The sequence below is a fragment of the Pyrus communis genome, chromosome 3, assembly GCF_963583255.1.
Source record: "Pyrus communis chromosome 3, drPyrComm1.1, whole genome shotgun sequence".
NCBI classification, from domain to species: domain Eukaryota; kingdom Viridiplantae; phylum Streptophyta; class Magnoliopsida; order Rosales; family Rosaceae; genus Pyrus; species Pyrus communis.
In genome coordinates, this window is record NC_084805.1 from 14,857,263 (window position 1) to 14,920,266 (window position 63,004).

Sequence of the window (63,004 nt, forward strand, 5' to 3'; positions counted from 1 at the left end):
TCGACTGAGTGCCAGCAACCATTGCAGTTCCAAATGGTAAAATAGAAGAAGATTCAAATGACTAACCAATGATAGCTTATTCTACAAGTAATTGGGATCTGAAATCCTTGAGAGATATACCATTTTCCCTTCCTCTTATAACACATCTGAAAGTGTTGAATTCTGCAGGAAGCCCCTTTAGCGCAAAAATTATCACATAATCATCTTCAAACATTACTCATGCAGCTACAAGATGATCTCTTGCATCCTTGATCTTCTGGAGATAATCAGACACAGATTCAAACCTATTTTTAATCGGACACAGAGAATCTTTCAGGGAGATTCACCCACATCTCATGAGAGCTTTGACTGCCAATTATGGATGACATTGCTATAGTAGACAATGTTGCAATCAACAGATGCATAAGCACACAATTGTGCATTTTCCATACAAGGAAGTCATCTTTTTCAAATCCTTCAATTTCTGAATCATCATCAAATCTTGGAGGACATTTTCTTGATCCATCAACGAACCCCATGATGACATGGCTTTCAAGAAGCAACTTGATCCGGAAACTCTAAGTAAGATAGTTAGAGTCATCCAACTTCATTGTAGTCGAAGTAGAAACCAGGGGAATGAGGTTTGTGATCGGAGACAGAGCAATTCTCAATTGATATGTAGTCACCATTATTGAACTTTTGAGAAGAAACTTTCATTGAGAGTTTTGATCAAACACGTAGAGGGCAATTGAAGAAGAACATAATCATGAAGAACTTAGGGGTAAAAGAAGACCCCAAAATTTTAAAATCACAGCAGTTTGCAAAACAAAGGATTAGAGAAAGAAAACAATGCTTTTAATGGAGGTGCGGAAGCGCCAGTACATACCATGTTAATATTGATGAATTTGTTCTTGAGAGGTTCACAAAATGCAGAAGAATCGAGAGAGAGAGAGAGAGAAAGAGAGAAGAGAGAGAAAGTGAAAATGTATATTGATTTCTTGATGATCAAGCTATCATTACAATGGTTGTTATATATTTCTCCCTTACTTAGCTGATATTTAGCTAAACAACTAACTCTGCTTCTTATCTCAACTAACTTGTAATAACCTATAACAGTTCACTCATTAATCTATTGACAACTATCATTTAGTTTAACTCTTGATCTTCTCTTCACTCATTAATCTATTGACAACTTATAAAAGGATTGTTATCCCTTTTCTTCCTCTTGGTCGTCTTATCATTATTTCTCTCTCTTTTGGCCTTCTCCTTTCTTGTGTTCATCATCTGCAGAGTAGTACATGATGCGGACATCATTGTCAAACCTTTTAAATGAGGAATTAGATGGAAGAAGAAATAAAATAATCGGTCTTAATTTCTACTTCGTAGTTGCTTTGGTTTATGGATTTGGAGCACACTGCTTTGTTGTTTATATATAGTTTCCTATTTTCTTTCCTAATTCTAAAGGGATTTGGTTTACTTTCCTATTTCCGATTGGTTTAGGATTTGTTTTTCAAATTTCTATGTGGATTGGGATTTTTGAGAATAAAAATTGGCACTGTAAAATACCATAGGAAAAATATTTACTAAAAAAAAAAAAAAAAAAAACCGTGAGAAAAATAAATTGCTTAATTAATAAAGCAAACCTACCTTAATCAGTTGTACACCCACACCATTCCACAAGTTACCAGGTGGAGCGAATGGCATGCACCGATACATTGATTTATGTTTAGGGTTGTACACAAGCCGAGTCAAAATGAGTATCACTGTATTTAAACTTGGTTTGTTTAATTTTTTTCGAACTCAAGTTGAGTATCACGACATGCACTTATATTTATAATAAAAGCATTTCGAATAAAATCATTTCCCATAGAAGCTTATCAAATAAAGTATAGAAGTAATATTGTGAAAGGATGAAAACTTGTAGCTTGTTTAATTAGCTTGTAAGAACAAAACTCGGTTTTTCAACATAATCATCAAATGAAGAATGAAATTTTGTAACTTGTTGGATGATGAAAGTTTTCCCTATTACTTTATAGACGACAGTCAGGGAAAATTTTGTTGTACGATCGTCGTATGCCACAAAAATTAAAGGAAATTTTTTTATAGGATGACAATATAAGATCATCAATGCTTTATGGTACGAAATGTTAGGCAATCAAAAAATAACAAGTGCAAAAAATGAATGTAGCTAAGATGAGAATGCGTTGATGGATATGTGGGCACATGAGAAAGGATAGGATTAAGAACAAGGATATTTGAGATAAAGTAGGAGTGGCCGCAATTGAAGATAAGATGAGAGAAAATCGGAATTGAAGACCTAAAGTGCTCCAATTAGAAGATGCGACTATGAGACATGCTCACGTCAAAAGAGGTAAGAAAGACCTAGGAAGACTTGTAAAGAAACTTTAAAAAAAAATATGGAGTACTTGAAGCTAACAGAAGACTTGGAGAAAAACAGAGCTCAGTGACGTTGTGAAATTCATACAGCCAACTACACTTAGTAGATAAGCGTTCGTTGTTGTTGTTGGATAACGAAAGTTATTCATGTTGCAGTCAACTGATGGGGCTTAATGAGTCAATTTCATATTATATATTTTACCCTATTCTTAGTATGTTTTGGTAATTATTTTGGTAGAATTTTAATACTTTGATTTATATTTTCAATATAGGACATTCGACTTCCTCTGGAGTAAAACATGGCCAAATGGACGAATTTTGGAGTAATTCTAGTTGGAGGACGTTTATGAGTCAGTTAGCTTGATCGTATCAAAATATCAGATTTTACTACCAAGCATTTTTGGAGCACAAGATGATCTCATCAGATGGGTTCGTAGCCTTATAGAGATGAAAACTTCCTGATCTTCAAAACAAGTTATCATGGGCCAGATTTGGAGGATATTTGAGGCTAAAACGTGGCTAGACAAGTACTTGGCAGATTATCCTAACTTAATTAGGACTTTATTTTCTAAGTTATTTTATTTTATTATTCTTAGTTTCCTAATTGGAATAAAGGACCTGGTTTTTAGGGACTGTGCGATGGCATATCAGGTTTTATTGTTTTGCCGTTCTTAGTTTTCAGGCTACGCTTTCTTTTATGCAACTTTGGAGACAAAGAGTAATTGCTAGGGTTCCTGGAGATTTTCTACTTTAAGGTGTTTTCATTCCTTTTATTCTTAATAATATTTTCTATGATTTCAATTATGAATATGCGTAACTAATTTCTTTTGCTAGGGCGAAGCCTTGAGCCTTAGCATGAATATGTGATTTTTATTTAATTGCTTATGATTGATTGCATGCATACTTTGAATTATTAATCACCATGATTAAAACTATCTAATTGTCTTAATGCCTAATCACCATTAGGATCTTTACAAAAGTAATTTGATGCAATTTTGGTCGGAAGGTTCCCTAAAATTGGCGTTGGCTTCTTGTGGTTAATAATTGTATTTTCACTTTAGATGAACACCACGTTTTAAGGGTTGCATGGTTTTTTAAAGGGTTTTCATAAAACTTAATGAGTCTCTCATGTTCATATTTGATCCGAACGTCCGGACGGATTGCATGTTAGATATACGTTATATGGTGGAACCCTAGTGTTTTTATAAATTGGTATTTTAAAAACTGTTTCTTTTTCTTTCAGCTTTAATATTGCTGATTGTTTTATTTTTATTAATTAAATTCGTTTTATTAAATTAGGTCATAAAAATCAATCATCTCAAATTTCTATTTTACAATAATTAATTGGAATTTGGTTTGCTTTGAATTATTTAGTAATCCCTATGTAAAATGACCTTGTGAGAACCGTTTATACTACAATAATCTTGTCATTCTTGCAAGTATAGGAGTTTTTAACCCTTTTAGGTGTGTAGTAAAACCCCTATCAGGGCTCATATGCAAAAGCTACATATATAGACCTTTCGTTGCTACTAGTTTTATATTTATGTGATGCTCGTGCGGTGTAGGTGCTTGCGCACAAAGAAATGCGTGAGTTCTTGGATAACTGTAAATCGACAACAATGCCTAAATATTACGGATTTGGCTCTGGTGTTCAATTTTGAACATAACTCGCCTTTTTTAAGTGAACAGCCTAAGGAACAAGACACAATATTTTGCAATTACATATGGGCATTTTTGGCGAAATTTTATTGTTTACTAGCCCCCAAACGATATTTAGTTCAGAGGATGTTTTTAGTATTTTGTTATTTTCGCATTTTTCATTTCTATTACAGTTCCTGGCAAGCCTAGGGTTGTAATTCATGAGTTGAGGTTTTCTCGTGGATTCTAGGTTGCTCGTGGATTCTAACTTAAACTATTTCGTTTCGTATTCCTGATGAACTTATCATGTTATCAGTAACTAACAAGAGGTTTATTTATTTATTTATGGTCAAACTAAACAGAAAGTTTAGTAACAATTTTTGCAATGTAGATATAAAAGAATTGTGGAATAATTATACTGCAATCTGATTACATCAAAACGTGCACAAATTTAGGGCATGATTTTGTCGCACTAATAACTAAAATATTGTTGTATATGGATAATAGCGTAAACCAATATCAATGCTCGCACTAGTTTTTGGATTCGTGTCTCCCATTCTCAGCGGCGCCTTATCAAAGAGCCACTGCTGATCGTCACACTCACTAGTGTTTTGAGTCTCCAAGGGAGGAGGAACCCAATTCGAAATTAGCTCTCGGAATAGCAACTCGATCTGCATGGAACTGCTTTCCGTTTGTCTGCTAGAGAGCGCTTGATCGAGACGCGGTTTCTTCAGTTGAAGAAGACATGGAAAGAGATTATCAGTGTCTGCATTGTTATCCCTTGTCTTCCTCTTGCAGGTCTTATCATTCTTTCTTTCTCTTTCGGCCTTCTCCTTTCGTGTGTCCATCATCTGCAGAGTACTACATGATGCGGACATCATTGTCAAACCTTTTAGCTGAGGAACTAGATGGAAGAAGAAGGGAAATAATCGGGTCTTAATTTCTACTTTGTAGTTGCTTTGGTTTATGCCCTTGGAGCATACTGCTTTGTTGTTATATATAGTTTCCTATTTTCTTTCCTGATTGTAAAGGGATTTGTTCTACTTTCCTATTTCCAATTGGTTTAGGATTTGTTTTTCCAATTTCTAATTGGATTAGGATTTTGTTTTGTTTTTTTTTTTTTTTTTGTCAAAAGATAGATTTTATTAGATTAGTCACTGACAAGGTTTGAACCTATGCCGTCATGTAATGGCTCAACACCTTTCCACCAGTGCAAATACACTCAAAGTAGAAAAACTGTGTATTTTTTACACAAATTAAGCTTTTGATATTTTGAGTACTCATTCTTAATGTCTTAGAAGTGTATTATATGTGTAAAGGGCCACTTGCGGATTAAGATTTATGAGAAACAAAATTTTAGTTGTGTAACAAAATTGACCGTGTAAAATACCATGAGAAAAATTTTGACAAAAAAAAAAAAAAAAGGAGGAAACCGTGAGAAAAATAAGTTGCTTAATTAATAAAGGAAACCTACCTGAATCAGTTGTATTAGGGTTTGTCCACCTACACCATTCCACAAGTTACCCGGTGGAGGGGACGGCATGCACTGAGATATTGATTTGTGTTTAGGGCTGTAAACGAATCGAGTCGAACTGAGTATCCCTACACTTTAAGCTTGGTTTGTATAATTTTTTTCGAGCTCAAGCTTAGGATCACGGCATGCAAGTTTCATGATGTTTATAATAAAAGCATTTCGAATAAAATCATTTCCCATAAAAGCTCATCAAATAAATTATGGAAGTAACAGTGTGAGGATGAAAACATGCAGCTTGTTTAATTAGGTTGCCAGAAACTCGGTTTTCCAATATAATCACCAAATGATAGAATGAAATTTTGTAGCTTGTTGGATGATGAAAGTTTTCCCTATTACTTTATAGGACGACAATAAGTGACTATTGAAATTCAACGATCAAGATTAATTTAACTTTAAAAAATCTAAAAATTATCATTTAAAAAAAATAATAATTAAAAGCATTAAAAAAAGAAACTGAAGAAGGATATGGGTGATCGTGCTGCTACCCTTTTGGTTTTTGCGGGGAAAGAGGTGAGGTGGAAACGTCCAAACTATGGGACATTGAAGTTCAATTGTGATGGGGCATGGTGTGGGCAACCAGTGAAAGGTGATTACGGATATGTTTTGAGAGACTTTGCAGGTTTGTTGAAGATGGTTGGCGGGGAGGGGGGGAGGTTTTTTTCACAGTGCAGCCATGGCAGAAGCTGCTGCTGTCCGTGCGGCGCTGGTGGTAGGAAGGGAACTGGGATGTGAGAAGGTGGAGATTGAATCAGATGCTCTTGCTCTTATTCAAATGATTCAAGGAGTTTGTTCGGTGGATGCTACTTTTGATTGTTTCATTTATGATATTAAGTCCTTGGTATCTCAAATAGGAGAGGTGAAGTTCTTGTTCGTTAAGCGGAGTGGTGATCTTGCTGCTCACGCTGTGGCTTCATATGTCACCGTACATAGTGGCTTTTTTTTTTAGGATGTTCTTGGCCTTGAATTTCTTTTTAATCTGAAAATGTAAACGTTTCAATTAGAATCTAATAAAGTTTACATTTTGACAAAAAAAAAAAAAACTGATATGGTTCAAACTTTAAAAATCTTACAAAGTTGAATACACATGTTCTAACACTTTAGGGCTAAACCTAATTATTTTTTGGCTAAATAGTCAAAATGGTTTCTGAAATTTGCATAATCAATAAAAATGTCCCTGAGATTGAAAATCAATAGAAATGATCCCTGAGATTGTCCACCATCTATGATTTTGGTTATTCCGTTAAAAACTCTTTGGCAATTTTCAAAACTTCGTAACTCAATAGATTCTTAACCAAATTCGACCCATAATATATTAAAATGAAGATAAGAAAGTGTAGAAGAAGATTATACATATTTGGAAGCCCAATGGTTTCCCGATATGGCCGGAAAATAGCCTGAAAAGTGACTGGTTAGTGGGAAAACTGGAAAACTTGCCGAAAACTGGGTAAAATTTAAACGTTGGTAACTTCTTTAATACTCAACGAAATGGAGTGATTCAAAAACGAAAATCATACTTCTCGCTCGATGAGAGGAAGTGAATGGTACCTTTCTCAATGGCTAACTCACCGTAGTTTGACTGGAAAACGGATCGAAAGTGGCTAACCATTTTCAAGTTAGCCTAATTATTTTTTCAACTCTTTTGCCCAAAAAGAAAAATCCCAAACGGTGTTAATATTCACCTCATGATATCGCCAAATGAACGGCCACGATCAACCTTCATAAAAACATTCTCTCTGAGAGAGAGGACATCCGAAGTGAGTCGACTCGGTTTTGAAAGAGAGTCCGCGGAACCTCTGAACCACTAGCCAATCCATGTCAATGGTATATTCATCTTTATCGTATTTTCTTCCCCTTTCCCACCGCCTCTCTGTTCCCTAGGGTTCCTCCATTATTTCCTACCAGCCACAGAACTTCAATCGCGTTGAGTAGTTCTACTATTTCATCAATTTACCCCTTTGAATTGTCCCTACTGTTAATCGTCCGCGCTGGAAATCTTTGGTTTTTAGCCAATTCTCATTGATTTTGGACTTTGTATTGTTCAAATCTTATCTGGGTCGTGTAATCGGTAGATTTCACTCTGTTCGTGTAGAACACGAATCAAGAAGCTCAATTTTCCATCTGGGTTTCTCTGGTTTCAGTCTGTTAAGATTATCGGGAGATTTAGGTGCTTTTTCACTCGATTGGGGCTTGTTGCTTGTTCGTTGCCCTAATGGACGACCACGAGGTTGATTTTTCGAACCAGGAGGTGTTTCCGTCTGCAAACATGGGCGGTGAACTTGCGAGTAGTTGCTCAATGGACACCTTCTTTGATGACCTGCTTAAGGACACTCACGCTTGCACTCACACCCACACTTGCAACCCACCTGGCCCCGATTACTCCCACACACACACTTGCTTTCATGTCCACACTAAAATTGTGTCTTCAGCGAGTGAAGACAAGGCTGATGATACTTGTGAGTCTGGTGAAAAGAAATCAAAGAAGCAGCCTTTGGGTAATAAGGTAGCAGTTCGTAAGTACCGCGAGAATAAGAAGGCGCGGGTTAAGTTGTTGGAGGCTGAAGTTGTGAATTTGAGAGCTGAGAATCGGCAGTTGGTGATGAGGTTGCAGGGTCAGCCTGCATTGGAGGCTGAGATTGCTAGGCTCAAGTGTTTGCTTGTAGACATTCGAGGAAGGATTGAAGGAGAAATTGGGTCTTTTCCATATCAGAAATCAGTGAATCCGAGCCTGCCCAAGCCAAATATGCCCAATGCCTTTTTTATGAATCCATGTAATGTCCAGTGTGATGATCAGCTTTACTGCCCTCATCCAGGGATGGATGGGAAATGTGGAGATGGTGCAATGATGAATGGGCAGGATTTTAACGGCTGTGATTTTGAGAGTCTTCAGTGTTTGGTTAATCAGGATGGAGGAGCCAAGGAGCTTCCTGGATGTGGGCCTGGAAATGAGGCGTCGAATGTAAATTCATCTGGCACAAGCAAGAGGAAAAGTAAGACATTAGATCTCTTAGCCTTTTGAACTGTATGGACTCATGGTTATGACTATTTTGCATTTGTCAGTTGGTTAATCGGAGTTATTTTCTAACTTTTCAGTTATTTATGTTATCTGATATTTGTTGCCTGTTCTGATGTTTTAGTTGGGTTCTTTGTAAGCATTTTAGGTGGGATTTAAGTTTTAAACATGAAAAATTTTGAATCTTTATACACAGAACTTGGCTTGTGAGTCTTTTACGCCTGCATCGTATATATGGTTCTTGTGCACTACATCTAGCCACAAAGGATTAATTTCATTGAGGTAGATGGACAAGTCATTGTATATATGAACAAAACAAATCCTCCATAATAATTTCGTAGTTGCAAAATATGCATGAACCCTTTGTGACCTAACTTAATTATGAACCAAACCAGTAGTATTTACTTTACTAATTTTCTTTCTCCTGTGCGAGTTGCTGAAGATTATTCTTTTGTTGTCCATGAAATTAATGGACCTTGAAACAGCTGTTCGGAACTTGCAAGTGTGCAATCTTTTAACTGACTATTATGGTCTGTCATTTTAGGAAGGACTCGAGCCGCAGCAGCAAACTGAAAAAATCAGGAAGGAAGCATTGACATTGTCCTGAAGAGTACATTTATCATCATGCAATAAGTAGTTCTTCGAACTGCAGCATCAGCTTTCGTTCAGGTCGTTTTGTATTTTTTATTTTTTTTCAATTTTTCTATTACTTGAACCATATGTTAGGTCCTTGTAACGGGTATGGTTTATCGATGTCAAGCTGAAGTTTTGCTGGATTCACTGCTAGTATCCTTCAAGTTTGATTTAAGTTTGCATGTCCTTTAGTGCTGTAAACTTAGATGATGTGTAGCCGGTGAAACTTATGGCAGAGCAACTTAACGGTTTTCTATGAAACTCAAATTTTTTTTTCTCTTATCCTTCTACTACCTTTAGGCTACTGATATGTCAGTCAAATTACTTCCGGCTCATGTTGTTTTGCTGAGTTTCATTTGAATCTGCTATAAGTAGTTCTCATTTAGTCATTCCTTCTCTTTCTAAGCCACGTGAATTCTTGATTGCTGAATTACAGAACATAGAGAGGGTGGCATGTGATTCCCTTCATGTTTCAGTACTATGAGCTGCGAGCAGGTGAGTGTTGATTTAGTGTTTCTCTGCACCAAATAAGTTGATAGAGCTAGGGTTTTGGTAAAAAGGAACAAAGTATAAATTTCTGTCGGGAAAGAAGCTTTTTGTTCTAGCTCTTTTTTTTTTTTTTTTTTTTTTTCCAATTGATTCATGTCATCCACAATTGGTGAGTGACTAGTGGACAAATTTCACAGTTATTGCCCTTTGAGTGATGCATCTGCCATCTGGCCATTGCGAAGGTCAGTGGAAACCCTATTTCCACCATTGGCGTAAAGATGACAATGGCAAGGACGGGGATGTCTGTAGGTTGATTGCCTGCCTTTCGATGGTCAGTCAAATGATGAAAAGAATGTGCGTATGCTAACCAACCCACCCATTAAACTGATTGTGAATTTCGTACAGTTCTTTTTCATCTATACTATGAGTTGGTGTATCGTGATATCTCAGTAACCTGATTTTCATCACGAGGGACCGAGCATTATAAAATTTCTTCTTTTTATTTCTGTTATTTTCAGATGATTGATTCGTAAATGAGGGGAAAGGATTCAAAGTGATGGAAAAGATGATATTTTGAGAGTAATTGCTAGGAAGAAGGTTGTTAGATTTTTATTCATGTTGGTCTTCATAGAAGGGGAGATGTTTGGCATCTTTCCTGACAGGGACAGCAACGGCCTTCGCTTCAGGCTTACCAACTCAAGTCGGATGAGGCAGTCAACTCAAGTCGGATGGGATTAGATATTATCAGTGTCGGAAATTACTGTGAAGATGTGCATCTTTTGTTGGTTCGTACAAGGATAATTGCTTTGGGGCCAGGTCTTTAGCTTTCGACGAGGGGCCATGGTTTATAAAGTAGATGCTTCATTTTTCATGTAAAGTCCGAAAACAACTTTAGATTCGGAAGTTTACCAGCCGAATTGAGGAGTGAGGTCGAATAACCTTGGGACGACCTTTGGCGTCTCCTGGGGGCAAGAATTTGAGCCTCGCAATCACTAGCCAATATGCTTTTGTCCCACGCGTGGTGGAACCACACTAATCCACCGTGAAGCATAAATGAACGAACGATATTAACCAAGTAAGCTATAAGATCCTCGTAGCACTATGCTACGTATTGTTTCTTGATTATGGATGTAGAATGAAAAGAAAACTAGTTGAAGATTTATTAGAGTTTGCCAAACCGATTATACAACAGTAATTTCTGAAGCTACATGCTCTTCTACCCCCATAATAGTTTTTCTGATTAGACATTGTAAGGTTGGACTTGCACAACATCGTCGTCGCCAAATATGCTGTCAGCAATCTGCCAAAACTGAACAGTGTTCTCTTCAGCAACACTTGATATGACCCATGGCTCGTTTTTGTTCCACGAGAAATCCGATATCTTTGCTTTGTGACCGTCGTGTGCGAAGAGAAGTCTGGTGGCCCGTCATCGCCATCTCCCTCAGCCTGCTCCTCCCCAACCCTAAAAACGCATCACCGCGTAAAACAACCACAAATTTGAAGTTCTTAATCCTAAGAAATAAACTAAATAATCCCATTGCAGTCAAATGGAATATGTTGAAGTGAACATAACCTAGAAGATGAACATAAACAATAGCATTTCTAGCAAAAACAATATGTGAAATCGAGTACCTGTTGAGGTCCCAAACCATCAACCTCCTGTCGTGAGAGAAAGATGCCAACACGGTTTCATGATTAGGATCCCATTCAACCTGGAACACCTCTTCCCTGCAAGGGAAGAAACAAATACAGGATTAGGAGTCTTGGTTTACTGGCGTGGCCTGCAATCACAAATACATGAAAAACGATAACGCCCCAATAATATGTTTCTTGGACATGAGAAGACTATATCCAAATACATAACTATGCATTGATTAATTCAAAATTTAGGGTTCAAAATCTAATATGTTTTTTGGAATTTCTACTGCACAATATATTAAGAATCTATGTAAGTGCAGACAAGCTGTAAACCTAACTGCCTCACTTGAAACAAACAATTGAGAATTAGTAAATAGTAGATTCAGGAATCAGACTACTCAAACATCAAAAACAGGATATTGGTTTTGTACTTCAGACCCAAAAGAGTTCATAAAAAACTTGCCAATCGTGTCATCATAGAGAGTATGTATCATTATATAATATCGGTACCTTCGACAAGAAAACATGATGGTAGTATTACACATTTTACAAGGAGGAGTGGGCATAGGAAGCTTACCCATGGCTACTCAGAACATGTAATGAAATGGTCAGCTTTCTCATATCGAACAGACCAACAGTGGTGTCTGAAGATGCTGTGGCCAAAATCCGTTCATTATATGGATTGAAAGAAAGAGAGTTTACCTGAGATCATCAAACAAATGAGAATGGAAATTTAGAGAATAGTGCCCGACGTGAAGCCATAAACGAAATACTTCTTTTTAAGGGTTAGTAATTCGGGAAGGTGAAATCTTACAAACATATTGAAAAGCCACAATCATATATGTGAAGTTGTTTAAAGTTGCGGTCACCTCTTTCTCATGAGCTTTGACACAATCCTGTGTTTGGTCAGTGCGCATGTCCCATATCATCAACTGACAATCATCCCCAACGGATCCGAACAGATTCTCATTCTTCGGATGCCATGAAACATCTCCAACCACACACATTTCATGACGCTAAAAACGGACATTCACAACTCACACATTAAAAACACTGAACACCTAATAGAAACTCGAAAAACTCCTATCAAGAACTACAAGTTTATAGCCCGAAATTTACCTCATAAACATGGATTGGATCAAGCACTTTCTCTTGAGCCGATGCAGAAACATCCCACAAGCAAATTTTACAATCATATGAACCACTCAAAAGGTAACCCTCCTTCAAAGAGCTCCATGAACAGGCCATACCCTTCTTTGTCATGGCCCCTTAACCTCAAATCAGGATCACAGGCCTCATCTTGATGCTTCTTTCCTTCTTGTTTGGAACAATCAAACACATAAACATCAGCACCGCTGGTCTTTGCACCCACAATAGTCGACTTCTGTGGCATCCACCGTGCCCTATTCACTTCCTCAAAGACACGAATCTTCTGCGTTATTTCCACCTATAAGCACACCAAGCATAAATGCAAGCATTTCCAGCAGAAATTTTAACATACAGTTGGTGCCCACAAAATAATTCTCAAAGCTTGAGATTACCCACGACTCATTTCTTCAAATTAATAAGAACCGACTTCATATTCTGGAAATTATAAGTAATAATTGGTACTGAGAAATTACTTCTCCAAATGAGAGTAAGGAAAGGACCGATCTTTCAGTACCTTAGGCACCACAGGGTCATTTTCGGAAATGGAGCCAAAGTTGGGTTGGGATGTGGGTAGGAGGGCGTCGGCGACCATGAGAAAGTTGGGGTAGTCATCGGAGGTGTGGGTCCCGAGAACGAGCTTGTGGGCGGCGAGAGATGGGTCGGTGTGGGGCTGCGGCGCCGAGGGAGCCCAGTGGACAGTGAGAGACGGCCATTCGAGAGGGTGAGAGATGAGGAGGTCGTAGAGGAAAGGGCTGTTCTTCTTCCAGACCGTGTACTCTTCCTCTAAGACAGCCGATTCTTGGTCCTGGTCTTCCGCCATGGCTGCGGCAGTCAATTCGAGCTCTTTCGCTTTTTCTGCTTCTTTCTGATTTTCCCGCCAAATGTTGGTCTGAGCGAAGGAGAAACTCAAAGAGTGTTGAGAAATGTCAAGGGCTTATAGGGGAACGGGGAAGAAAATTGGTTAATTTGATGGGCTTTTATCTGGGCTGGTTAATTTGTGTGGGGTCTTTTTTGTAGCCTAGCAATAGAAGCCCATATTTTTCTTATTGTTACAAGGGAAAACCATTTTGGTAAGGACCCATTATGAGATTTACAATTGTCAACGATTGTACGTCAGTCATAAACAACTGATGCTAGCATATTCTTATGTTGGTCCTTGATAGTTGGTAACTAGCGTTTTTGTGAAGTATGGTTTGAAGGATAATGTTCTTTTCATAGTTGTGTTTTTTATTTTTTATTTTTTTTTGAGAGAAACAATAGTAGCAAATTGATTCTAAGGCCAAAGACAGCCGTGAAGGGCAGTACAAGGGAAATTACATAGCATCCTCCACAAGGAGGTCAATAATGAAACTAGGAGGGTGGTCAAGCCATTCAAGATGGCTGCCAACGTTTAGGCTGAACCCAGCTATCCAATGAGCAACTGTGTTGGCTTGACGGCGAACATGGCACAAAGTTGTTCAAATTTTAAATAGCTTTCTTGTTATTTTAAAACAAAGTAATGCGAAAAAAGAAAACCAAAAAGTTAAAACCTTATCCCCATCATCACTTACACACACAAAAAATAATATCCATTTTGATTTTTCAGAAAGAGTCAAACGAAAGATAAGAAAAATAAAGTGGTGAGTTACTTGGTTATGACTAGGAAACTTAACAGTCGACCACACTCTAGTCCATGGTGGTTCCTCAACGACCGTAAAACCATTACCATTTTCCGTACAAAAATTTATAAACACCACAAGTTGCTCTTTTTTTTTTTAAACACCATAAGTTGCTCACGTGAGCTAGTTTATTGCGTGAAAGAGTAGAACTGTAGAAGAAGAAAAAATAGATGTGAAAATGAAGGTTAGATTAGTGTATGTGATTTATGAGTGAAACTGAATATTTCCTACACAACTATAAGACGTCATGTATTTTAATTTTTATCTATGCAGTTCTACATTGATTTTACTCAATATGAAAGTCGTAAGAGTTAGACAAAACTACCAAGATTTTTTTTTTTTTTTTTTTTTTTGACCAGACAATGTTATCTATTTATCTACATAAAACCTCACACCTATACATACATACATACATACATACATACATACATACATACATATATATATATATATATCTATGTATGTATGTATTTGTGTGTGTGTGTGTATATATATATATTATATTAGCAGCTACAAGAGTTGCTTGTCTTGAGCGGAATTGGCTTGTGTGGGGGGTGGGGAGCGGCGCACAGAAACTTGAGCCCCAAGATAGGGGCGATTGGAAATCAATCGCATAATATTCTCCCCGAGAAATTTCGATGACTCGTGTTATTTGGGACGATGTTTGAATTTAGATAAAAGGTTACGTCCAACTTTCGTCAAGCATATTAATTTAGTTTAAAGTCAGTGATGTGATGATAATTGATGATTTAAAGACTGAATTCCAGCACTTGATAACGAAGTGCCATCTGCAATTGCCACCATACAAGTTTTGCTCGTTTCAATTAAGTAATGATCATGGCTGCAAGTGCCTTGTGTGTTTCTAAGGTGACAAACAGCTTGCGCACCTCCTTTCAACCATTCTTCCTAAATATTTCAACGGAGGAATGATGCAAATGGCCAAAATTATTGTGTAAAGACGTAACACGTCGACACGCACTAGCAGAGCTGCGAAAAAACCAGATTGGTCACAGACCTACCCTAACTTTTTTCTCAGGTTCAAAATTTTAGTATTATGTATGCCTTTGAGTTTTTTCGTGGGCTCGGAGCTTCAATGGAGTTCACTATAGAGGAGGCTGGAGACTGGAGGCTGCAGCCATGGGAGCTTTGAGGAGCAGCGAGAGAGGTTGATAAACCTGGGTCTCTTTTTTATTCTTATGTTATTCTTTGAAGCTTGCCATTTGACTTTACACACTGGCTTTTTTATTATATTATTTTCTGAAAATATGATTTTGGTCCTTGAAACTCAAGTTTTTTTTACATAAAACCCGAAATAGTCTTTTTACTTGAATAAAACCCAATGACTAGGCACCACATAAGCAAATTCATTAATTATGTTTGACTTTACATATTTTTCATTTTCCAGATGCCTAAAATACCCCTAATTACAATTTTAATGTATACATTTAATTTTATGCAGATTTGAAGGGAAGGATTAATGAAAAAAATGTATTAACGTTTAAATTCATTGCATATTAATATATTATAACAAATTTTATGTTAATGCTTCTGGCAAAAAAAATAAAATAAAATAAACATTAATGTTATACTTTCCTTCAGATTTTGTAATTATTTTCCAAATTTGAATAAAATTAGACAATTTTAATTTAATCTTATCATTTTCTTACCAAATGGAAACTGAAAGGGAACTATGGAGTAATTTACATAAAAACATAGGTAAATTATTTGGACATATGTGTTAGTAATAAAATATTCCCAGTATGCAAAATAATTTAACTACAAAATAAAAAATTGTTATTTGATTTAATATTAATTTATCTACATTTGATATAATAAAATATAATTGTACATATATATTACTAAAATGTGCCCAATATATGTAATAATGCATGTAAAATTATTTACGTACAAAATAAAGGTAAGTTGATTAAAAAATAATATATCTACTACTTTTTATGAATTTTAATTTACGTATTGTGTTTTTTTTTTTTTTTTGTACAAACATAATGTACCTACAATATATAATTCCTATTAAAACTAATATACATTTGCACATAGTAAAATGTGCCCGGCATATGTAATAATGCTTTAAAAAAAAATTTACCTACAAAATAAAGGAATGTAATTTGATTGAAAAGATAATATATCTAGTACTTTTTGTTTATGAATTTCAATTTTCCTTTTTTTTTTTTTTTTTTTGAAACATAATGTACCTACAATATAATTTACCTATTGTTTAATTCTTATAAGTAAATAATGTACTTATAATTTACCTATTGTTTAATTCTTATAAAAAAAATTAATTTACTTATACTTACATATAAATATAGATAAATTATTTTTGACACACATATATAATAACAAATCAAAGTGGCTAGTGTATGTAATAATCTGTGTAAAATAATTTATCTACAAAATAAAAGAATATTAATTGATTCTTGTTTTTTTTTATCAATCAATATTATTTGATGCAAAATAACTGATTATATAAAGGATCCTTTTTTCATATGAAAAATGTGCCTATAATTGTTTATGAATATGGGTAAATTAATATATATATATATATATATATATATATATATATTAATAATATTTATGAAACAAAAAAGGTAAAATTTCCATATGGGTTAATTGCTAATCATAATTAGGGTGAGTAATAATATTTATTAATATAATTAGGATTTTGTGGCATAAGTTGTAAATATGTTGTAATAATTGGTTATGTACTTATCTACATGGTAGTCTATTTGAAATTTGGGTTTTGTTTGAATGTTTAATATTAGTTGGGTTTTTGTTAGAAAAATAGGAGTTTCAAGGGTCTTTCTCTAAAGAACCCTATTATTTTTATTGTCTATTGGAGATTTTTTTTTTTCCCTTCTATTTTTGTCTCGCCTTAATTAAAAATTTAGAAAATAATTTTCACGTACATTTTTGCTTCTTTTACACATTCTTATATATTTATGTCCGTTAATTCATTTTTAATTTATTTAATTTAATTAACAGTCAGAAATAAATATAGTGTAGACAGAAGAAAAAAAAAATTGAAAATCACTTTGCAAAATTTATGAATCCCTCACTTATTATGAGGGTCGTAATATCACAAGTTTAGATCGCAGGTTTGTGGATTAATTCGAAGAATGGGGATGACGAGGAAGACACTATTTAAGACTCAAACGAAAATTGGTCGAAGCAAGATATGCCGAAATCTTCTAAAATAAATAGATCATGTTGGGCCACTTCTAGACATACTGGCTCCACCACTGTTGACACGATACTATCAACTTACTTAGGCTTTTTAGCCAAAATGCTCCTTAAGATTTGCATAACTCCTCACTTTGGTCCATGAGATTTGAAATCAATAGAAGTAATCTCTGAGTTTGTCCACTATCAATCATTTTGATCATTTCATGAAAAAAATACATTAAATAAATCTTAAATGATAAATATACTCTCAATTTTGGTCAAATCATTTGGCCCATTGTTGATTAAAGGCCCAATCTGATAAATGGTCCATGTGATAACAAGGTAATTGGAAGATAGCCCTTGTAGTAAAAAAAATTAGGATTTAATCCCTCATGGTGCTAGTCCATTAGCAAATTTAATCCAAAAATAATTTTTTTGTTAAATGTCTGTTAATTAAAGGGTAAACATGTACTTTAACTTGTGCACCTTCTTCTTCCTCGCCTCTCTAGCCTCTCTGTTACATACACTCCGCGGCATCAAACATATAGCGTCTGAAACACTGTTGCTCTCTCTGCTACAATTCCTAGTTGCATTAAATGAATGTATTTTCTTTCTTATTTTTGTCCTTGTAGATTCAAGAACCCAGAGACAAAACAAATAAAAAATAAATTGGTACATAGTTTCTCAGCACCCAAACAGTAGAAATTAAATCAAATCCCAGAACAAAAAAAAAAAAAAAAAAAAAAAAAAAAAAAAAAAAAAAATCTTTGAGGGTTAGGAGCTCTTCGTTTGTCGGAGTGGCAGTGTTGGTGCTGCGTCTTTTCCCAGGTGTATTCGTGACTAAATTATGTTCATCATTTGATTCATAAATGTATGGAGCCAATATACAACCTAGCCATTATTATTTTATGGCGAGCCTCTTTGTCTTTGTGTTGGCGAGGAATACAAGTTTAGTTTTACTGCGTAAAACAAAACAAAGAGTTTGAAGTGTCGTTTCCGTCGTTAACAAGCGGATGTGGGGGCAGCTGGTTTGGGTGAAGAAGAAGAAGAGGGTTTGAAGAAGGCATTGATCTTTGATTGCATTGCATGAATACATTGGATTTGAATTGAATTGGATCTGATTTTACTGAGCTTCCATCATTTGATTTTAACGTACATTTTATCCCTAAATTTAATTGACATTTAACGAAAAAATTACTTTTCGACTAAATTTGTTAACAGACTAATATCACGAGGGTTTAAATCCTAATTTTTTTTACCACGAGAGCTATGTTCCGATTATCTTGTCACCACAGGGACCATTTATCCGATTAGGCCTTTATTAAATTAAGGGTATTTTTATCATTTTGGTCATTCTTTAATATAATTTTTGAAGAAATTATCAAAATAATTGATGGTGTACAAATTCAGAGACTACTTTTATTAATTTGAAACTTTAGATACCAAAGTAATGAGCTATTCAAATGTCAGGAACCATTTTTGACTAAAAAGCCACTTAATCTATAATACTGTGTTTAAGTTTAATGATCCGAACTTTTAACTTTTGATCGGTAATCATTTAGGCATATTATTAGTTTATAATCAATTTTGATATACAAAGACCAACATATAGCCAATTTCATAAATTTTGATTTATCAACAAACCAAAAAAGAAATTGAAAAAAACAGGGCAACAACTCATGACATTGGCGTACTCCAAAATAATTAACCAAAATTCCAAGTCGATTCCACAAATGTCACGTGCAAAGTGACACCTCACATGACGGTGCAGGAGGCGGGGTTTTCATCACTGAACGCCGTGGTGTAACGCACTTCCGTCGAGCTCGCACGTGCCAGGTTCCCCATCTGCGGGTCCTCCACGTTCCGCACGTACCCGGACGGCGCCTTCCTGTCGTACACTCCCGCGGCGTAAGGGTGCGCCACGACGTCGTACGCGACGTAGGGCCAGAACTCCACCCTCTTCCCCGTCCGATGCGCGACACGTGCAAGAACCTTGCCGGGATCCACGTATCCGACGACCGTCAGCTTGTGGGCCTTGCGCTCCACGTCCACCTGCGTCACGCCCCTCATTCCCTCCACCGATCTCTTTACCTTCCGCTCGCATCCTTCGCAGTCCATCTTCACCTTGATCTCCACCGTCTGACCAAAACAAAACAGTTCAACGTTTAAGTTAACTAGTATGCTTGACATTGTACCCGTGGCGATTGAGAATGGATTTTAATCGGTACTGTTCTTGTAGAATCCAGCTCAAAAGAGTTACAAAAGCCAAAACCACTTGTTAGATCCATTGGCGGAGCCAGGTTAAGGGCTGCCCTGAGTTGTAGCTCAGGTAGCTTTCAATGAAAAATAAAATTTTACATGTAATTTTAATTTATTTTTGAATGTAGCCCATTAAATATTTAATCACTAATCCGAAATCTCTAGGTTTAACTATTAAAATTACGTAATATAGTTTACAAACCATCTCTTTTATCTTACATTATTTTTCTCATCGCTTCTTGTATATGTAAAAGTTTGGATTTTTTTAATTTTAACATGTATTTGTTTAATTACAAATTTTTTTGGCTCACCTTGTGAATTTTTTTTTAAACTAGCTGATACTATGAAAAATACGGTATCAAGTTCCTTTATTTATAAAGATTTAAATTTTTAAGCTAGCCCACTTGGTAAAAAATTCCCAGCTTCGCCATTGGTTAGATCTCTAAAATCAGAAAAAAATACTGAGACTGAGATTCGGCTATGCGTCGCTTCACCTTGTTCTTTCAAAAGAAAAAAAATAGATAAAACTCTCGAAAGGAAAATCTTGAATTACCTGGAATTGCCTGGGTCTCTTGAGCCTGGATCTCGCACTTGAGCAATCAAATAGATTCGAAAAATGATCCAAAACACCCATTTTCAGCCCTTCTGGATTTCCAACAAACTTTGCACAACAGAAATATGTTTAGAATTTCTGATAAGGACTCAAAAATATCTCAAAAGCTTTTGATTTTGGAATGGGACACAAGTTAGTAGAGTCGAGGGGGTTTGCTCCACTTTTATAAGCAAAACCCTCTTGGATATTTTATATTTTAAAAATAATCTGGGTTGTCCGCAAGGACCACCAGAAGCAAAGATATTTCAATGTGACCGATACACGGGATGATACATCATGTATCACTAAACAATGGTGGGATATGTGTGCTAAAAAATAAAATTTTCTACCATTCCTATTAGAACACGTTGTATACCACTTGTATTCCCGTCACAACTAAAAATTTTTTCATCAAAAGATCTCGGTCATCAGTTGCTGTTGGCTAGAAGGGGTTTCATCGATCTGCGTCGCAACACGTGTACCTTAGGCTCCGCTGTCGATAATTTGGTAGAGGCGACTGCGTCGATGACGGACGAGGAAAGCCATGCACTGACCGTGCGCGGTGTTATGAGTGAGGCCCACACTCCAATCCGGAATGGGTGGTGGGGTCAATCTGATGTGGAAGGATGGGACCTCACAGGCTACAGCATGAGCGAGCGAGTGTTCAAACCTGTTGAGGACACAGTGGGGAAGTGGATATGTCGCGGTAAGTTTCGCGACAGTTTGCATGAGTTCGAACTCCGATACGGCGGTCCAACCGTCCAACGACTAGGTTTCAAAAATTGGTGTGATTTTTATGTCCAACTGACGATAATGTCCTTATTAAATTGGAGACTCACATTTATTTCACACAATTCAACCTTTAATATTAATAATACCTGAGTTGTTGACTACAACTTCTTCAAACTCCGTTGTTCATGGTAAGAAAATAAGACAAGGGGTTAAAGATAGAATTTATGACTAATCCCTAAATTTAAGCTTTTCTTATTTAAGATCAACTCAATCAAGTAAGAAATTATAATCAAATGCAATCAAGGGCACCACCAGATAATCTCTAGATATTATTTAATTAATAATTTCTGGATAATTCTTTCTTATTGCATCCAACGGATGGCACCTTGGCTAACTGGACATCGACGCATGACATGGCAATCCCTACACATGTGATTGACTATCTCCCTATAAATATCATTATACATCAAATTCTGGTAAGCTTTTGCTACACAACTAGGCCCTAAACTCTTTTTTTTTTTTAATAGAAACTGACTTGGGCATTGGAGATCTATTAGCCACCCCTTTGGTCTTGATTAGATGTGTTTAATTATTTTGTAGGTACAAATTCATCAAAACTGAAGACGGCGGATTTTTTTGTTACCATAGATATATACTTATAGGGTCTCGTTTGGTATAGAGGGTTAGATTGGAATTGAAAAGTCACTATTATCTTGAAGATAGAAGTGAAAAATTTGTGATCAACTAGAAATAGAAGATGGATTATTCTAGGAAAAAAAAAAAATCAATTTCAATCCTTCCTAAAATAGTAATTACGATAAAGAAGTTTATTTTTTTCAATTTAATGCGTTAAAACTAAAAAAATCTTTCTCAGTTACACCTTCAAGATACATTGAATTTGAAAAATTAGCCATTATTCAATCTTAGAACTGTTGTTCCTTTAGTTGGACACATGGTTCCATACTTAGCCACATTGAGTAAGCTAATCTACTGGTCCTTCCCACTTCATGTTTCTTTGGGACCGCACGTTATACGACATCGTTCAAGTGTAAACATATTAAGCTTTAGCTCCTTTGAGATTGAGAGGGAGGGTTCCATCATCCTCAGAGTTGAAACCTTAAGGATAACAAACATAGAACGAGTTGCATGTATACACTTCTCTCTCTTGCTACGTGAAATTATTGTGTTTTATACAATTATACTTAATGTTTTTTGAAAGCGCTCAATCATATGATGAGAGAGATAAATACAAAGTTGTATGCAAAAACTTAACACCTTTTTACCACTGTGGTAAATAACCACTTGCAAGACATATACTTAATTGAATTTAAGAAAGACCACCGCCAACTAAACACTTAATTAATTTAAAGTTTAAACAAACAATGAGCTTGACTTGCCTTTTCTTCCTTAATTTGGTCAGATAGATACTATTCTATTCATGCAATGTTTAATATAGTATCTTCGTAACGTTTTATCTAGTCTCCATAAATGTTTGTACAAGAGAGAGGATACATCAGATAATTCGTGGTTGTTAAGAATTTGAATAAACAATTTAGAGTCTCCTTCAATAATTACATGTTTTAGTATTTTTTTTCATGAAATATTATAAAGACGTCTCAACTTTGACTTTTTTGATATTGTGGGTTGAATATTGGTTGAAAAAATTTGAAGGCACATAATGGAAGAAAACTATATAATATAACATCAAAACCAGAAAAGTAAAACTTATCTGAACGCCATTGCCGACATTCAAAACATTAGCGGCGACTGCAATTGCTTTTGCTTCATGCGGAAGGGACGTCTGCTCTGCTCTCGGCAGCTGCCTGATTTGGTCATCATGCATATCCCTCGCTATCTAATCTGTCGCTAACTAAATGTGTCTGACCAAACACAAGTAGCACCAACTAACCACAGAATGTAAAAACTCATGATTAGTGTATTAATCTAAGTCTAGTTTAGTCTTACACTCTCCACTAACCACTTGCCAACTGCGGCGGCTTATAAATTAGGTTTTTTTTTTTTGAATTGTTCTCTCTTTCTTTTCTCCTTTTTTTTTTTTTTTTTGTTACATTGATCGTTAATGAACATGGTCGCAACTTCTCAACTTAAACATATTTTACGCATAAGTGACCGGTTCTAATTGCAATTCAAAGGCCAATTCAGATACTAGAAAAAACAAATTATATTTTAAATGTTATGGCAAAGTGCACCCTCCTTTTAGTCCTCTTGCTTGTTCTTGGTTGTGCATTGACAAGTAGTGGAAAATCTGTCAAAGCAGAGAACATTGGTGCTAAATCATGCGATGAATCGTCTGCCTCCCTCAACCGGAGCAGTTTTCCAAAGGGTTTTGTGTTCGGTACAGTTTCATCGGCTTACCAGGTATGCCTCTAGTTAAACATTTCATCTTTTAAGAATCTCATTAGATATGAATAACCTAAATTGATTTATATTTATTGTGAGTGTGAATTTTAGTACGAAGGTGCTGCAAATGAAGGTGGCAGAGGACCAAGTATATGGGATACATACATGCACAACCATCCAGGTATCTCTTCTGTTCTTTTCGTGTCCGATCAATTTGTATCAAAATTATCAGTTAATAAAAAAAAACTGAGAGAGAAGATACATTTTTTTGCGTGTTAGTTTGGATCCTATTACTAAAATTCAGTATATTTTGAGGAAAAAAATAATTAGAGAAGATAACTGACCGTAGCACTGGAGATGTGGCTGTTGATGAATATCATCGCTAGAAGGTTCATAAATATATGCTTTCTTGTAAATATTATGCCATATATTCTGATCGGGTTCCTAATTAAATATATTCTTTTGTTACAGGAAGATGTTGAAATTATGAAGGACATTGGCCTTGATGCTTACAGATTCTCGATCTCATGGTCTAGATTGTTACCAGGTAATTAGACCATCTATATACTTACTGCATTTACAACCAAGAAAGCAGGAGATTTACTTCCTTTTATTGTTATAATTGTTGTCCAACACTTTTTCATCTAAAACTAATTTGTATTGTATTCGATCAGATGGAAAGCCAAGCGGGGGTGTGAACTACGAAGGAATCAAATATTACAAGAACCTCATCGACGAACTTTTAGCCAATGGTAATGTGTTTCCTATGAACAAAAAAGAACGATACTTGACTACTCAAAAGATGAGTAGGAATTCTTACTCAAAATTGTTCGTTGTCAATTTATAGAACTTCGTGTTTATAATCAGAATCGTTCATATTATAAATCATCCTTTAAAGTTCGCCTCTGCAAAAAATCAATTCAAACTAAGGCCGTTTAGTCATCAAACTATTTAAAAACAAATGAACGAAATTGGTAAAAGCATTACAAACCGTCTATGTATTTGTTATAATAGATTGACTAAATGACTTTAGTTTTAATTTATTTTTTATAGAGATATTCTTTACAGTGTGATTCATAGTATGAAGGATTTTGATCATAAGCACAAAGCACTGTGATTAAAACACTAAGAGTTTTGAGTAAGAGTTCATACTATTAAGTATACAAGTTAGCAATACAGTTAGTAAGTTGGTTAGAGTAGTTAGGCTCTCCCTTATAAAAACAGTTGTGTAACCTTCATTCTATCAATCAATACAAAAGCATATTTCTCTCTCTAAATCTATCTCTCTCTAAAACTCTCTGTGTTAATCTTTCTTCTCTTCAGCTTTCTTCTTGATTTTCTTTCAATTTCCAAACATTACAATGTAGTTAACATGGTATCAGAGCCACCAAGGCTCACGCCATGGATCTTGGTGGTCGATTCCTCTACTATCTTTCTTCATTACTTTCTTTCGTTTCCGCGTATTTCCTTATTCGTAATACAAGTGCTCTTTCTTCCTTTCTTTCTATGTAAACTTATCTGAGATTTCGCATAGGTTTTTTTTTCTTTGATTTCATCTGGGTTTCACTGCAAATTTTGACTGGGGCTTCGAGCTCGAGCAAATTGGGTTGCTGAAGAAAGATTTTCCTGAAGTCGGTTCTGGGTTTCAACCAGAAGCAGCTCACCATGCTGGGTGTGGCCAACGATATCGGTGAGAACTTCTAGTTCACCGTCACCGGATCCAGAATCTGAAAAGCCTTCAAGCACCAAGAAATCGAAGGACCGACTGTGGAGCGAGACCCTTCGACTTTGGCCAATGAGACTAGAGAAGTTCTCGAATCGATGGCGAAAAACATGTGTAGTCTGAGCAGGGTATTGGCTCTTCTGGGTTTGGCCCAACTCGGCGTCGGAGCTTGGATTTCATACATCACTAAATCGACCCCAATGCCGGAGGTTTCAGTTCAAAGCATTTTGGCTTTCGGGTTGCCCTTTACGCTGGCGTTCATGTTGAGGCAGAGTTTGAAGCCAATCTACTTCTTTAAGAAGATGGAGGAGCAAGGCAGGCTGCAGATTCTGACTCTCACCCTTCAGGTTGCTAAGAATTTGAATGTGTTCTTCGTTCGTGTTCGCGGCGTTTCGTTCTTGTGCATTGCTGGCTTGTCAGTCGGAGTGTTGTTCGCTGCGCTTACGAGATGAGTTTGGAATTCCCGTTCTTCCGTCGCTTGATTTGTAGTTGATTGGTTCTTGGTGGAGTTTCTTGGTTCTAGAATTATGGGGTTTCAGTAAAGTAAAGGTCTGTGCATTCTACCTGTTTGTTGATTTGTCTCAGTGAGAATTTCTTTATGTTTGATGAATTCCAAGGCCGATTGTCATCGTCAACTAGTTTGCTCGTCGGTTTCTTGAAGAATTGTTAATTGTGGAGGCTTAAAGATTTGGTTTTGGTTCAATTTCTGGTAGTCTGGTTGGTCTAGGAATGTTGATCTTACTTCCCTTGCTAATCTGGTATGCTCAATGCGTGTGAATTCTTGCATTCTGGTATGTACAATTTTGTGGTTGTTCCGATTATGGTTTGTGTCAAAATTCAGAAATGTAATGTCTAAGAAGATTGTTCAGCAGCTAACTGAGGAGTGGTGCAGTATTTTCCTTATTACAGCCTATAATGTCGAGTCTAACCAACTCAATTGTTAGCATGAATCTACAGTAAGTCCGGTTATACGATGAAGTTTGATGAAGTTGTAAACGGTAAATCCCACGAAGGGTAATTCCGTGATGTAAGTAGGTAAATCCCACGAAGGGTAATCCTACATAGATGTTAATTTTCTGTTGTTGAAATTGTGAAGGCCGATGCCACTGTTAAGAGTAGTTGTATTTTGGTAAAATCCACAAAGGGCGATCCCGTGGTGCTATAGTTAAGGCCGATGCCACACTATAGTTTGTTATTTTTCTGTTTAAAGGCCGAAGCCAATGTTAAATGAAGTTGTTGATGGTAAATCCCACGAAGGGTAATCCCGCAAGAAGTTGTTATAACCGGCCTGAGGGTGTGTTACAATTTTATAAGAGGCTGTTCTTCGATTGAAATATATGCTATGGATTGTAGCAGGGCAACATTCGGGTGTTGAATATACACACTGCATTGAGATCTTTGTTTTGAGCTCATACACAGAGGGTCACAGACATGGCTTTCTTTGCCGAGGATGTTCACCTTTTGGCTAGTGTTAGTGTAGATGGACGACTCTTTGTATGGAAAATTTCAAAAGGTCCAGATGAAGAAGGTACGCCACAAATCACTGGAAAGGTTGTGATTGCTATTCAAATAGTTGGAGAGGGGGACGCTGTTCATCCACGGGTTTGTTGGCACTGTCATAAACAAGAGGTTTAGGTGGTTGGGTTTGGAAAGCGTGTACTAAGAATTGATACTACTAAAGTTGTGATTGTTCAACATTGTGTTCAGTGATTGTAGATGTTCGTCCAATCTCAAACTGGGTTTCCCCAGTTGAGATTGAGGGGGAATATTAAGTATACAAGTTAGCAATACAGTTAGTAAGTTGGTTAGAGTAGTTAGGCTCTCCCTTATAAAAATAGTTGTGTAACCTTCATTCTATCAATCAATACAAAAGCATATTTCTCTCTCTAAATCTATCTCTCTCTAAAACTCTCTGTGTTAATCTTTCTTCTCTTCAGCTTTCTTCTTGATTTTCTTTCAATTTCCAAACATTACAATGTAGTTAACACATACTCCTCTTTGAGTAACCAAGTATTGTTCAACAAAAAGGAGGCTTAAACTAATAAATGTATGTTTTTATTTTGCTATATATGAATTGTTGAATATTGCAGGTCTAAAGCCCTTTGTCACAATCTTCCATTGGGATTTTCCTCAAGGTTTGGAGGATGATTACAGTAGTTTCTTAAGTCCTGAAGTTGTGTAAGTGAAAATTGTATATGAATTTTTCAGTAGGATTTAAGTTCTACATTTTGATTTCATTTTTTCTGATTTTCTTGTGTAATATACTACAGGGATGACCTTCAGGACGATGCAGAGCTCTGCTTTAGAGAATCTGGTGACAAAGTTAAACATTGGATCACATTGAACGAGCCATTAAGCGTCAGCAAGAATGGTTATGCAAGCGGGAAGTATGCACCAGGCTGATATTCTAACTGGCTAAACTTAAATTGCCTCGGTTGAGATTCCGAAACTGAACCATATTTGGTGACACACCACCAACTTCTAGCTCATGCAGCAGCTGTAAAGTTATATAGAGAAAAATATCAGGTCTTGCATGCACCTGCAGTTTTTGAGTTACCACCACTAATTATACATATTTTTTGTTTGGTAATATTCAAATAGTAATCAAACGTTGATGCATATTGATAGGAGCATATTCATGCGACTTAAATGGCTTGTTCTCGTGCATTTACGTTATGTTTCTTTAGTTATTTTAGTACTTTAAGCTATTTTCGTGTGTTTGTAGGTCCAAAGGGCTAAAGGAGCAAAAAGATGCATTTTGGAGATTTTTGGAGCACTTTTGGGCTAAGGATGGATAGCTTATGCTTGGAGCCAAAGTGTTGGACGAAATTGAAGACCTAATTGAAGACCAAAGTGTTGAAACCTTGTTCCCTTTAGTTTTAGGACATTTAAAACCATTCATATTCTCCCATAGCCATGACTTCCCCTTCTTTCCAACATAATTCACATGCATTTCAGATTGCATTCCCATTCTTTAATTCAACCAACACAACCATGCACTCCACATGCATTTCCACCCTTACAAGACCCTAATCATTCATCCACACAATCTGCCATCATTCACACAAACACCATCATTGCCATGCATTCCATTCCATCTCCCATTTCAGATTGCATTTCATTCATTCCAACCAAGCCACATGCACTCCCTTTAAATATATTCAACCTAGCTGTCATTCCACTACATTGCACATGCATTCCCATCAGATTTCCATCATATTCACATGCATTCCATCCTTTAAAACTTTGCACATGCATTCAACATACACAACCTGCCATCATTCTAGAAAATCACTCCCATCCATTTCATCATTGCAGCCACATATAGCTTTAATACATGCAAACACATGCATTTCCACCCACATGCACCCATAATCATTCACACCTTTCAGCCACATGCATTCACTCTTCATAAATCAGCCACATGCATTCAATCATTCACTCCACCACTTTGCAGCCATCCCACATGCATTTCCACCTATAAATATGCATCCATTGCAGCCACAAAGGGGGGGATCCATTCACCACAGAAATAAGGCCTTTGTGCCAGAAATTCACCCATTTCATTCACTCTTCCATTTTCAGAATGTAGACATCAAACCACCCTTGCCGTGCTCTCCCTTACAATCCAAACACCATCCTTCCATTTTCACCACTCCCCAAACCATTCACACCATCAAACTATCCTTAGACCTTGTGCTACAACGAAGAGGAAGATAAGAGTGCCTAAACGTTCATACAATTCAAGTTTGAGTTGTTGGAATGTTTAGGTGTTTCTTTGATTTCAAAGTTATGAGGAAATTCGAAATATATGTTTATGCTTACATTTTGATTTGATTACTTCTAATTGCGTTTCATAAGTTGTGGATTCAATTTGTTTAACCGTTTGATTGATAACTTATTTATGTATGTTTATTGAGAGTGCACGCTTAATTTTCATGCATGAATATGACGCTAGAATATAAGTGAGTTTCACCTAATAGTTACGAACTTATATTCACAAGTAGTGGAGGTTGCTTATAAACAATCGCGTTAAACGAATTCTTGGCATAAGTTTCATGCGTATTCCATAGTAACGAATGCCTCGTCAACACTTATAATTTTCATAGAGCGTAATGATTCTTGCTTGTATCTCTATTATGCAATCATGTAGGGGACTTGTGGGGAATGTTTTGAATTGTTGTATGCGCTAACCCATCCAATTCAATAACGTTAGGAAGATTTGAAGGTTAATTAGTGCATCATGGTTAACTTGGGGTGTTGAGAATTAATGGTTTATTGAAATGCAATTGGAAATCATTTTATTATGCAAGTATAACATGTATGGAGATGAACCCCTTAGCTAGGTTCCCATCCATTCAATTCCATCCATTTCATCTTTACTATCTGTTTTAATTTAAATCTGTGCATTTTATTTAATTTCGTCCAAAACCAAATCCCCCTTTACTTTATTGTCCAATTTAGTTAGAAAGTATCTTAGTTTGTGTTTCTAAGTGTTTTGATTCATTTTATTTCCCAATTTCGTCCAAATTCACCAAAGTGCTCAAAACTGCCCAGAAAGTGATTTTAAGGCAGTTTTGAGTGTTTTGGGTGATGTTTGAGTCTTTTGGTTTGTTTTAATGTTTTAAGTGTTTAGTTTTACATTCTTTGAGTTAGTTTAGTGTTTTATATTGTGTTTATGAGTGTTTTGATTCATTTTATTTCCCAATTTCGTCCAAATTCACCAAAGTGCTCAAAACTGCCCAGAAAGTGATTTTAAGGCAGTTTTGAGTGTTTTGGGTGATGTTTGAGTCTTTTGGTTTGTTTTAGTGTTTTAAAGTTTAGTTTTGCATTCTTTGAGTCTAGTATAGTGTTTCATATTGTTATTTTACGTTTTTGAGTCAAATCCAAGTGGTTAACAATCCCTCCTAATCCCCGGTCTAGAACGATCCCTACTTATACATATACTACAATTTGACGAAAAGAGGGTTTAATTTATGCGCGTATAAATCGCGCATCACATATTGCACAGGAAACGCAAAAGGGGGTGATAGGGATAACGTTGAACTCGGATTGGTATGTGCCACTTTCTGAAGACAGGAACGAAAAAGATGCAGCTACAAGAGCATTGGATCTTTCATATGGATGGTATGTGCGCATATATATGTGTGTGTATTTGTTTTGTAGATATTACATGCAGGATATTATTTGGACTGCAGATTAAGGAATCATTACTAATTTGATTAGTCTATCTCATATTTGTGTTCTAATTAAAAGTAATATTTGGAATCTTGGATTTAATTTTTAGGTTTATGGATCCCTTGGTGAAAGGTCATAATCCACACAGCATGTAAGCTCTTGTCGGAAATCGATTGCCAAATTTCACTAAAGAGAAATCCACGATGCTAAAAGGTTCGTTTGATTTTATTGGACTAAATTATTATTCAGGAACTTATGCAGCCAAATGTTCCTCGGCAAAATGATGCGAAACCAAACTACAAGACAGACGCTCTCGTTAATCGATCAAGTGAGCAGAAATACCAATCACGTTTTCTTCTTGAACTACTCTATATATATACTTACTAGGTTTTAAAACATGATGTTGTGGCAGTCGAGTATAATGGCGTACCTATCGGTCCACTGGTACGTATGTGTTTCTTTTTTTTTTTTTAGGTTGGATATAAATCCAGTACGGTTCATACTTCTAAACTATTTCAAAGAGAAGTACTCATTAGACTAACGTTCATGTCATGAGTTTTTTATGCTTTGACAGGGTGCTTCTGATTGGCTCCATGTTTACCCGAGAGGAATCCGAGATTTATCGCTTTACACAAAGAGAAAGTATGATAATCCACTAATTTACATCACAGAAAATGGTATGTTATAGCATCAAACATCAGCATATATACGTACATTTCAATATTTTTAGGGCCATCTCATTTGTAAAACATACTATGTATCCTAATCAGTATTACAAAATTTACATTTGCATGTTGGAGGATATGACGACCGCAATGATCCCAACATACCAATCGAGGAATCCCTTGCTGAAAAGAATCGACTACCTTGATCGTCATATTTATTATATTCATAAAGCGATAGAGTAAGTAGCTAAGTACATAGCCTAATGAAAGCAGGACTTCTTCTCACTCATTTGATCAATAATTTCACTAATCCAATTGTATTTGATTCGGTATTTGAGCAGTGACGGTGTTAACGTGATGGGATACTTTATATGGTCATTGTTCGACAACTTGGCATGGAATACCGGATACACTATTAACTATATCAACTTCAAAAATGGGCTGAAAAGACATCCAAAAGACTCAACGGAGTAGCTAAAGAAGTTTCTGAAAACAGAAAATCATGAGGAACTGTAAACGTAATCAAATTTTTGTATCCACCATATCTTGTAGTGCTATATATATTTAATTTCTTGTGTATTTTGTATGTTCTCCAACGAAAGTGAACGAAGGCTTGAATTTTGCTAATAATGGTAGAATAAACAGCCGATTTGCCCCCTAAATTTTCACATAGCCTTTGATTTCCCCTCTAAACCTTTTAATTGGAAAATCAAGGACATAAACTAATTTTTTTTTGGCCGATTTCCCCCTACGGTTGGTTTTCCATTGATTCCATCCAAATTAACGTAACTCTTATCACGTGCACACCACGTGACTCTCCTTTGAGGACAAACGCTTCACTTCACTAGACTTTCAGACACAAAAGCTATAAATCACACAAATTTCCATAGGTCGACATTTTAGAAATAAAGGGTTTTCAATTCTTTTAAAAAACTAAGCGACCGAACTACCCTCACATGTTGTGCACATACATCCATTGAATAGAAATTTGGATGGAATGAATGAAAAACTAACAGCAGGGGTATATCGGCCAAAAAAATTAATTTGAGTCCTTAATTTTCCAATTGAACAATTTATGAGAGAAATCAAAAGTTAAGTGAAAGTTCAGATGAGAAATCGGCAACTTATTCATAATGATAAACGATGGAGATGCCTAGGCTACTCCCACCGGTTTGCCAAATTTTATTTGAGCCCAGGAAGGCATGAATCTTGGGCTCAATAAAGTAGAATTTAACATGAGTCTTGACTAGCAATTCTCTTTCATTTTGAGTGATACTAAGGGAGATCACCATTGGGGTGCGTTTGTTGCACCAGATTATCTCAAACTAAACTAACTTCAGAGACTATGTTAAATTGGTTTGGCATTGACTAACTAGTATAAGAATAATGCAACGTTTAGTGCAATATTGAACCAAATCACAGATTAAATTATTTTTAGGATCTAGATTTTTTTTTTTACATTTTTTAATTCTCTCTCCCCTCTCTTTACATTTCCTTTCCTTTTCTCTTTGTTTTCCCTTTCTTTTCTCTTCTTTTCCTTTCCAGAGGTTTATGGTTCATTTCTCTTCTTTACTTCTCTTTTTCTCTTCCTTTTCGAATTCAGGAACCGGGCACAACCCGACGAACTTCAACTAGCACCTGAAAGACTTGCCGATCGGTTCATGAAAGAAGTGTAGAAGATTATGGAACGAAAAGGACTGGTCGTGATTTGGCGAGATTGATTGTAGCGTCGTCGTTGAACCTAAGTTGCAGACGATGCAGCAAATGACACAGATAGTGTGGTCGACCGTGAGCGCGCGGATCAACGTCCAGTTATTGGTGAATGGCAATCTGGTTTTGCTCACCCATGAAAGCACTGCCGTAACCGAGCAGGACAAGGAGAGAGAAAGAGAGTGTAGTGGTCTGGTGTAACATCCCACATCGCCCAGAGGAGTGATCCTTAAATGTATACTCTCATCCCTACCTAGCACGAGGCCTTTTGGGAGCTCACTGGTTTCGAGTTCCATCGGAACTCCGAAGTTAAGCGAGAAGGGGGCTAAAGCAATCCCATGATAGGTGACCCACTAGGAAGTTGCTTGTGAGTTCCCAAAAACAAAATCGTGAGGTAATGGTAAGCCCAAAGCGGACAATATTGTGCTACAGTGGTGGAGCGGGCCCAAGAAGTGATCCGCCTTAGGCTGGGATGTGACAATTTGGTATCAGAGCCTAACCCTGGCCGCGTGTGTGCTGACGAGGATGTCAAGCCCTTTATGGGGGTGGATTGTAACATCTCACATCGCCCAGGGGAGTGATCCTTAAATGTATATTCCCATCCCTACCTAGCACGAGGCCTTTTGGGAGCTCACTGGCTTCGAGTTCCATGGGAACTCTGAAGTTAAGTGAGAAGGGGGCTAGAGCAATCCCATGATGGGTGACCCACTGGGAAGTTGCTCGTGAGTTCTCAAAAACAAAACCGTGAGGGAATGGTAAGCCCAAAGCGAACAATATTGTGCTACGATAGTGGAGCGGACCTAGGATGTGGTGGACCCTGGGCTGGGATGTGACATCTGGTGGTGTGATTTCGCTGGATAGAGGACAAAAAGCAAGAGAGAGGATGCGAGCAAGAGAGCAGAAAGCAAATGAAGCAGATGGAGGTTTGAGCAGTCTCATTGTTATTAGGGGTTTCACTAAGATCTCCTAGCTAAGATCTCCTAAAAAAATCAATCCTGATACTATTCACTTTACTTTTTATTTTGTCTTTATCGTTAAAACTCAAAGTTTTCAAACCTTTTTCATTAGTTTTCCTTAATCTTAATCCCATCACATACTAAACACGAGATTAGACTAATAAGTAGTCCAATGATCATTAGTGAGGCCAAACAAATATACCCTTGGTGGGCGTTTGCTTTCTCTCACTAAGTGAGACTAGACTGGACTGGACTGGACTAGCTGTTAGTCTAATGTCGTGTTTGTTCTGTGTTGGGACTAACATTAATAAAACTAAGGGTGCGTTTGTTGCACCGGACTATCTCGAACTGGACTAGCTTTTAAGGACTGGACTGGAATGGTTTAGACTAAACTAAGCTGGACTAATTTAGTGAAGCATTTGGAGTAGTGTCAGGCTAAGAAACTAGACTAACAATACATTATTATTATATTCAATACATTTTCTATTAAAATATTAAAATGAATATATGGAAAAATAAAAGAGCATAGCCCATTGCTTCTTCTTCCTCACAAATTGCAGGTGTTCTTCTGTAACTTGGAGAATTATTGAATTTTCAATAACAAAGCTAACCCCCAATCACAACCTAGAAAACATAGATCCAAATTTCCAATAACAAAGAGAAAATTTTGATTATTACAAATAAATAAAAAAACCTTAAAAGAACCCAATTAATTGTTAATGCTCCTCTCGCACTCATGTCTAATACCCAAACCCATGGATGCGGTTGAAGATAAATATGGACGGCTCTGTTAAAGCCATTGAATAGCCAAGAGTATGTTCAAGCAAAGAAATCGTGAGATTATAGAACCGATTCGGTTTGAGATTCGCATCGAATGCGACCTAGGGGAAGGAGCCATCAATAAATTTCCTGATGAGCTCGATCCAGTTAAGAGAATCAGAGGGAGAGATAAAGATATGAAGAACGGCGAATGAGGCAACGTTGTGAGGAAGGCATTCTTAGCAATCTCATGGTTCAACTCTAGACTAATTTAGACGACCTAATGAGGCCTGGAGTCCACAAGAGTCCAGGTTAGTCTCACTTAAGTTAGTCCCCAAGCATACCAAACATGGGACAATAATCCTAGCTAGTCCAGTTCCACTTAAGAAGGTGAAACAAACACACCCTAAAGGGACTCACATGGACAAAACCCTTTACTAAAAGGTCATAGTGAAACCCCCCAATAACCATGGGACTGCTAAGACCTTCATTGTGTCTTCGTCTTCTCATGCTCTCTCTGCGTCGTTGTTGTGATATCCCGTCCCCAAAATTAGTATTTTATTTTATTATTGACGTATTTCGAAGATTTAATTGAAACTAGTTCGTTAAATTCTCCGATTTTGAGAAAAGCGAAGTGAGGGGTACTTTAGTCATTTTTTTATTTTCTCGACCTTTTCGGTCAACTTTTTAGTTGGTTAGGTAAAGCTTGACTCCATGAGCACGTAGGAGTAAACATATCTCAATTCCGAGTTAGAACGAAGAAGTTAGAGTTGTTTGAAGTTAGGGGCATTTTGGAAATTTGGCCAAAATGCTATAATTGGAGGGAAAACCTCCAGGAAGTCTGGAACTTCTAAAAATAGGGTGCCTGATTGCAGACCCATTTTGGGTGCAATCAAGGTCGCTGACCCACCAACTTGGCCTACTCATTTCTCCTCTGTCCAACCTCCATTTTAGGTGACCTTGGTGTCCATGGAAAGCTCTTAACGAGTTATACATCTCTATAGCGTTAGATTTCCCATTTTCTTATCCATTTTTCCAGTTCGAGGTAGCAAAGTCCCATGGGTTTCTGGCGATTTTGTCATTTTTCTACTGATTTTGGCAACCATTTCCTTCAAGTGAGGTATAAAACTTCATTTACTTTTCATAATCTTCAAGTTTGTATGCTTGGTTCGTGCTTTCATATTCGTTCTAATGTTGGGTGTTTAGAACCCTAGAAATCATGTTTTCTCTTGTGAATTTGGACGATTTCCGATTAGAATTTGTCATCAGCCTAGTTGCCAAAAATGTTTCCCCTATTGAGCTCTAGCTACCACGTATAATTGAGCCTTTTTGGTTAAGGTTGAAAATTCAGGTTTTCAAACTCTCCACCTTGGCTATCACCGCATGTGGCGGTGTGTGGGACCGTCCACAAGTGTTTTCTAAGTACTAAATACCTTTTAATGACCCTGTGAACCTATGTCTAGCTTAGTTTTCCAAAATTCAATTATTTGGTGTGGTGATCAAATTGGACCGTCACTCGTTTATGTCATTGACGACAGTCTGACCGTTGGATCGTCGTGCAATTTTGTGAGCACCCTAGTTATTAGTTGTTGGACCTTTGAGAACTTACGAATCAGGAATCCATTGAGCGGATCTTCTGAATTGAATACCTAGGTTTGTTGACCTTAGAGGACCTTTGATCGATGTTTGGCTTTTTAGTCAATGTACCCTATTCCAGTTTGTCATTATTTTTAGAATGTTGTTGAGGCTTGATGGAGCTTACTTGGTTCATCACTATGACGGTTTGTTCCCGGTTGACGTGCGTTTTGATTTACGTGCAAGTGACACTTGACCTCGTTTTACGTGTCAGTCTTATTAAGTTTCCTAAGTAGGGTTTTGTGTGTTGTATTAGGATCCTAAAGGCGGAGTTGGTGAATCTAGAAACGCAAATAACCCAAGTGAGTGACATTAATATTATATGATATGGTTATTACCCATGAAATTCCTTATTATAGACTATGTGGATATGACATGGATATCCAAATGATTATATGGAAACGTGTACTACTATGCTATGTTTACTTGATGGTGTTATCGGAAATATATATATATATATATATATATATATATATATATATATATATATATATATATATGCTATGCTTGAAATGATTATGATATGCGAGGGCTAGTAGAGGACTGCTAACCCAGTTCATGTTCATGGGGTAATGTGGGATAAAATCAGAATTTGCACCATGTAGCAGTGGTACATGGATGGTTCTGCTTGTTTAATCCGCGATGGGGGACCATATTACCTTGGGATCGTGCTTGGTTAATTCGCGATGGGCGATCCTTATTACTTAGGTATGGCCATACGTGCTTAGGGGTGATCATGCTTGGTTAATCCACGATGGGTGATCACTGCATATAGTATTCGTATGAGTTACTCTACTTGGTTAATCCGCAATATGGGGTCACTACCTACATGGTATTCTTAGGAGTGGTTCTGCTTGGTTAATCCACAATGGGAGACCACATCCTGATCGGTTACCTATTGTAGGCTTCGACCGAACTGTGTCCCTCTATAGCCCTACATTATTGTTTATTACATATATGAATGATGAGCTTGAAGGCATGTGTGGCTCAGTCTAGAAAATGATTGAATTAAATAGTTTACATGATGGTGTTGCCTAAAAGAGAATGGTTTCGAATGTGGCTCATTCCTACTCGTAACGAAGAGATGAAATTATGAAAAAGATACCAATCTCATTCCTACACGTGATTGTATTATTGATGGTTTGTCATTCCTACACAATTTCAGGTTGTGTGATGATTGAATGTTATCTGGATAGACGTGTGGTGAGATTCATAATTGAATAACCATTCCTATACGTAATAATAAGGCGTATGGTGGTTAAAGTATAAAATATGTGGCAATTGGACCCTTGTGATTATTTAGAAAATAAGAAAGGCAAGTGGTGAGTCACAATCCGAAGAGAGTGATGGAATAATATTGACAGTGATCACATTGACAGTTGATACGATATACAAAAGAAATATCATGTGTAGACGTAGCAATAGTTTGACATTTAATCATTTGATGTTGTTTATATTCACATATATGGTATTATTGTCACTCACATGAGCTTTGCAGCTTATCTGAGTTTTTATTTGCCCAATAAACCATTCCTACGGCGTAGGGTTATTTTGCAGAGTAACAGGTAGCGGTTAGAGAAGAGCTTTGCAGGTGGTGTAGTTGCTGTGGGCAGTGCACTCGAGAATAGGTATTGCCACCCTTTGTTGTAAGTTATTTCCGCTGAGCTTTGATGTATATTATATGTATGAGTCTTAGTGACTCTATGTATTTTATATTGTACCGTTACAGTCCTTTCATCGCGCGTTGATTCTGAGCATATCTCGGGATCGAGGCATGACAGTCGTCCTCAAGAGTGGTTCTGCTTGGTTAATCCGCAATGGGGAACCATATCTTGATCGGTTAACTATTGCAGGTTTCGACCAAACTGTGTCCCTCTATAGCCCTAAACTATTATTTATTATATATATGAATGATAAGATTAAAAGGTATGTGGCTTAATCTAAAAAATGATTGAATTAAATAGTTTACATGTTGATGTTGCCTAAAAGAGAATGGTTTCGGGTGTGACTCATTCCTATTCGTAACGAAGATATGAAATTATGAAAAAGATACCAATCTCATTCCTACACATGATTGTATTATTGATGGTTTGTCATTCCTACACAACTCCTAGTTGTGTGTTGACTGAATGTTATCTTGATAGACGTGTGGTGAGATTCAGAATTGAAAAACCATTCCTATACGTAATAATAAGGCGTATGGTGGTTAAATTATAAAATATGTGGCAATTGGACCCTTGTGATTATTCAGAAAATGAGAAAGGCGAATGGTGAGTCACAATCCGAAGAGAATGATGGCATAATATTGACGGTGATCACATTAACAGTTGATATAGTATACAGAAGAAGTGTCATGTGTGGACGTATCACTACTTTGACATTTAATCATTTGATGTTGTTTATATTCACATATGGGGTATTATTGTCACTCACATGAGTTTCGCAACTTATCCAGGTTTTGATTTGCTCAGTATGCCATTCCTACGACATAGGGTTATTTTGTAGAGTAACAGGTAGCGGTTAGAGAAGAGGTTTGCAGGTGGTGTAGCTGTTGTGGGTAGTGCACTCGAGAGTAGGTATTGCCACCCTTTATTGTAAGTTATTTCCGCTGAGCTCTGATGTATATTATATGTATGAGTCTCAGTGACTCTACGTATTTTATATTGTATCACTACAGTCCTTCTGTCGCGTGTTGATTCTGAGCATATCTCGGGATCGGGGCGTGACAGTCGTCATCTATCTCCTCTCTTTACTCGCTTTGTCTGCTCGCATCGCTAACATCGTCAACGCTTGCCAACCCAGAATCGCATCGTCTACTCATTTTGAATCTTGGATAATCTAGAAGTCATCGCATCCTTTCTCTCTGCTCTCGCCATCTTCTGATTCACTCTGATCCGAATTGCAAAACCCATACTCAAAAGCCAGTAGACAGAGCCCAAATTCGATGAAATTGCAAAACCCACATTCGAATTGCGAAACCCAGATTCCATCGCAAAACCCAGACTCAAAATGCAAATCCCAGACTTGAATTGCGAAACCAAATTCGTTAGAAGCTCTACACCATCTACATATCTTTCAATCACCAAACACAAATTTATGCAGAACAACTTTTCAAGAATAAAAAAAGATAAAAACAAGGAAAGCTTTCATCATTCAAGATAGTTTTCTGGAAAAAAAGAAAGGGATAAAGAGAGAGGGAGTGCTTTGGTTCTCGAGAAATAGTGGAAAAAAGAAAAAGGATAAAAGAAGAAGGGGAGCTTTGGTTCTTGAGAGTCTGGAAAAATGAAGAGTGTTCTGGAAAAAAAAAATGAAAAGGAATAGGAAAAAAAAGGAAAAAAATAAATATTATTTTGCTTGTTAGTCCGACACTGCATCAAACATTTCACTAAGTCAGTCTAGCTTAATTCCTGAAACTAGTCTAGTCCGAGATAATCCGATGCAACAAATGCACCCTTGGTGTACTATCTCATAAGACAAATGATGCGTATAACCAACATCTAATAAGATGGATTGATTAGTTGACATGGCATGCACACATTATTTGCCACGTCATATAGTACAAAAATGTTGTTTCCCTAGCATATTTTTCATTGAGATTTATACAAAAAATTTTATTTGCGCTCTTGATTTCATCTAATTCATTTCATTTGGATTGTCTAGATAGTTAGAGCCTTCTTATTCCACTCTTTCCATAGTTTAGATAAATTTAATGTAAATTATCCTAGTAGTTGTCCAAAAAACGATTAAACCAACGAAGAATGTGTGGGCCAGAAAAATGATGCAGAAAAAAGTCAATTTCTTAATGTAAATGAGTCTGGGAGAAATTATCTAGAAGGTAAACAGAATGGAACAAATTACAAAAATAATACAAAATAAGAAAGGGAACTTTCATGCAAATGGCTTGGGCTAAGTTTATTTTAATAAAAATCATGCTACTATAATTTTATTTAATTAAAAAGACTTAAATTTTAATGAAAAACCCTTAAATTTTAATAAAAAGGACAAAAGAACTTAAATTTTAATGAAAAAGACATAATTTTAATATTAAAAAATAATTTTTAAAAAAAATCTGACATACGGATCCACGCGTCCTCACACAAACTGTTTATAAAACTTTCTACACTGTTATAAAACTTAATGGTACTACACTGTTTATGAAAACTTACAACACTGTTTATGAAACTTATTACATTGTTTATGAAACTTACTACACTATTTATAAAACTTAACTGTACTACACTGATTATGAAACTTAACGGTACTACATTCTTCTCTCTCTTCTTCTTGAATTTTCTTGGCACATTCTCACATTCCAAACACATTTTCTTCTGTACTCATCAAATTTATCTCTTCAATTTCTTAACTTTCTACACCAATTACTTAATTTTCTTCTATTGCCTACCCATCTTTTAAATGAAATTTATTACATATTAATTGAAACTTCACCCAACTATTCAAACATCAACACTCATCTTTTATCTAGCTACAATCTTTGATCACAGCTCAGAAGTAGTCCCACTCTCCGAACCCACCTCCATTTTCTCAACAACACTGTATCCATCAACAATTTTTCCGAACACAACATGCTTTCTAAAGAGTCAAGTAAAGTTAGTTAGATGTTTGTTATATTTCTAGTGTAAATTGATAGATTAGACAAGGGCATAATTATAATTGAAAGAGTAGTATATTGTTTATATATATACTGCAACCATTGTAATCTTATCATATTGAATTAATAGAAGAGGCATATTCAAAAACTCTATGTTCTTAGTTTTCTAAATTGTACCATCACTAAACCGCCTCACGGCTTTTCCGATCCTGCAACTTTCTTCTCCGATCTTCTTCTCCGATGTGTTGATTGAGTAATTGTTCTACTCCGATTCAGATTTTCGACTTGTTATTCTTGAATCTTGATGGCGTCTTCGTCCAATTCCTCTTCTCCGATTGAGTCTGATCCTTCGTCGTTACAAGCTCATTGGTATCGTTAATGGCACTGAGCCCTATCCATCCCCCTTTCCTCCTAATTGCTCGCTAAATCCAACTTTTAAGCACTAGTATGAGAAAGATCAGATTCTGTTCATCTGCTTTAACTCGACGCTGTCTGAGGAAGTCATTCCATTCACCATTGGTGTCTCCTCTGCTCGTGATCTCTGGCTCAAACTTGATAGCATTTTGGTGGTGTCTCGGATACACAAATTCATCAATTGCATTCAAAGCTTCAAAACATATAGAAATGATCACAGTCCATGTCTGATTATCTTTAACAAATCAAAGAGATCTCTGATTCTCTTACTGCTGTTGGAGCCTCTATCATTGATCGTGATCTCATCGTAGCAACTATTGCTGGTCTCCCTGATGACTTTGCATCATTCACTGATTCTATCTTACTTTACCTTTCGTACATTTCCTTGGATGAATTACATGACTTGTTGCTTACTAAAGAGTTATCCACGGCGCGTCGCAAGAAAACCTCCTCCTCAGAGCTTTTTCAGGCGTTCTTTATGCAAGCTCAACTGCCATTCTTTCCCATACCGCCACAAGCTCTTGCTGCTCAGAATCATGGCACTTCGCCGTTTTAGCATTCATTCTGGTATAATTCTAACCGAGGAAGACACAATCGAGGTTACAATCGTGGTAACTATAACTCTGGTTTCACTCGTGGATCTTACAATTCTGGATTTAATCGAAATGCCTCTTCTTCTAGTCACAAAACTCCCTATCAAATTTGTGGATTTACTAGCTATAAAGTTATTGATTGCTTCGATCGAATGAATCCAGAGATCTCAAGCAAGGTTCTTCCAGCTAAACTTGCTGCCATGTGTGCTCATTGTACTGCTAAGCCATCACATTCTTGGCTCATTGACTCGGGTGCTACTTCTTATATTATGAATGACATATCCAATATACAGTCTCATAGTCCCTACCGTGGTGAAGACAAGGTGTACATTGGAGATAATAAAGGTCCGTCTATAGATCATATTGGCACATTTATTTTGCATACTCCTGCTCATTCTTTTAAATTGCAAAATGTTCTTCATGTGCCTTAAATGAAACATAGTCTGCTTTCTGCCTATCAATTTATCAAAGATAATGATTGCTCATTAACCCTTGATATTCGTGGATCCTCTGTCAATGATCGTTTTACGGGGATGACGCTTTTGCAAGGACAAGTTAAAGATGGATTATTTCCTCTTCAAAGTTTATATTCTCTCTACAAAGCTACTATTTCCACTCATGTTGCACTAGTAATACTTCTGCTAATGTCCAAATCTGGCACAGCAGACTTGGTCATCCCTTTTCTGTTATTTTTCGTAAAGTTCTATCAACAAATAAGGTTGTTGTACTAGGCAAATCTTCTATGGACTTCTTCTGTAATGATTGTGCTTCAGCAAAGAATCATAAGCTTCCATTTGGTGCTCCTTAATCTGTGTCTACTAGAAGTCTTGAATTGTTGCATTGTGATCTCTGGGGGCCGTCTCCTGTTGTTTCAGTGAGTGGCTATGAGTATTACTTGCTTATTGTTGATGATTACATCAAGTATAACTGGTATTTTCCCTTAAAGTCTAAGTCTTTTGTATTTTCAACCTTTGTGGAGTACAAGTCCTATGTAGAGAACATTATTGGTAATAAAATAAAAGATGTACCCTCTAATTCAGGGGGTGAGTTTACTAGTCATCAATTTCAGAATTTTCTTAAACTTCATGGCATTTTACAACAATTTAGTTGCCCTCATACTTCTGAGCAAAATGGATGTGTTGAAAGGAAGCATCGTCACTTGGTTGAAACTGCAAGCACATTCTTGGTTGCCTCTAAAGTTCCTCATATGTTTTGGGTTGAAGCATTTTCCACTGCTACTTATTTGATCAATTAGCTTCCACTTGGTGGTTTATTGCAATCTCCTTGGGAACTTTTTTTTTTTTACTCCTCCAGTTTATTCTCGCCTCAAAGTTTTTGTTTGTGGATGTTTTCCATGGTTCAAACCATATACTGCATCCAAGTTGGATAACAAGAGTAAATACTATGTCTAGCTCGGGTACAATCTTCAACACAAGGGGTATCGTTACCTGTTGCACAACCTATTCCTCTTCCATCTTCAAGTTCACAATTTGTTCCTTTGGATGATCATAATTCTTCTGCATCACTTTCAGTCTCTTAACCTACAGTCTCACCTACAACAACTAATATCCATCCTATGATCACAAGATCCAAGGTTGGAATCTCTAAACCAAAAGCCTACTCAGCTACCAAGCATCATTTACCAAAAACTGTTGATTTTATCCCCACTACTTATCTTCAGGCTTTGAAATATGCTCATTGGAGATCTGCTATGAAGGATGAGTGCAATGCTTTGAAGTCAACAGGTACTTGGTCTCTAGTACCTTTTAAACCCAATCAAAACATAATCTGGTGTACATGGGTTTTTCGAGTTAAGAAACATCCAAATGGGACTATTGATCGATATAAAGCCCGGCTTACGGCCAAAGATTTCCATCAGTAAGCTGGTTTGGATTATAAAGAAACGTTTAGTCCTGTAGCAAAGCCAGTAACAATTCGAATTCTTCTCTCTCTAGCATTCCAATACAATTGTTTTCTCAACCAATTGGATATCAGTAATGCTTTTTTGCATGGAGATCTTCAAGAAGATGTCTATATACATCAACCACCTGGTTTTAGTGATCCTAACTACCCTAATCATGTCTACAAACTTCGAAAATCCTTGTATGGATTGAAACAAGCCCTTCAGGCCTGGTTTGACAAATTATTTGCAATCCTTAAGTCTTTAGGATTTCATCAATCACAATCTGATGCTTCTTTATTTGTGATCAAAGCACCTGTTCTTGTTATTGTATTGGTGTATGTCGATGACCTACTTGTCACGGGTTCAAATCTTGCAGCTTGTCAACAATTTATTAAAAAATTGAGCACTGTCTTTCCTGTGAATGACTTATGACCCTTACATTATTTCTTGGGTCTTGAGGTTCAAAGATCTTCTGCAGGTATCGTCTTACATCAAAGCAAGTACCTTCTTAACTTGCTTCACAAGACACATATGGAAGGTGCTAAACCGTGTCTTACTCCTCTCGGTTCTATCAAACTTGATCAAACAGGCCCTTTGTTAACCGATCCAAAATAGTACATGTTCATTGTAAGTGTGCTGCAATACTTGACTTAGACAAGACCTGATTTGTTTTTTGTTGTAAATCAAGTCTGTCAATTTATGCATGCTCCACGAGAATCACATCTCCAAGTAGCTAAACGCATTCTCAGGTTTCTTAAAGGCACAATGAGTCATGGTTTATGGTTCAAGAAAGGTGATATTCATCTCAGTGCCTACTCTGATGCTGATTGGGCAGGCTGTATATTTGATAGACGATCTACTAGTGGGTATTGTATATTTCTGAGGTCCAATCTTATTAGCTGGAGTGCTAAAAAGCAACCAACAGTTGCTCGATCCTCCACTGAAGCTGAATACAGATCGTTAGCCCACACAGCAGTTGAAATAATATGGATCTGTAAAGTGTTTAAGGATCTTGGTCTTCACGCTCCTCAAGTTCCTTATTTCTAGTGTGACAATATCTCTGCAATCTTCTTTGCATCCAATCCAATTTTTCATGCTCGAACCAAGCATGTTGAACTTGATTATCATTATATCCGAGAGTTGGTGCTTGCTAATTTTCTCAAGGTTCAATATGTGTGCACTCAGGACCAACTAGCTGATATTCATACTAAATCCTTGTCTAAATCAAGGTTTATGTACTTGCAATCCAAGCTTTCTCTTGGACCTTTGGATGCATCCAAGTTCAACTTGAGGGGGTGTAAAGAGTCAACTAAAGTTAGTGAGATGTTTGTTATATTTCTTGTGTAAATTGATAGATTAGACAAGGGCATAACTGTAATTGAAAAGTAGTATATTATCTATATATATACTGCAACCATTGTAATTTTATCATATTGAATGAATAGAAGAGGCATATTCAGAAACTCTATGTTCTTAGTTTTCTACACTTTCCGTCAAGCCACGGGGTCATTGCAGTGCAAATAAGAACCGTGAACCATTAGTATTAGGTCTGGAATTTGCTATGGACAATATTCCAGGGTCAGTATGCTTCAAGTGGAAGTTCTCATCTGTGAATTTCACCCCATAAATCGACTCTCCTCCAATCCCATTGCCTCTTGAAAAATCTCCACCTTGAGACATGAAATTAGGAAAAATGCGATGAAATATGGAGCCCTTAAAGTGCAGTGGCTTCCATGATAATCCAATCCCCTTGTCTTTAGTACAAAAAGCACAGAAATTTGAAGCATTTTCGAGTTTTTTTTATCAGCAAATAACTCCATTAACAACTCAACCCTCATCCTCCTCATATGCATGAGGCAATTCTGCAGGCAATTGAAATTTAAAATGAATGCAGCCAATAATATATTTACGCAAATTAATAAGATATTATTATTTTAATAATTAGGGATTGGTCAAGAATGAGTGAGTGATTAAAATCATAGGAGGATTTGGTTAGGAATTGATCAAATTCACATATATGCATGCGCTTCCTTTAGTAGTTTTTTTTTTCTTTTTATTGTCCTTATTATTAAATAAAGTTAGTAGATGGTTTTTAGGTAAAATCCAAAGTTTTGAAGCCTTTTTCATTAGTTTTCCTAATAAGAAAACCTAGTCTCATTCTTTAGGTTAAAATTAAAATAACTCTAAATAGTCTTGATGGATTATCTTAATTGTTAAGAGTGCGTGTAGAAAAATGGGTTAGGAATCTAGCATCGATCATGACATACTGAGAGTTTGCTCCCAGCTAAACAAGAACAAAACACAGATGAGAATTTCTACAAAATTGTTAGCCGACCAACAATGTTTTATGAGCCAAGGTGCCGGCCATTAAATTAAAAAATCAGCAAATTTAGTACCCACGAGAATGTTTTAGATTACATAATACGAGTGATTAGGTGAAAACAAAAACAAGATTATCGATGATATAGAAAAAAATTGACAAGGAAACTTAGGAAAGTGCCACTGGTTGGTGATAAGATGCAAAGACTTGGGTGGTACGACAATTACAACGCACTTAAGACATTAAATCACACCTAAACCCAAAAATATATATGGGTCGATCAAAATTGAAAAGAGAACAAGTAACATGAAAAGTTCTACAAGCATTTAAATATTTAACAAAAAATATTTCATATAATTAAAGGAAACTGAAAGCGGAAATTCATATGATATGATCAACCCTATATAATTTGGACAAAAGCAAGATGATATGAAAATTCAAAAAGAAGAAATTTATGAATTTTTGAGGAAACTGATAATACATCATTTTTAACTTCTTACATATCTGTAATTATTTAATCTTTCGTTTGGTTTATTCAATCCGATTAAAAATCACATCTAACATTTAAATCATTGTAGAAGACCAGTTTTTGCATACATAAGCATAGCTACATAGCAGATATGTATTTTGGAAAGAAAAAGAAGAAGTAAAAGAGTGTTGTATTGTTAGAAAATTTAGTACAAAAATATTGTTAAATTGTCACTGTAAAAAAAAGAAAGCATGGTCATAAAGTATAACCACTTTAACTTGTTATAATGTAAGTTCACAATAGTGTGATGATTCAACATATAATACTATGTTGTCGGTCATTCTAAACTAACTATTCAAACAATAATTCACAAGATTAAACTATTTACATTGACGTCGGCAAAGAAAACAATGTAGAGTGATATTATATGCTTGATTCAAGCTTATATAAAAAGTCTAATACATTTTATGTATGCCTTTTTATATAAGGATTGGTTGTTAGTTACCATAACACCAAAACGAGGAAAGTACATATTATGTAGAGTGGTATTATTCACATATCTCTTTTTCCTTTTGACACACTTTATTAATTTATGTCATTTAATTTTTTCCACTTCATTCGATCTGACAGTAAAAAAATTTAAAAAAAATATGCGAAAAGTAAAAAAAAAAATTGTGTGAATAACACTACACATTTTTTAATTTAGTAAATGGTAACACTAGAGAGATTAAACATTTAGACTAAATTTTGTAAACTAAATAATAAAAAAATTGATGATTGAATTATTACGTAAGTGTTAATTAACGTATTTAATTTTAATTTATGACATATTATTTCATTTGTAAATTTATTCTTCTAGTATTTAGTAAATGTGGAATGAAGAAGCTAGAGACTTCTTGTTCTTTAAGGTCAAAAGTTCAAACAAATTGTTGGGAGGAAATCTGCTTGGCCAATTGGAATCGAGTTTAATTTTATTGAAAAGCAATAAGAAAACGTGACACGTCAAAGATAGAAAAAGCAGAGCAGTAGACGTGTTGATTTGCTCTCAAACTAATCAATAAAGGCAAAGAAGAAAGAAAAGTAGATAATCATGCATGCATGCATGGAAAGATCGAGTAGTAGTACTAAGAACGGGTAATACTACTAGTATTGTTTATCCTGACTAATGACAGATACCAAATCAAAACAAAACCATGCAGTCAAAGTCTCGAAGATGCACGAGAGAAGCACTCCGAAAGCTACAAATCGATATTTTACTCTGTTTTATTACTTTTTCCCTTCTTTTTTGGGTTGTTCTGTGGTTGAGCTTGGAAAGAGGAGGGTTGATTTTTGAAGTTTGAAGAAAGAGAGCGTCGGATTGATTGGGAGGGACGAAACTTCACATGAGTTGCGTGTGTCGGTCTCCAAGGTAAAGAATATGTGAAAGGGGTGTGTTATCCACACATTCTTTTTTATTTCTCACACACTTCTTATTAATTTATGTCTTTTGATATTCTTCAATTCATCCGATCCGACTGCCAAAAATTAAAAGGATGTGAAAGAAGTAAAAAAGGGTGTGTGAATATTATATCCTATGTGAAATCAAACGTGAAATTATCACATTTCTCAACTCCTCTATTACGAGGGGATCAACATGGAAGGAGCACTTTGGGAGCTCGTTTACCAACAACACAACATGAGAATCATCTTGACTTTATTTTTTATTTTTTTAAACAAACAATAGTTTCTGCATTAAAGAGTAGAAGAATGGGTTAAACAAAATCATCTCTCCCTTAATTCATTTGAAAAAAACAAGTTTTATTTTTCAAGAAACATGAAACACCTCTACACCCCCAATATGCAATTCCTTATAAAAGAAAATGCTGATACGAGTTGCACGTTAATGATTTTTAATAGTTGATACAATCATCAATTCTTTTTTAATGATCCGTAGTACTCATTTTTGTGTAAGATATAAACTCGTTAAGGAATATTAAATGAATGAACCGGATTACTTTCATATGAACCGGATTACTTTCATACTACACATGTAATTAAGTAAATTCGTTACACCTAATAATGATTGTGTTTGAAATTTACGAGTTTATTAACGTATAATTTACTTTTACATATCACATTTTATGTATGCTAAACATGATGGTTCATGGCATTACTTTAAACTAGGCGGATTGGCATTGGTCCTAATGACGTTGTTAATCATATATGGAAAATATGATTAACAAATTGTATTATCATCTCACTAGTTACAACGTATTTGTTGGTTCCAATTTAAACGATTAAAATATTTCCAAGTCAAGTCAATAAAAATCGATCATATCTCCTGTATTGACTAATTAGTATACGCGTGTATCCATAGAAAATTAGGGTTGGGAAAGTTGAAAACAACCATTAGGTCTTTTTCTGGTGCTTACTTTTTTTTTTTTTTCCTTTTCTTCTAATGGTTAAAAAAACATAGCTGCCGGACAAAAAGGAACAAATAAAGATGTTAAAATGGCTTTTGTACCTTAAATAAACCTACCCAGGTGAATCTTGACAAAAGACACAGCCTTGGGCCTACATACGGCAAATGATGTTCGGTGGGTCTGCATATCCATTCAAGTCATAAATTGAGGCATGCAGAGAAAGAGACTTCCATGAGGTGGGACCGTGGGAGCCTTTCCAACCATAAATCGAACCACCCATTTTCATTAATATAAAAATTTAAAAAAAAAAATACTCAAAATATGAGCATACCTCTTGCAGTTCAATTTTCATTAACTAAAACCCACAATTGTAAAAATTTCTAATAAAACTCAATGACTACGCTTCAACTAAGCAATATTCATGATTAAGTATGACTTGGCAAAATTGGTATTTTTGGATGTCTAAATGACCCCTAATATCATAGACTTTGGGTCTATTACTTGTTATCTCTAAATGACCCCTAATATCATAGACTTTGGGTCTATTACTTGTTATCTACATTTATTTTATATTAAAAATATTAGATTCACATACCCCAAATTACTTCTCCCGCACTTTTTAAATTTTTTAATATTTTCTACACACGACTAACACTTGATAGAAAAATATTAAAAAATTAAAAATGTGTGGGAGAAGTAATTTGAGGTGTGTGAATATAATCTCCCTTTATAGTATTTCATTGAATTAAACGTTTTTAAATGTTTATGCAAATTTGGGAAAGAAAAATTTTAGTGTCATGATTTCTATGCATATTAATAACAAAAATTACATGATATTACACTATGTTTGGATGAAGAAAATTAAGATTACTAAGGAATTTTAAAATGACGGGATTTTATTTTCTAGAATTTGTGAATTTTCTTGTTTGGTTAACCTAAAAGAATAAGGGTATTGAATACGAAATTTGTTATTTTTAAACTCTCAATCATAGAAATTGGGAAATAACACCTATGTACATGAAATTTAAACTTGGGAATTGAAGGTCCCAAATTCTAAGTTTTTTTTTTCACGCGGAAATTCTAAATTTCTATGTTTATGAATCCAAACAAAGAAATTGGTGCATGTCAATTTATAAATTCTGACTTTTATCCAAATTCCAAGTTTATTTCTCTCATCTAAACATAGTGTTGGAGTTTTGATTCCTTATACAGTTGTTTTCACATTTATGTAAAAATGAGCATTTTTTTTTCTTTTTCAAATAATTATAACAGGTAAATTAGTATTTTTCAAAAATATAGAAATATTATTTTATTCAAAATTACCAATATTTTACATATATAAAATAACAATATAACATTCAGGTAAAATAATACATGCAAAAAAATTACCTATAAAATAAATAAATAAATACTCTTTGATTCAAAAGTTAATTAAGTTATATGCATATACGTGTGTGTGTGTGTGTGTGTAATATCAAAATGTGCCTAACATATGTAATAATACATGCAAAATAATTTACCTACAGAATAAATAAATGTTGATTGATTGCAAACAACACATATTAATAACAAATGTGCCTAGTATATGTAATAATACATGCAAAATAATTTACCTACAAAATAAAATGATGTTTTTAGCCAATTGATTCAAAGTTAATTAATTACCTATATTCTACTTTAAAATATAGGTAATTTATTTCACACAGATATAATAATAACAAAATGTGCCTAATGTATACATGCAAAATAATTTACCTACAATGATTGTCAAACAAAAATAAGAAATGGAACAGATGATGGTAAGACAAGTATAAAGTAGATACTTTTGTAATTTACCTATAGAATAAATGAATTTTGATTGATTGCGAATTATGTGATAACAAATGTGCCTAGTATATGTAAGATCCCACATCTCCTAGGGGAGTGATCCTTATATGTATATTTTCATCCCTACCTAGCACGAGGCCTTGTGAGAGCTCACTGGCTTCGGGTTCCATGAGAACTCCGAAGTTAAGCAAGTAGCGCGCGAGAGCACTCTCGTGATGGGTGACCCACTAGGAAGTTCTTGTGTGAGTTCCCAGAAACAAAACCGTGAGGGCGTGGTTGGGGCCCAAAGTGGACAATATCGTGCTACGGTGGTGGAGCAGGCCTAGGATGTGGTGGACCCTGGGCCGGGATGTAACAGTATATGTAATAATACATGCAAAATTATTTACCTACAAAATAAAAGGATGTCTTTAGCCAATTGATTCAAAGTTAATTAACTATCTATATTCTACTTAAAAATATAGGTAATTTATTTCACACAAATATAATAATAACGAAATGTGCCTAATGTATACATGCAAAATAATTTACCTACAATGATTGTCAAACAAATATAAGAAATCGAAGAGATGATGGCAAGGCAAGTATAAAGTAGATACTTTTGTAATAATAAAGCACTTATTTGCCATAATTATGGTGGATAATTAAATTCATCACCATAATTAGGGTGTTGTGGCACAATTGTAAATATTTTGAAAATAATAGGTATTTATTTGTTTACATGTCAGTTTATTTCAAATTTGTGTTTTATTTGGATGTTTAAAACGAGATGGGTTTTTGTCAAGAAAATAAGTGTTGTATGGGCTTATATCTAAAGAACCCAAAAAAATAAGACAGAAATTAATTGCTAGCTTCGCCACGGCAGCCTACTCTTTCAGGAGCTGAAAACACTTATAGAGGCATTTCAACTTCCAATGGCTGCCATTGAGTGACATAACTTTTTAGTTAGAATCAGTTACTAATTATTTATTTTAATACATATCATCTTTTATCAGGATTGTTAGTACTTTATTTGGCAAATAACAAAAAATTTTAAGAGAATTATACACAAATAAAATCAGTTACAAATTTTCAATTAAAATATTACTAAAAGACACCAGAACAAATAGTAAGAGTGCCTTAAATTGTTTTTTTCAATTAAATGTTTTTTTTTTACAAGTTCTATTTGTGCACGTTTCTCAACTTTTAACATGTGACAATCATATCACGACATAGTGTTACTAAATTACTTGTTATAATATAAGCTATTAAACTCAAATTGTACTATAACTCAATCTTGGGGTGAAGGTCATATTGAAAAATTTGTCAACAAGACTCTCTTCATAAGTTTTGCTTAGACGCTTTGTGACATACAAGCATGCTAATATGATGTATTAAATTCACTCAAGTTACAATACGTGTAAACTCACATATAAAGTGTACTTTTTCAAAATTTATCATAAGATCAAATGGGACTTGGGAGTTTATTTCACAAGAAATGGCTTGAAAATTTGTCAACTTCCCAAGACTTAGGTGGGGGTTGCCCCCTAACTTGGGGAAGTGAGAGGGGGCAAAGGACATGTAGATGCTCTGCGTCCATATCAACATTGCCGAAAGCTATAAAACAAATAGAAGCAGTTGGGAAATTGTAGAAACAACTTTTGCATCCAACACTACACAACACTGTGACAGAAATCAGCGTTTGAATTTTTGCACAATTTTTCTCACAGAAAGACTCAGAGACTCACTCAGCTCCTCAATAATAATATAAGAAGAATTATATAAATACCTAGTCAATAAAGTGTGAGATTTTGTTTTGGGTAAAGTGAAATGTGAGATGGGTTCACATGAATTGCACCCACTGATTTCAGAAGAGTCATCCACATATTACAAAGGGATCACATGCTTCATGGAGTCCTGGAGGGTGAAGAGCACATGGGTACAAAAGAAAAAAAAATTTCGATGGCTATATATAGAAAATTAAATTAGGGTTTGGGTTAATTTCTAGGGTTTTTCGTGGGTGATGGACTTTACAAAACTTGATGACATGATCACGTACAAAAGGTGAAAGATATCAATTCCTAGGTATCAGTCCCGAGTTCAAGAGAGATAAGGACTGGGAAAAAAATTAGTAAGAGAAATATTGATATGGCAGTTGACAGTGTTTAGGGTTACAGATATTAATTTTGGGTTGAATAAGTTTCTCTTTTTCTTTCTCTCTTGTCACTTTCAGTTGGTGGAAAAGATTATGAATTGCTTCAATGGTATATTGCATTCATAATTTAATGTACACACACACACACATATAAAGCATTACTAGGAAAATCACATTTTTATGTGTGAATAAGTCGTGATTGTTGTGTGTTATACACGCATTATAATGTTATGGGTCTCATTTTATGTGAAGAATTGTGATAACACTCGAGTTTAATTTAAAGTTTTTTTTTTCTCCTCTAACTTTCTAGTCTAGATAATATCATTTGTTTAAAAAAATAAAATTTTAAAGCATTTTTTTTTTTTTGGGCATAAGGTGAAAATAACTTATCTATCTCGATCAGTTACGCTGTATAACACGAGGAGTGAGATGTAGGAATAAAAAGCACTGCATAAGCATGCATTGTATCACAAAGAATCATATTAAACGATTACCCTTTCAACAGAGGGGGCGTTGAGGGGGGTGTGAAAGGTGCAGTCGCACAGGGCCCCAAATTTGAAGGGGCCTCTAAAATTTTTGTCACCAAATATTTATATGTAATAATATTCTATATTTAAAACTGCTTTTGTTATGAAATAATGTTCTATATTCAACAATTGATTTTGTTAGCACGTTAAAATCTCATCTTACACTCCTTATAAGAGTATTTTTTTTTTCTTTCTAAATACAAAAATTTAGAGTACAATAAGATATTTTGAGTGCCAATAATACACCATAAAAGACGGTATTTTTTTCAATATTATTATATAATAATGTTACATATTCAAGTGAAACTTTAAAGTTAGAGTTTTTGAAGTTCGTTTTCTTCTTTGGTTGTTTAAGATTGAACTGCTTTTGATTATTTAGTGAATGTTATGTTTGTAGCTCTTTTTACTTATTATAGATGACATTTTTAAACTTGCAATTAGTGAGTGTTAAACTTTGTTTTGATTTAAGTGATTGTTTTCTAGCGTCAATACATTATCCTACATTATTTAAGACTTATCTTAAGGAGGGGCGCTTTTATAAATTTCGCACCGGGACCCCAAAATCTCAGAGACGGCCCTGCCTTTCAAGCCCTAGTACTCGTTTGGAAGTTTTTATAAAATAACTGAAAGCGTTTTTGATGAAAATATTTTTGGAACCAATACTTAGTAAAAAAACTTATTTTTAGCTACCCCTTTGGAAGTGATTTTGGAAATCAAAAACCTTTTTTTTTTTTTTTTTTTTTTAATTTATTTAAAAAAAAAGTGTTTACAGTCATTTTAAAAATACTTTCAAACGAGTCCTTAATGATTCAATAAAACCTTTTTAACTGAAACCATACATTAATCAATGTGCTCATCTTGTAATTTTTTTTTTTATTCCTTTTTTTGGGAAAATGTATGATCTCCATTAAAGAAGAGAATATTTACAATCACGAGGATGAGGTGCATACAATGGACCTTGATAAAAATCTTGTCGATAATTCAATCCGGTCAAAGAAAAAAAGAGTGTCATGCACAATGCACGTGAGTAAGCTAACGCAGGAATTTATCTATGATCAAGTTGGTGTGCAAGTAATACTCCTATCAATTATCTTCCTATCTCAAAAGAAACTTGTTAATTAGGGTTAATATAGGGAATTACTATTAATACTCTAAAAATCTCATTCTACACTCTAAACTTTCTATATTAGGAAAGAAAAAAATACTTGTGAAGAGTGTAGAGTGAGATTTTTGGAGTGTCAAAAACGCTTCTCTTAATATATTGGATAATGCTAGGGAGATTAAATTTGGAGACTAAATTTACAAACTAAATGATATGTCACCAATAAGAATAAACACATTTATCAACGTGTAAATGATAAACTAATTATCAACTTTCATATCCTTTAGTTTTTAAAACTTTATTTACAAATTTAGTCTTCCTAGCATTCCTCTAATATATTAAAGAGATCCATTAATATATTAATGGACAATTAATATTTTTCCTTGACTCCTAAGCTAAAAACACGTTCCATTTACCTGCCGTTTTCACTACAAAACCCATGCAAAATCAATTTAATATATCTCCTACTCTTGTAATTAGAAGGTTGACAAGTGCGTGGAATTTTGAGGATGGGAAAAGAAACTGCAACATAATAAATGACTTTGTAAGGGGTGCAATTCGGACGGTTTGAATAAGTTCGAGGACTAACTCGATTTCGCAAATTTGAATTCAAATCCATAAATATTCGGCCACGTTATGATAAGTCTAATCTAAATTCAATTTTCGTCCAAAAAGTAATCTAAATTTGTAAAATCGTGGCCAAAATATGAAATCTATAACAAACTAATTCTATATGAATACACAAAGTTAACCGTTTAAACATTGATAACATTTGAAGATATCCTAATACCATAAACTAAAACAAATTCAACCAAACATTTTTGCATGGTAAATAGTAATCCGTTTAGATTTGTCATGTATCAACACAAATCCTCACTAAGAAAACGACTTACTTGCAAAAAGTTCTCCGACATTTTTTCTTTTTTTTGAAGAATTCATATTATTTATATTAAGAGGAGGGATTGTGCTTAACCTCACAATGAGTTCAAATTCACTTTTAGCAAAAATCGAACCTAAGAACTCTCACTTACCAGTGAAAATGAATATCATTAAATCGTAGTATTACATGGTAAAAATTATCCGACATTTAATTCAGAAGAAGATAAATATTCCATTAAGTGATTAACATAAGTTTCCTGAAAACCCTAATCATGTTTTACCAAAAACTTGAGTTAGAATACTTAACAAAATTAGCATGATGACACGCACACTCTGAGGTGTTAGGTTTACACATGAAAAAAAGAAGGATATTAATTTATTTATTTGACATTTCGAAGAAATTAAAAAAGGAAGAAAATAATCATAGAAAAAAGGAGAGAAATAAAAGGATCGTATTCTGGCTAGTCTCCTCAGCCTTTCCAGATGACCAAACTGACAAATCTCCAATAATTTCCTCCCTCTCACCCACTTGGAATTGAATTCCTATTTTCTTTTTTAATTAAGTTAAGTTCTCTCTCTCTCTCTCTCTCTCTCTCTCTCAAAAAATAAACGCTTTCCTGTGAAATGTCTGACCCGATAGTTTAGTCACAAAATCTGCATGTGTACGTTGTTGCTTACCATCTCTTTCCTCTCTTTAATGCTCCATCTCTATCTCTCTCTCTCTCTCTACTATATACAAATACAAAACCACCACCGTAAAAAGTTATAAATAAATAAAAAAGAGGAAAAATAAAGCTTTAAAAAGACACAGCAAACTAGGCATCCTAGGCCACATCTCCTCCTCCTCCTTTTCCTTTTCCAAGTTTCCTGTTACTTTGATTCAATTCAATCCCATTTTTCTATACTCCACATTCATTTATTTACTATTTTATGTTTGGTCTCTTCATATCTATGCTCCCCACTTCTTCCCCCACCAACTTTCTGATCATATACCCAAGTGAAAGAAAAGAGAGAGAAAAACTAGTTTTTGGGTGCGAGAACAGGTTGAGGAGAAGGCCTGAGGGATTTGGAGAAAAGGCTTGGATTCAAAATTTGATCTTTTGGGTTGGTTGGTTTCAAGTTTTGATCTTTTGTTCGTTTGGTTGATTGAGAAATGGCCATCGAAGCTCAGATGTATCCGGAGAATCTTGGGTTTCCATTGTTAGGCTCACAGGATTGGATGGTGGAAAATTGTGGTGGCGGTGTCGGTGGGTTCAGTCAGTTTAGTTTAAATGCTCAACAGAAACACCAACTGCAACAACAATTTCAGCAGCAACAACAGCTTCTACAAAACCAGCAGCAGATAATGGATCAAAATCTCTGCTGTGAAAACAGTTTTCTTGTCCCCACTTTGGAAAACAAAAGCAGCAACATTATGGCCTCCTCCTTTTCTCAAACATTGGAAGCTCAGGCTGCCAAGCAGAGGCAAGAGATTGATCAGTACATCAAATTACAGGTTAGAATTTAGAACCCAATTTTCATCACAAATTGTGATTTCATAACTTGGGTTCCATCCCAATTTTCAGTAAAATATGTGATTTTATGACAAAGGTTTAATCCATTTTTTCTTAAAGTTTATTTTGGTTTCATGATTTTGGATTATTCTTTATGTATTTGTTTTTTTTTTTTTTTTTTTTTTTTGGGTAAAAACAGAATGAAAGATTGAGGCTGGTGCTGCAAGAGCAGAGAAAGCAGCAATTCGCAATGCTGCTGAAGAAAATAGACTCCAAAACACAAGCACTTTTAAAGCAGAAAGACGAAGGAATCACACAAGCAAACAGAAGACGAATGGAGCTCGAAGATTTTCTCAGAAAATTGGAGGCAGAAAACCAGGCATGGAAAAGAGTGGCACAGGAAAACGAAGCCATGGTCGTGTCATTAAACAACACACTGGAACAGTTCAGGGAGAGGGCCACGTGTTGCCCCTTGAATGGTGCAGAGGATGCAGAGTCCTGCTGTGACAACTACAGAGAAGGAGAGAGTGATGATGGAGTGGGAGGTGAAAAGATGAAGGCTTGCAGAAGATGTAATTCTAGGAGTTCGTGTGTGCTGTTTCTTCCCTGCAGGCACCTCTGTTCATGCAAAGATTGTGAGGCCGGTCTGGATTATTGCCCGGTTTGTAGAACGCCAAAGAAGGCCAGCATTGAGGCTTTGATTTTCTAGGCTGATTTTCCGGGAAAAAGTAGACAGGAAAAAAGAAAAAAATAAATAAATAAAGAAAGTGACTTGGGAAATGCTTTGGTTTTAGCAGCATGATGTTATGATGACGGTAATGTGAATAGAATCAATTTCGATGCAATTTTTCTTTTTTTTTATTTGGTGTTTATTTAACTAATTAATTAATTTTATATTTCCTTTTTGGGGTCTCTGGATTTAGGTTTTAGTTTCTACTTTAGACAACCAAAAAAACCCAATTGAACAGAAAAAATACAGAACAGGGCATCTTTTTCCTTTCAAGGGGAGGATGTTGCTTTTGCCTTTTTCCCATTTGCATTTCTTATTCCGTCTTTTGGGAAGATTGATTTGATTATTCATATCAGATAAATTGTGCCAATTGTTTTGCATCTGGCAGTGCTCAATTTTAATTGACAGGAGGGATTGAGAAAGCAACGTCACAGTAGACATTGTGTCGGTGTTGTTTCACGCAAGAAGTGATTCTTATAATTGTTTAAATTTGAGTTTCGGAAACAAGAGTTGATGATAATTTTAAAAAGCTAAATACGGGGGGACAGACTTTGCGAACAAGAATGATTCAGCTATGTTGATCATCTAATACATAATCTTGTGGGCTATAAAGACGAACGAGACTAAAATACATCAGGTTCATGCAAGAAGTGATTCTTTTAATTGTTTAAATTTGAGTTTTGGTAACAAAGTCAAATGAAAATTTTAAAAAGCTAAATATGGGCAAATAGACTTTGCGATTCTTGATTCGGCTATATTTGATCTAATACGTAATGTTATGGACTATAGAATCCAATGAGACTAAAATACAACAGGTTTCATGGTATGAACGACGACGGTATCTTTTGCTTGTTTTTGTAGATTTAGATGTCACAGAAAATTGATCCCATTGAAAGTATCTAATGGGAAAACATGTTTGTTGTGAGAGCACACAAAAGGTCAAAAGAAAGTTGTGGGTGATGAAGTTCTTGGGGTGGAATTTCTTCTTTTTTTCTTTCGGTTGAAGGGGTGGAATTTCTTTGGATCCACATTATCATAGCCGTCGTTGGAATATGTATATATCATAATAACTCCAAGAATAATATGGTCCATCTCAATTGCCATACACGTCTTAGCCTTTTAGGTCCCCTCTCCTTGCCTCTTGATCAAGTTATAACATTTTCTCTCCATTTTTTGCCTCTTTTTCAATCTAAACCTTTTTCTTCCTTGTGTTTTAAGGTTCGAAAATTTATAACATGCTCGTAATCAACAATATTAGCTGAAAGAGTATCCCGTATAAAATCAAGATTTTTCAAACCACTTGAACTAAATTATGACATAAATGGATGCCACTTTAGTTTTGGACCTAAGTATACAATCAAACATTTAACAAAAGAAAGAGCAAAGGATCCAAAGCCCAATTCATATGAGATTTGGGAGAATTACTTGGATCATGCCTCTCACATTAGCATGACATCAGTTAATCATTACTTTCCATCTTAATTTTCTTTGGCATAATTATCAAAACAATATGGCAATATACTTAAATGAATACAGTAGAACCTCGATATTTTAATATTTAATAAAATAACTTTGGTTAAATAATATTTTTAGCTTGTCTCCACTAAAAAGTAACGTGTTAAATTTATAATTCGCTAAATTTATAAGATAATATGTTATAAAAAATTATATAGGTCCTATACAATATATAAATTAATTATTTCTTGATACATAGTGCTTTTTTGCTTGGTTAAAAGTAACTACTCTAAAACCTCTTTAGAGTAATTCTATATAAGAGCAACCTCCTTATAGTCATACAAATTTCCGATTCCAACTTGGGCTAGTTATCAATAGAAATAAATTCAACATTGTAATAAGTTATAATTTTTCTAGGTCTCTTTTAAAGGAAACTCGCTTTCATATAATAATAACTATCAATATGTACAAAATGTAATGTCACAAGTAAAAGTTTACTGAATTAAAATATTCCTCTATAATTTTGAGACTATTCTTTATTTTCAGAGTTGATACAACGTTTTTGAGCTTGCGGGCATGTAATACATAGTCCACTTGAACATCTTCTTGGTGAAAAATCATAATGTTTCTCGCTTCTCAAGCAATTTTACAAAGAAGAATTAAATAAAGCACAGCATGCACACACTAGATTTTAAAGATAGAGTGTTTTCTATTTCGAATGTTACATGATTACATTTTAAAAATTAAATAAAACTGGTTTGGGTCCCAAAAGTATGACTATTAGAATTTTAGTGTTTTACTATAGATTCATGTGTTTTTAGTATGTGGTTAAACAAATACATAAAACTGTGGGCTCCACTGTTTTAAAAATCTTAGCCTAGTGTCGCCTAAGCACTAGATGGCTGGCTACCTCCTCATTAATCCCTAGACGTTTGAAATTAATAAAGGGTGCCTAGACCTACTTAAGTACTTACCTAGCCCCTCTAGGCATTCGCCTAGGAACCCACCTACTTCACAACTCTCACTTAGATAAATAAATAACTTTTATTTTGTATTTTATTGATTATTAACAAATTATTTTTAATTTATTGATTATTTAGTATCCACTAAATTAATATATTTTCTTTGGTCCCAAAACTATTAAAGTTATAGATGTTTAAATGTATAATAATATGTCACTAAGTAATACGGTCTAATGATATTCCTCTTCACTTATGAGGCTAAGTCTAGCCCCTCTCTCTTAGTGTAGATAATATCGTTTGTTAAAAATAAACTCTTCAATTATGAGGCTAAGTCTAGCCCTTCTCTCTTAGTGTAGATAATATCGTTTGTTAAAAATAAATGTATAATAATATAAAGAATAAAGTTTTTTCAATTATAAATGAGGTTGTACACTAATTTAAACTAAATGAGGTCCGATAGTATTTCTCTTTACTTAGAAGTGAGATGTATTAGGTTCGAATCTTGTGGATGGCAAATTCAATACCAAATTAGACTGCCCATTGTGGGGCTTAGCCGAAGTGTTTCTTTCCTTAATATAAAAATATCAATGTACTAAAAAAAACCAAAAGAATCATTAGGCAATCCACCACTGCATTTTTCTCAGTCTTAACACATAATATAAACAAACTTGTTGATAAACACAATATGCTTGTCGAGGTAAACAATCAGTTATGTCATGTAATCAAGTAATCTAACCTGAAACTATGCCCTAAATTTTGGATTTGTAACCAAGACACTAAAATCGGTTAAATGATAATGTTAGCTTCTTTTAATAAAGAAAGTCTGTATATATCATCATCAACAAATGTGCCGCGGAATTTTTACCAAAAAAAAATAAAAGTGCTGCGGAACGAAGAGGGAAGAGAAGAAACTGAGTCAAATTGGTAATTTCGAAATTGGAGAATTAATTAGTTACTTGAAACTTGTAAGTAAAAGGAGAAAAGAAAAGCAAAAAAAAAAAAAAAAAAAAAAAAAGGTTTACTGTTTAATAGCCGTTGACAGGAGATTCTGGTGGGTGTGTTGTTTCTCAGCAGTGGCCGTACATCTTTTGATTTTATTTATTAAATAATGTAGATTGTTCAGTGGGGGCATCGGAGGAGTAGAGTGGACTCAGAGTCGAGCAGTGCGATGTGGGCCATCTGATCTTCTGACTGACTGATTCAACGCGTGATGTTGTGCTTCTGGTTTCTTTCCTTTCTGTGATCTTTCGCTCTCTGATTCTGTGTGAGTGTGGGCCCCTTTTCACGATTTTGTACTACAAACGCAGAGATTTCGATTCCCGCTTTTCCTGCCGTGTTTGATTACTCTTTTTGTGTCAATTTATATTTATTTCTATTTTATCTTCTTCTTTTTCCGTGTTACAAACTTTACGGTAATGGCACGAGTCACGAGAGATGACAGTGATATACGTCTTATAATTTGACGAAATTCTAAACGCTCCGTATTTAGATGACAGTGATATATGTCCTATAATTTGAATCTTCTACTTCTATGTGAATAAATTTATTTTTTTTCCATTACACCAACCATATTCTTGTTCATTTAGTTTGTGATAAGAACATTTCAAATTTAAACAAACTCGACTTCACCGCTTTAGAAGACTCTGGAAGAAACTACCTTAAGTGGGTCCACGACGTGAAACTCCACATCACCACGAAGAATTTAAGTCCCGCCATTGAAGATGAGGCAGACAATCCGATTAGCGAAGTTGAGAAAGCATTGCCATGATCTTCATTTGAAGACACATTCATGATGCACTGCAAACCGAGTACCCTGCTAAGGAAGAACCACGAGCATTTTGGGTCGCTTTGGCTGATCGTTTTGATCACCAAAATGACATCTTCTTGCTAAAACAAGACATGACTGGCAGCATCTGCGCTTCCAAGACTTTAAGTCTATGAATGAATATAATTCTGAATTTTGTCGAATCCGATCACTTCTCAAGTTCTGTAAAGAGAACTTGATCAAAGAGGATCTTTTGGAAAAAACCTATTCGACCTTCTCTGTTACCAATATTGTCTTGTAACAACAATATAGGACTCATAAGTTCACTAAGTTTTCGGACTAAGTTTTCGGATTTGATCTATATTCTATTTTTTGTTGAAAAGAAAAATCAATTGTTGATGAAAAATCATTAAGCTCGAAAACGCCCAAAATGCCAACATAGACGTGGTAGGGGTGGCCATAATCTACCCCGTCAAGGTCAACAGAACCAAGGCCCATCTAAGGGAGAAAACCAAGCCCAAAAGTGCCCTAACCTCGCTCTCAAGGTCCCAAACTTCAAGAATAAAGGCAAAGCACATGACACCATGGATGCGAACATGTGTTACCACTATGGTTCAAAGGACCATTGGTCCGGTGCTTGCCGTGCTCCCCAGAAGGTTGTAGCTGAATATCATTTTCGTCGTAAGAAATTTGAATCAAACTTTATACAAGTGGATGAACCAAAGAGTACCAAGACGGAGGTTTATGACTTTTAAGAGTCTATTAACCCTATGGAAGATTAGAATCTTAGACATGAACTTTTTTTAGTTGCATTTTAGAATAATAGGGTCGACTTCCACCTAGTGGCCGAACCCTCTTTTTTTTAATTAATTTTTTTTTTTTTTTTTTTTTTGTTTAAGTTTGAACAATTTTCTTTTATGTTTGGAATTATTTGTTGGTGATTTGTTTTTGGATATTAAGTTTTAATTAATTACCATCCTTGAATACTTATTTTGAATGGATATTTGTTTTTTAGAACTTTTATTGATGTGACCGATTTAAATTAACTTTTATTTTTAGATATGATTAGTGGGAAAGTTAGTTGTCTGATAGATAGTGAAACCATGCACACCGTTTTGTGTGAACGCATCTATTTCACTAACTTCGTACCTAAGAATGTATTGTTAACAACCCTTTCAGGCACATCCAACCTGATAGAAAGATACGGTAAGGCACATATAATGTTGTCCAATTGTACAATCTTGACCATTGAAAATGCACTTTATTCTCCACGTTCTAGAAGAACGTTGTTGAGTTTCAAGGACATTAAAGATAATTATTACCACACTGAAACCTATGTAGAAAATGGAGTTGAATTTTTATGCATCACTTCCTATGAATATGGCCAGAAGCGTATTCTAGAAAAGATGAAGTGTATCCTGAATGGTCTATATACTATAACCATAAGCCCTATAGAGAGCCACTATGTGGCCTACCCTACCTCAGGGACCGCACACAAAATTACACTTTGGCATGATCGTCTAGGACACCCTGGACGAACAG

General features: G+C 35.3%; 4 protein-coding genes and 2 pseudogenes across 5 annotated transcripts; 3 read left to right on the plus strand and 3 right to left on the minus strand.

Moving 5' to 3' along the window:
* The first annotated feature begins 7,270 nt into the window (after positions 1-7,270).
* On the plus strand, positions 7,271-9,752 carry LOC137729059 (basic leucine zipper 23-like). Of its 2 annotated transcripts, XR_011067961.1 has the most exons (3): positions 7,271-8,535; positions 9,103-9,227; positions 9,628-9,752. XR_011067961.1 is itself a non-coding variant. In XM_068467881.1 (2 exons), exons 1-2 carry the CDS (start codon positions 7,758-7,760, stop codon positions 9,129-9,131), a joined length of 807 nt encoding a protein of 268 aa, XP_068323982.1. In that variant the 5' UTR covers positions 7,271-7,757; the 3' UTR covers positions 9,132-9,601. The 2 variants fall into 2 exon arrangements, 1 of the variants encoding a protein (XP_068323982.1); XM_068467881.1 differs by lacking the exon at positions 9,628-9,752 and having other exon boundaries at positions 9,103-9,601.
* A 125-nt stretch (positions 9,753-9,877) lies between these two features.
* On the minus strand, positions 9,878-13,287 carry LOC137728246 (WD-40 repeat-containing protein MSI3-like). The gene is made up of 6 exons (XM_068467091.1): positions 12,982-13,287; positions 12,569-12,765; positions 12,438-12,522; positions 12,188-12,334; positions 11,896-12,020; positions 9,878-11,408 (listed from the first exon to the last, which is right to left on the minus strand). Exons 1-6 carry the CDS (start codon positions 13,285-13,287, stop codon positions 11,006-11,008), a joined length of 1,263 nt encoding a protein of 420 aa, XP_068323192.1. The 3' UTR covers positions 9,878-11,005.
* A 5,628-nt stretch (positions 13,288-18,915) lies between these two features.
* LOC137727252 (heavy metal-associated isoprenylated plant protein 26-like) lies at positions 18,916-20,295 on the minus strand. The gene is made up of 2 exons (XM_068466107.1): positions 20,121-20,295; positions 18,916-19,447 (listed from the first exon to the last, which is right to left on the minus strand). The coding sequence occupies exons 1-2, from the start codon at positions 20,199-20,201 to the stop codon at positions 19,064-19,066; spliced, it is 465 nt and encodes a 154-aa protein (XP_068322208.1). The 5' UTR covers positions 20,202-20,295; the 3' UTR covers positions 18,916-19,063.
* Positions 20,296-23,087: 2,792 nt separating this feature from the next.
* Positions 23,088-31,334, plus strand: LOC137730212 (cyanogenic beta-glucosidase-like; annotated as a pseudogene).
* Positions 31,335-40,339: 9,005 nt separating this feature from the next.
* On the minus strand, positions 40,340-45,235 carry LOC137728247 (peptidyl-prolyl cis-trans isomerase CYP19-3-like; annotated as a pseudogene).
* A 10,624-nt stretch (positions 45,236-55,859) lies between these two features.
* Positions 55,860-57,391, plus strand: LOC137730303 (probable BOI-related E3 ubiquitin-protein ligase 3). The gene is made up of 2 exons (XM_068469369.1): positions 55,860-56,552; positions 56,750-57,391. Exons 1-2 carry the CDS (start codon positions 56,211-56,213, stop codon positions 57,257-57,259), a joined length of 852 nt encoding a protein of 283 aa, XP_068325470.1. The 5' UTR covers positions 55,860-56,210; the 3' UTR covers positions 57,260-57,391.
* Positions 57,392-63,004: the final 5,613 nt, after the last annotated feature.

Excerpts from the sequence above, each read along its gene's own strand:
- LOC137730303 (XM_068469369.1), top strand. The coding sequence starts at position 56,211 with ATGGCCATCGAAGCTCAGATGTATCCGGAGAATCTTGGGTTTCCATTG. Across the intron at positions 56,553-56,749 it reads ATCAGTACATCAAATTACAG|AATGAAAGATTGAGGCTGGT; the intron begins GTTAGAATTTAG and ends GGGTAAAAACAG.
- LOC137729059 (XM_068467881.1), top strand. The coding sequence starts at position 7,758 with ATGGACGACCACGAGGTTGATTTTTCGAACCAGGAGGTGTTTCCGTCT. Across the intron at positions 8,536-9,102 it reads TGGCACAAGCAAGAGGAAAA|GAAGGACTCGAGCCGCAGCA; the intron begins GTAAGACATTAG and ends CTGTCATTTTAG.
- LOC137727252 (XM_068466107.1), bottom strand. The coding sequence starts at position 20,201 with ATGGGTGTTTTGGATCATTTTTCGAATCTATTTGATTGCTCAAGTGCG. Across the intron at positions 19,448-20,120 it reads AGAGACCCAGGCAATTCCAG|ACGGTGGAGATCAAGGTGAA; the intron begins GTAATTCAAGAT and ends TGTTTTGGTCAG.
- LOC137728246 (XM_068467091.1), bottom strand. The coding sequence starts at position 13,287 with ATGGCGGAAGACCAGGACCAAGAATCGGCTGTCTTAGAGGAAGAGTAC. Across the intron at positions 12,335-12,437 it reads ATCCAATCCATGTTTATGAG|CGTCATGAAATGTGTGTGGT; the intron begins GTAAATTTCGGG and ends GTCCGTTTTTAG. Across the intron at positions 11,409-11,895 it reads CATGTTCTGAGTAGCCATGG|GGAAGAGGTGTTCCAGGTTG; the intron begins GTAAGCTTCCTA and ends CTTCCCTTGCAG.